Genomic DNA, 60948 nt, shown 5'->3' on the forward strand with positions numbered 1-60948 from the left:
AGGACATGGGTAGATGGAGGAGAAATCAAAAATAATAAATAAAAAGTTCTATGGAGATGTGCAAAAGTTGGAGAAAGTCAGATGTGTGTGTGTGTGTGTGTGTGTGTGTTTTGACATGTGATGAAATAAGAAAATAAATAAAAGGTCTGTAGCATAGGGAGAGGGATGTAAATGTAAATAGAGTACAGTATATAAACATTTGATGAAAAAATAATGACCAAAATGATCACGTTTATTGGTATTACTGCAATATGATTTAAATGTGCTGACTTTATTTCCAAACCTACCATCAATGTTGAACATAACTCATAATTGACCTGCCCTTCATGTCCAGTAGCAACAAATCTAAAGGGCATCAGAAGGGCTATAATGTCATAAAAATGGTAGGCTATGGTTCCAATAAGATCCAATCGATTGGTGCAGTGGTTCCAATGGCGTAACAAATCAATGGTGGGCCCAGGTGCGAGAGCGCTACGCTTATTAACAAGAGACATATTTTGGCCCAGGATGAATTAACTCTGATACATGCAATACACACTAATTCCATTGTTTAATGCAAAGGGCCTGAGGCACCGAAGTAGTTTAGTAGTAGTAACACACGACTACAGTAACACACGACTACATAGCATCCATTACATGTAAAAACATTAAAAATAATTTTATTAACAGCCTGCAGGCCAGGGTAATCTAATATTACTGCATTAACATCAACTCGCATGGAATTATGGGAACACTCAATGCGCTCAATGCGCCTCTTCAACCCTCTGCTGAAACTGCAAGCGTAGATTGCTTGTTTATAAACTCACACTGCGCAGAAACAAAACTTAATGTAGCCTAACTTATTTAACCGTGCAGAAACCAAACAAAATCATTCATATGCATACAATCCCCAATATGCGTGAACTAGGCCATTAGAAGAAGGCCATCTTACGAGCCTTTCGTTGTGCAAAATCGTTAACGATGTTCCCAATATTTAATGCTCTGGCTCTCGTATTTTCAATGGACAGGACAGCTAACCCACTGAGCCTCTCCTGCCCCATGCTGCTCCTTAGATAGGTCTTAATAAGTTTGAGTTTGGAAAAAGATCGCTCAGCTGTTGCCACAGTCACAGCCAATGTCAGAAACAACATGAGAGCAGTAGCCTACACACTTCCCCGAATGTGGATGTTACACTGTCATAATCTACCACCAGCATTTTGGCAAGTTGAAAAATAGGTGACTTCTGTGAAATCTCTGTTTTAAAGCAAGACCTGAATGAGAGGAGATGTGTTGGGAATGTCGGTGCAATGTCCCTGCTATAATGGTCTGACAAACGTCTTGCCTTTTCAAGCAGTTCATCACCTGCAAGTTGAAGGGTCATCGGACGTAAAGACTCAAACACATGACAAGTTTCCCGCATACTTTGCAAATCTTTGGGAGAGCTGACTGATTATGATGTCCAGAGTTGCATTAAATACATCCACTTTGAAGTATCTCTCTGCATCGGTTAAGCGCTCATCTTCCGATAGTTCGTCAAAGTCACGCTTCACTCTCCGTGCTCTAACATTTTGAACCCCCCATTTATTTGCGAGCGTCTGCGCTGTAGCCTTGGCCTGGTCAAAGGCACGTCGGTATCAAAAAGGACCTGTATAGAATTTTCCAGCAAATGCATTGCGGGGGTAGCGACGGGCCCCGGGAGGTCACGGGCCCTGGTGCGACTGCACTTGCTGCACCTACTATAGTTACGCCACTGAGTGGATCCCAAACTTTTTTTTAAATTGTTTTATTAATATTTATTTTTATCAATTTTGTCGAGAATAGTGAACAGGATCATAAACATATGATACAAACCTCATCAATAGTCAACATATGATAGGCCTACAAATGTGCTGAATATAATGATTTTAAATAGATCTGCACCTAATCTCACACACAATCGTCTTGTTGAATGCAGTGATCTTATCTGCTAGGTGCTTGTCTTTGCCTTGTAACTGGAGATTTAATTCATTGAGCTCTTCCTCCAAGAATGGCGACTCGGAGCTCAAACACGCGACAGGACTTTACCTCGGGAAAGCCACCTTGCCTCGCTGTGAAACAGTACAGCCTTTTGGTCAGCTCCCATCTCCTCTCAAAGTGCGGAGAATAGACACGCTTTTAAGGGCCGGGTCTTGATGAAATTCACCACTATCACAACCTCGTTCAAAAGCTCATTCAGGTCGGGACTATAAGCTGCCTTTACACGAGCGCTTCCCTATGAATAACACAGTGCGTCCATTGCGCATCGGGTGCTACCTGGGCCTAGGCTACAGATAAAAAATAAAAATAAAAAACTCCTGTTTTTCACGTCAGTTCGCGCCCCACCTGGCATGTCTCCGCGACCCACAGTTTAAGAAACGCTGTTTTACCCTCTCTGTCTCCACTCTCGAATATTTTGTTAATGCGGAGAAAATACGTTTTTAATGTGCAGTGCAAATGCGGTTAAGTTAAGTTACCAACGTGGGATAGAGAAAACGTTTGAAAAGGCATATGACTTAGATCTTTTTTCGCGTACCCCCTGAAATCAGCCCACGTACCCCTGGGGGTACGCGTACCCCAGTTTGACAACCGTGACACTGGTGTGAGTTCTGGAGCCATCCCACTTTATCTAACTCTATACTATCCTACATCATCTGATTTTAATATTATGTCTAGGCTATATTTAACATTTAACATTTATTTTCTATTTGGCCTGTTATGAAATCATGCATTGACCAATATAAGCACACTTTTTTAAGACACTTAAATACATGCATGCTTAGCATTTTGTGAAAACAAATCATTATGGTTACATCGACAAACTCACAAACTCAAAGCCATGAGCTATCCTCTGATTTTAATATTTACACATATAGGTATTTAAGCACAGCTCAGTTTTAAGACACTTAAGTCCCAAAATTTGAGACCATATAATTTGCTACCATTTCAAAACCGGGTTAGGCCTACTCTCGAGCGGCTTATTGTACAGGGGATTGCATTACACCTTTGTGCTCGGTGAGGTCTGCTGTTTATTCTGGTTTACGCTTTGTCATGTGTGGAACGAGAAGTTTTGTGAGATATTCCACCTATATGAATTAAAATGAGCGCAGAGCTATAGAGTAGCCTAATATGATTATTTCATGAAAGTTAATTTTCTCGCGATCCGTTTATCGCAGCAAATAGCGGCTATAGCACCTTATAAAAGATGAGAAAAAGTTATTTCATGTGATGTCTGTGAGGCTACTTCGCGAGTAGTTCAATAGAGAAGAATGGGCGGGCACACTTTGTGTCGGTCTGCCTGATGTCTAAATAGCAGTGTGTTCCAAGGTATCGTGGACCGGGTTAAAATAGCCTATAGTCAACGAATCAACAATCAGAGAAAACTGCGCTGAGAACATTGTAGGCGGATATTAGACCTACTTGCTGTTGGTCTAGACATATTTATGCCTTAAACTTGTATCCTGTCATTTAGAAACAATGCTGTGGTCTAGTCTAGGCTAGTCATCAACAAAAAATGAACGGATTGCAAAAAAAAAAGAATGGATTTGGCGTGACATTTCTTGCGTGTGCGTGAGGGCGTGAGATTGGTGCTGAAAGCGTGAGTGTCACGCCAGATGCGTGAGAGTTGGCAACCCTGTAGTGGTGTATGCAGCCAGGGAGAAAACAGCGTCCGCCGGGTGAATTATCTCTTACCGCTTTCACAGGTGCATGCCAACACACTGCCCCCTGGCACATGGGATGTGGAAGTGTTTTGTGTCGTGTCTACTCTAAAGAGCTAGACTACATCCTAACACAATACATCAAAATATTTGAAGAGTTTGTGAGATGTTGTCTTATGCTGAAGAGGAAATGCCTTTGAAATGGGTGTTTCAACAAGACAATGACCCAAAACACACCAGTAAGCGAGCAAAGTCTTGGTTCCAGACCAGTGGTTAGAATGTAAAGTACAAATACTTTGTTACTGTACTCAGGGATGGATTACTGCACGGGCCTACCGGGCCCAAGCCCAGGGGCCCAAGGGGTCAGAGGGCCCTGAAGCCCAAGCCTTTGCATGCAATCATTGCCTCAATATCAACAAATCAGGATGTAGGCTATGAATCTGATTGAATTTAGTATTGGCCATCCCCAAAATGCACCAGAATACAGGAAATCACATCAAACAAACACACACACACATATACGACAATTAGTGTGGGCCCAAAGATTCTGGAGCGCTACGTGCCCAGCTTCTAAATCTTTGAAACATAAGCTTCTAGTCTAGCTTGTAGCTTGTAGACATCTGCATTCGGCTATATTCACTAGACCCATGGCTACTGGACATGCAACTGTGTTCTGTGCCTTTCTCTGTCTGTTATCTGCAGCGTTAGGGCCTCCTCTCCATGAGATTGCTATCCGCGGATCAGCGAAGTTACAGGCTGCCCATGCTTCATGTCACACGTCTGATCATTTGCGGCACAAATGAATGGTAAACTAGGTTACTATATTATAGAACCGCTGGCCGAAAAAAACATAGCCTACATGATAAGTCTCGTGACGCCGGCTACTGTGGTGTAGGTCAAAGTCCGCCGCTCGTGGCATCCCCCTATTTTGTAAAATTGATTTTTATTCCTCTGGGTGTTGCAATTGATATAAATGATTAATATGATTGCCCTCAGTAAAAAAGCACAAAAAAACAGGACGCAAACAGTTACAAACAGTCAGGTTCTTGGCTTCATAAGATGTCGCGTGCCATCGGGAACGAGATGACCAGTGGGCGGCGTCGCATAAAACTATGTGAGATCGCGGGGAAAATGGCCGTAACGGCGGCCGGTGCATCAGGCCGGATTCGAAACAGCGATGCAATTCTTAAAGTGCTATATAGCACAGCGCTGCCTTTTCTATGTGTGCCATGGAGACGATTAATGCAGTGCTCATTATATACATGATCAGAGTCTCTTGATGCAGGCTACTGCGTGTGTAGGTCAAAGTCCGCAGCTCGCAGGCATCCCCCTATTTTGTAAAATTGATTTTTATTCCTCTGGGTGTTGCAATTGATATCAATGATTAATATGATTGCCCTCAGTAAAAAAGCACAAAAAACAGGACGCAAACAGTTACAAACAGTCAGGTAGGCTACTTGGCTTCATAAGATGTCGCTGCCGACCGGCAACGCGATGACCAGCGGGCGGTGTCGCGTAAAACAGCGTGAGATCGAGGAAACGGCCTTAACGGCGGCTGGTGCATCAGGCCGGACTCGAACCGGCGATGCAAATCTTAAAGTGCTATAGATAGCACAGCGCTGCCTTTTCTATGTGTGCCACGGAAACGCTGAGTAATGCAGTGCTCATTACAATTTCCAGATTAGGAAATATGTATTAATTGTGTGTGATCAAATAAAGAGGCACAGCCTACACTTGGAGGTAGTAATGTGAGCGCTCATTCAATGTCTATGTGCGTCTGCGCAAGTGAAACTGAACCTAATCATAAAGACACCTTTCTCAGCAACTTTTCTGTTCAATCAGCAGAATTGGCATTACGATCCACCCGACGTTTCCCTTGTCTACCCCGTTAAACTTCAGGCTCTCGTGTTTTGCTGAATGATATTTTACTCAGCAGATCACCCTTGTAGATAACCAGAATTACAGTCTCTAGAATTGTAGGACAGAATGTAAATTGGGCCACAGATGGTAAGCACAATTGCATTAGCTTAAAACTATCTAGTCGAGTAGGCTATAACCTAAAACTAGCTGAATTAAAATGCCACAGCCCATACTGATTTTTCTTTTAGAATATAGATATTAAGAGAATAAATCATTATGCAAATACTTTTACTTTTAATACTTAAAGTACATTTAAAAGCAGGTACTTTTTACTTTTACTTAACCCGTTTAATCCCAACGGTCACAATTGTGACTGTACAAAAAAATCTTGCTCTTGTGCCTTTAAAACTGTTACTGGATGAATTATCAATTCATTTCTCCCAAAAATAGAAACCTGAAAGGGTCTCAGTTAAATATGTGCAGTGTTAAATGTGTAGTGTAATTTGTCACATGGCCAGAGCTGCTTATGTTTTGGTTACACCCTGACCAGAAAATGTCCACCCAAAAGCTCCCAAACTAAAGCTTAGAAAAGTATGTTTATGTAAACATAGGACAAAGAGTTTTGGTACACATCATCTTTAAGGTGTTTAGTATGGAGGGATGCAATTGAAATATGCAAACTTTGTTCAGCGTTCTCATAGCATGTGTGAACATGATGACGGTCTCAATTGTGACCGTTGGGAAACAACATAGTCCGATTTTAGGGATTTTCACACATCTCATTGTACAATCATCTAATTTCCACTAAATTCCATTCAGAGATGATATGGGGACATTGTCCCAGGTCTGTTCTTTACTTTTAAATTTGTATAACATGGCTTTTCTCAACATGGCCTCTGAAATTCTCTATTATATTCTAAGTGTGCCAATTTTTACATAGAAAATCCATTATACCACACTATTATACATAGCTATTGTAATAGCTGATTTTCTATGCTGTTCTTAATTTTAATTTCACTTTCAGTCACTTCCTGCACATATCAGATCTAACTGACTGCCCAGATTTTACAATCACACCTCAAAAACAGTAAATCATTATACTTATTGACTATTATATTACTGTACATAATGTCACATATAAACAAGGTGGTGGGGGGTATAATCAACTTGCCAGTCAGCCTGTTGAAGGCATATTGGCTGAATTTATGCAGAGACTTGCAGTAGATATGAACAACCGAGCAACAGAGGTCCTGTGTTCCCCAGGTCAAGCATTGTATGTTTCCAGGGTCCTCCAGCTTTATAAAGCACATAATAGGTACCCAAATGAGCATAGGTCCCAGGATACATAGGACACTGGGAATATAGGGCCTTATGAAGATGGCAAGTTACTTAGTTGCATGCTGTGATGAAAATATGTTTAACAGCACTCACCAAAACACACCTCTCCACTTGTGTGTGTGTTTGATGCCAGAAGGGCTCATATGGTAATGCTGTTGTATATGCATTTAGAACCTTACTTAATTCAGTGGTACAATTAATCAAATTTAGCAATATAGTGGATATCACACCCTCTGACACTAGATTAGGCCAATAACTGAGGTCAGAGCAGGCTCCTATGCTCCTCAGGTTTATATGTGATGGGATCATGGACAGAGGTCCTGTGTTCCCCAGGTCAAGCATTGTATGTTTCCAGGGTCCTCCAGCTTTATAAAGCACATAATAGGTACCCAAATGAGCATAGGTTCCAGGATACATAGGACACTGGGAATATAGGGCCTTATGAATATCAGGCCTTTGGAGCATAGGGACCAGGTAACATAGGTTCACTTCATCTAGTGACCTTAACAATACCACTGAGCAAAGGAGACCAATTGCTGGTCCAATGGAAAGGCAATTAATAGTAGACTTGCAGGACAATCTGTTGTGTAATTAATTAATTAATTAATTAATTAATTGATTAATTAATTAACTAATTAAATAATTAATTATAAAATTAAATAATAGAATAATAAACAAACAAACAACATCACTACAACATTTGTGGTTGCTGTTGTATTGTAGGGTGGTGTTGTTTACACTATAGTCATAATAGTGTGATATAATGCCTTTTCTATGTAAAAATCTATGTAAAATTAAAAGTAAAGAACAGACCTGGGACAATGTCCCCTTATCATCTCTGACTGGAATTTATTGCAAATTAGATGATTGCACAATGAAATGTGTGAAAATCCCTAAAATCGGACTATGTTGTTTCCCAACGGTCACAATTGTGACCAAGCATAAAAGACTCCTTTTCACCCACTTTTTCAGGAAAATGTAAAAAAATAGTAATTAATTACTTCAAAGGGTTACTCAAGACACATGATTTTGATATATTCAAGTCTGGGAAAAATTTGGGATTAAACGGGTTAAGTAGGGTTGTCATTGTGGTACTTTTACTTTATCATTATGCAAATACTTTTACTTTTAATACTTAAAGTACATTTAAAAGCAGGTACTTTTTACTTTTACTTAGGGTTGTCATTGTGGTACTTTTACTTTTACTAAAGTAAATATTTCTCTGTGTATTTGTACTTTTACTCAGTACTTCCTCCACCACCGTTCCAGACTAACAAGATTGACGTTACGGAGTGGCCAGCCCTAGCCTAGAAATCTAGACGCACCCTAGCGGCAGCAAATGTAATTTGCAGCCAGGGTAGTCTAGCAACTCTCTGTTGGCTTGCAAGCAGGAAAAATGAAACTTCTATCAGGCCAATCACATCATGTATAGTTGTTGACGGTTCCGCGTGAATTTCCTTTTAATTTGTCCAAAAGTTTAATCAACTAGCCAACTAGCTCCACAGGTGTGAAAATGCATGGGACTCATGAGTTGTAGCGCTATCCTATTGCGTGCAGAGGAAATTTGAAAGATAACCATTTATCCCTCCCCTCGGATTGAGTAGTAGCCTACCAATGGTAAGTTCCCAGACCCTACATTTTGATGTGGGTCTGGCTCGTCAGGCTAGGCCAGCCCGATCCCCAGACCTCAATCCTATAGAAAACTTGTGGGGTGACATGAAAAATGCTGTTTCTGAGGCAAAACCCAGAAATGCAGAGGAATTGTGGAATGTAGTTTAATCGTCCTGGGCTGGAATACCTGTTCACAGGTGCCAGTAGTTGGTCGACTCCATGCAACACAGATGGGAAGCAATTCTCAGAAATAATGGTAATAGATATTAGTGCAGTGATTCAAAGTAAAGCAACATCTTGAGACATTTTTCAGTTTATACAGTAAATGTTTGAGTTTGTAAAGAAAAATGCAAACACTGCTAATTTTTTGAACAGCCTAACATTCTTTTTTCTTCACTTTCTGTAAAGGTACTGTATAACACAAACTTGATCAATTTTGGTCATGTTTTGATTTGAAATTGAATGTGCAGTGATGCATTGATATTATGGAATTAGCAGCTATTCTAAGGATTCTGAGCTTTATTCAATTTTTAAAAACACACTGCTATTATTCTGCACATAACTGTATACATATATATGTTTCTTCCAATGCAAAACTTGGATGACTCCAGTATTAAAATCACTCCATTGGCTCCTGGTAAAACAATTCTGATTGTTTATAAATCATTGATGGCTGTAGCTCCCTCCTACATTTCTGACAAGCTCAATGCATATACACCAGTTAGATCCCTAAGATCCTCAGGTAAAGGTCTCCTTGCAATACCCAGAATGAACTCAAATTCAGCACATGTACCTTTGATCAGTATGCCCCCACTCTGTGGAATTCCCTGCCTCCTTATCTGGTCATGTCATGTTTGTTGTGTTATTCCCTTTCTTTTGGAGCACGTTGAGTCTGTGCTTGTCACATGAAATGTGCTATATAAATAAAGTAGATTTGATTTGATTTGATACAAAGACTGAGACATGCACATGGCCAAAGGTGAATTTGTAAGTATGCCGAATCAGATACACAGAGGAACATGTAAGGAGCTGAAATGTAAATTTAACATGTACTGTAATTGGTCTACTAAACTGTAGTTATAATTGGCCAAAAGTGGACCATCAAAGCATTAAAAAACCATTGTGAACAGACCACTTGCATCAAAGTATGTCTTGAACTTTATTTCCTATATTTAATAACCACACAGTAATAGCAGCCTGGTCTAAAACATGTTAATTTAATAGGTTCATTCTGAGCTAGAGAACCTCAGAGAAAAAAATCATTTTCTTTACGTCCCTGAGTGAGCACCCCCATATGCTCCAATGCAGTTGAAAGTGGATTTGGACATGCAGCAGCTGAGAAAGTACCACTTGTGCTCACAGGGTGGCACTGTGCTGTTATCTGACAGCTATGTGTTGAACTTGGTTAAAAGAGTGACATTTGTCATTCTAAATATAGCTATTATCTTTATGGTGCAATTTATGTAGTGTATATGACATGAAAACATTATGAAGGACCAGCCAATTTTTTTGGCTGTTAAGCTTCAATGAGAGTTCAACTTTGTTGATTTATGATTTCTTTAAGTTTCGATTAAGGAGCAGCATAAAACATAGATCTTTCCCATACATTCGCCAGACTGCTTATTTATATGCTTATTTCTCACACATCCTTTCGCAGTACACAAGCACTGTTGTGCAGCTGCCAGATGTGATGACTGATGATACAGTGACCCATTTCCTCTTCCTGTTTGGCAAAACTTCCTTCTCAAAGCTGGCTGTTAAAGATCTGCCCCTCAGGTTTCCCTAAAATTACCCAAATCAACAATTACAGACTTTACAGTTAGTGTTTACCAAAGCACAAAGGCATGTTCAAATTCCTTATAGATTAAATTATAAAGGAACTCTGGGTAAACTACTGTGGCAACTGCCATTGTCATTTCAGATGCTCATGGCCTTTTTGCCTGTACAGCAGTTCATGCATTGATCAATACCCCTTTTGTTCTAGCATTTCAAATGAGTTCATGTTGGCTGAAATATACAATCCTGCAGAGAGCTATGGATATTAGAGGGCCTTAAACTTAATAGTATGCAGAGCCCACTATGTGCTCTGGATAAGAGGACCACTCTGAGGTAGCCTACTTTGTGTCTCAGAGGCCTGTAGACCCATCCCTATGTACTATTCCAACTGAATAGCCTAATGCTCTACACAAACGTTTAAAAAAAATGTTACATTGCTTACTTATTTATCCAAGCAAAAAGAGGAAAAATGTAGCTATTTAAAAACAATGATGTTAAAAATGCTTTTGATCATGGCACAATGTTACAGAGCAATTAAAAACACACAAGTCAGTGCACAAATGACATTATATGGTTCATCAGTTTCAGATGTTACGTTCATTTTAACATCCAATTTTGTAATTCAGCCACATGCTGCTGTACGCATTAATCTGGGAGCCATTTATTAATAGTAGGACTACTTATTAATAGGACTATTTTCTTAATTGTAGAAAGGTCAGTATCTTTCAGATACTGCAGTGAAAATAAGAACTCATTTTGCATACCACTCAATCCACAAAGAAAAGGTTGCTTGCTTGACATCAAACTGTAAACTTAATTATGTCGAGGCCATGCTACACTAATCTTTTAGCAAAATGTATTTATTGGATGCCTTTATTTATTGGATGCCTTCATGACTGTACAATTTGTCACAGGTCTAGGAAATTAATTCAAAACGTGTCACTCGCATTTAAGAGGGGCAAGTACAACAAAGTCAAGGCCAAAGTCAAAATAAATCATAACGATGATTCAGCAGATGCTTCATGAATCATCACTCTGTGATATTGATGTAACCAGTGGATGATCTTCATATACATTTCTTGCTATGGGTGACTCGTTATATGGATTCAAATAATCAAATTGCATTTCTGAGAATGCCTTTCATTCTCAGGATGGGGGAGGGGTGAAAGAGGATCAAATTCATTCACTCAATGTCCTTACCAATAAAGGGAAACTTCATTACAGGAGGAAGGTAAATTGTGCGTCTTTATTTAAGTAACCAACATGTAAGTCAGCGAAGAGACAATGCAATTTAGAACAGTGTGAGGCCCTAATATGGTATTAAAGGAGCTCCCACTTGTAACCAAAACGAAAAACGTTAAGAGTGTCACATGGTTAAAACATCATGAGGTACTCAATATGGGAGAAATAAATGGTCCGGTTAGATTTTTCCAGGGAAGCTTCCGTCTTCAATCTGCCCATCCCATTTCTCAACCTGAAAGAGAGAACATAATAGGTTGCTATGTGGCACCATGTAAGAACCGCAGTAGCCTCGGGCTACACTATGGATGCTTCTTGATGGCTCTTTAAATCGCATACCGCACTGTACTCCCTGAGACTGTGAGCTCTGGAGTGTATCCTTTGAAGAAAGAGTGCAATTCAGCACAAGCGATCAAAGAACCCAAATCTCTATTAAACTACTCCCCGCTCTCCCCCCTTAAACTGTGCCTTCTCCAACATCTTTAGAGAAAGAACATTTAGGAGAGCTCTAATTAGCATGGCACTTGCCAAAAGCACAGCAAGCGTTTGTCTTTTAAAGCCCAGTTTTACCTTGTGTAAATGATGATGAAATGGAGAACTAAGCAAGCACACAGCCCCAAGCCTAGTCAAAAAACTATAACCTTGCCATCAGCTGTGCATGGATCCCATCATAAGTAAATATAGGTTGGTTAATACGCTCAAAAAACTAACCCTAACTTCAATACCAACAATAATGCAGCTTTTGAGGGCCTTTTCAAGACAGCCAGCAAGGAGATGGGAATATAATTAACTACTAATGACGTAAATCATTAAGCACATTGGTGGAAAACAGGGCACACAAAGGAATACTGTGCTGAATGCAGTGCTGTGGGCACATGTTGTGAGCCCGAGCTGACAAAACCTGTCAGTGCAAAACTCTTGGCTGCTTTACAGGCACACTTCATAGCTGACTGGGAGCCAGCTTCACTGTGGTGTTAATGAACCATATCACCAGCAGTGATTTATTTAACCAGTGTGGTGCCTCTTGTTGCAAACTTGCAGACATTCGCAGGCATTAACAAGAGTGAAGAGTCACAGGTATTTCCACCGAAGAGCAAGCCATCACCTATCCATTTAACATATTACTAGGCAACTCAATATACAGGCCTAACTTCTCACCTGAATCGTATAATGGAATTAGTTTAATGACACAAGGGCGGTTCCAGGGGCTGACCTATTGTGAGTGACATCTCAAGTGACATAAATAAGACCATCTTACCCAGCTCAAGGGGCACAGACTCTTGTAGACCCTCTGGTACCAGCCACATGGAGCTGTGTCTTGGCCTTTGTCTGACAGAGCCTTGTTACACCTGTGGAAATCTGAGAGGGAGAAACAGGGAACAGGGCATCAAGTAAGACCATCTGAATCTCCTTCCATCCCATCAGCAGTGCAAATGAATATCACAGCCAGAGACAAATTCAGCAAACTCTAATGTTTAATTGTAATGACGAAGTAATTATGTCCATGTCCTTGTAAGCAGTGAAGGGTTGGGGAGGGATACACTGTCCACAGGGGATTAGACTGGATTTATAGGACTTGCGTTGCTTATGCATTCCATTCAATATTCATTCACAGCATCAAGCAAAGTGAATAAACCAAATGTTTTTTTCTTTCTAGTGATTAATAGTGTACTCTAATTTTTTAGTGTGCTTTTACAAAAAGAGTGAGGATGACACTGAAATCAATCTCAAAAGGATTTTGCATTAGGACGTGACAGCACAGACATCACCATCATGCGTCATGACTTTTCCCTTTTTCAGTTGAATTGAAGTTAGATTTAGAAATGCGTTGAAGTATATAAAGCCAACTCGTATAGCCATTTTAATTTCATTTTTAATGTACCACTTCACAATAATTAGTTTGATCATGGATGTTTAAACTTTAACATAAGAATATTGCGCTTGCAATTTGAACCTGGCTGTTTGGTAGTCACATCCTTCAGACACCCGATCAATTAATTTAAAGGAGAAATCCGGCGTTTTTTCACGTAGATCTCCGTTTCTCGAGGTCACCAAGTACTGTTGGTACGAAAACCCCTGGAAAACAAGCAGTTTTACCTAGAAACGGAGATCTACAGTATGTGAAAAACCACCGGATTTCTCATTTAACTGACAAGCATGGTGCAAATGCACCTCTCTCATTCTTCTCACCTATTATCTTAGTTGTCAGCACAAACAGAAATGTAAAATGTTTGCACAAGTTGGTGAACACAAGACCTGACTGATAATCTATAAGCCTTGATTTATGACCAGCAACGTATGATGGCTTTAATGGAAGGGAAAGAAAGGGAATGACATGTCTTAAGATCATCAGATAATATCTTATGTCTTAAGAGTCACAAAAAGTGGGCCATCCTATTCAACAACTTTCTCCAGACCTCTTCTGGTTGTGAAATACAAGAACTCCGTGGAGACAATAGGATTGTGTATCATGCATGTAACCTACAAACTTATTTACCAAGATAATTCTGGTAGCAGTTTCGTGTCTGGTTGGTGTTGGGGAAGCGGGCATCAAAGGGTGCCGTCCTGTAGTTCTTGATCTTCTCTTCGATGTGCTCGGCCATATTTGATGCCTTGTTGATTCACACTGCAAGCATAAACAAGCCGTTAATTCACTATGCAAACATGGTCTGTGAAGTTAGTCAAATTTAAAAAAATGAAGTCAGATGTTTAAATAGCAATGTCAGCTGGGTGAGTACCACGAACTAACGTTAAGAGCCATCTACAAATGGCTTGTTTCCAACATACCGGATAGCATAACAACCACCCTGAACCAGTGCCCAGCATCACTGACAGTAGGCTAGCTAGTCAGCTAGCAAGCTGCGTTATTTATTTGACGGGTGAAAACGAGTTATTTTAGTTTACCAACCAATGATGTAATGAATAGGACAGAAGTGCTCGGTAACATTCTCTCTTTCTAAACAGAAATTGACATAGTTGTCAGACTGCCTGATTTGAGTGAACAAGGACCTTCGATAACCTTGTTAGCAAGCTAACAAGCACTTAGCGGAGTCCAGTTTATCTACTGGAGAACTAGCTTATTTCTACAGCTAACCGGTTAGCTAGGCTCGGCGAAAACATTGACTTTGTACATTCAGATAGTTTAATTCAATACTAGCCATATCTGTAACACTCCAGGGAGTGTTCCTTACTGATTCAGACATCTCATTTTCAAACGCGACAGATTATTGTAAAAAATGTAAAAGATTGTGGTCAACCTTCAGGATGTGTCCTCTCTTCTCCAAATGTCGTCTCGTGAAGAAGTTAGCGCAATGCAACGCAAAGGTTTATGGGATGCCGACGTAGCCGTACGTAAAGGAGCTGATGTGAAGTTGGGCGGGGACGCTTGCGTATGTGGCAAATCTTCAGGCACATCACGGGCAAGTTCGAGGGGTTCAGTGGGTGGTTGTGGCAAGGTGCTTGGTGTGACATCGTAATTTAGAGAGGTTTCCTTTTTAAGGCTAAACAAACAAACACACACACATATTGTTTGACAGCCACCATTTTTGTTAAAAGTGGACAGTAACCAAAAAGAAGGCCAAGGAAGAAACCTTGCTTGAAAGATTTTATGGATGTCTTTATGTTATTGTTTTCTCTCCCACAGCTCCACCTTTACTGTGAAATCAACAGGATGGACAGAACTGAGTTCGTTCTATATTTGTCCCTCTCTTTCACCAAAGGAACCCATTTTTCTACTTCAGCTGAGAGACCATTTCCTCTCAACACTCTTGGTAGGCCTAAAGGATAGACTAAAAATGTGTAAGGAGCCTATATGAGGTTTTATGAAAATCCATAAATGTAACAGTAACTGGCCCCCAAATATATAAAATTGATTGGCTAGAATGATTAATGGATGAATGAATTACAATTCAAATAGTTCCTGCTTTTGAAGTGTGGCTCCAGGAAATGAGGGATCGACATGGGTGACTATACAGAGCCCCAGCTGGACAGCTTCCGCACAGATTTACTGGAGCAAATGTTTTGCTGGACAATCACTCTGTGAAAATCTTCTGTAACACTTGGAGCCATATGGAGCTTTCGTATGTTTGCAAAAACGAAACAGAAAGAAGACATCTGATGCAAAGGAGCATTCAGCCTTATGGTACCATTTATTTGTGTGAGAATCTACAGGCAAGTTGCAACTTGAAGTTGAAATTGAAATTATTCACTTTGAATATTGTCTGAACGCAAAAATAAGTGAATTTTGAATTTCTTTTGAACAGTAAGTTTAGAAACAAAGCAGTTTGGAAGAAGCAGTTTGGGAAGTCCAACTCCCAGGGTAAGGTACCTCCAAGTGACAAAGGCGAGGCAAAATTACTTCATAAAAAAAGGGGAGAGGGTGGAATGACAGAGAGAAAGATGGACAGATCCACACAGTCATAGCCATTTATTGCTATGTAACAGTAGAGAAGCAATAACCAAGGGGATACATGGTTTGTGATTTGTTTAGGCATAATTGTGAATAAACTGTGCCACATTTTATTTCTTTCACAGGGAAGTGTTTCTCTTCTTTCTTATTTCCTGTTACAATCTTCCTGTTGTAGATGGGGTCAAAGGTCACAGATGTCCCTCTAAGTGCAACTTCCTGTCCAGCCATGTTGTCTTCCTTTTCCTTGTCAGTACTTCTAAACTAGTGAACACTTTATTATTGTACCATGCTATTACAACCTCTCATAGCATCATTAGTGTACTTAGTACATTAGTGTACTACTGTGTCATCTGTCATTTGCACAAAAGGCAGAGGAGTCTCACCTTAAAATTCCCATGTACAGTTATTCCCATAGCCACTCATTTGGTCAATGAATCTAAAGCGCATTACTCTTTGTTAATTAAATGTCTGTCCCAGTTAATAGGCCTCTTCTCATCCTTACCCCCTTTTGTGTATCCAAATTTCCTTTGTTGTTCAGTATTAGGCAATCTGACCATCTGTTCTGAACAATACACATCAGATTAACTTCGACTTTCATTATCTGTGTTCGTATATAGGTATAAATGTACAACAGTGATTAGGGGTTGTAGTGTGTACGGCAACATACGCTGTCTCCCATTTTAGTCAACTCTCCAGTCCTCTCTCTCCCTTTTTCTCTCTCCCTCTCTCTCTCAGGATATAGGTGTTGTCCAGTGAGAAGGAAGGAAATTCTGTCACTAAGAACAATGGGTTTGCTTCTCTATCTATAGACACAGAGTGAGAGAGAGAAAGAAAAAGTGGGAGAAGGCAAAAGAAAGTTAAGTTGTTAGAAGAGGCTGGTGAAGAAAGGACAGCAGAAGATGATCGCAATGTAAAAAATTCAGAAAAGGTTATACACTGAGGTATAGATGAGAAAAAGTCATGCAATTGACGGGCCATGATTTTCACAATGGAATATAATCCTGATTCTGGAGAAAGAAGAAATAATATACAGTAGATTGTGAAACGACTTGAGAAAGCTGGAATACCAGACACATCTGTGCAGAAGAGCAGCAACTGAAAAAACAAGAAGTTACTGTAAGTGAGTCTGACAAGATTTGCCATAGTAATAAGTCAGTGTGTAATTTGATATTTATATTGTAAGCGCGTTACCCTCTGTATTCTGAAACAAAATGTTTTATGTTGTTGATTCTGGCTTCTGCACTATATTTGCCTCGACTGTATCAATTATCATCATGCTGTATGGTCTGTGTGTATTGATATAACTTTTGTATTTTGACCTTTACCACGTGAACCTTGATAATAACAGAGAGGCCGGGTTAAAAGAGTAAGAGGCTGAGATCTCTTGTACAAAGTGCTGAATAAGACTTTAAGTGAGTTAAAAATATGATGCTCACTTCGCTGAAGCAGGGAGAGACAGCATGACCTGTGGCTTGCTCTGTTTTGGGATTTCCCCTCAGACTTGGGGCCAGAGAGGGACAGTGTGAGGGTGTGGATTGAAAAAAATAACATGAAATATTACTACAATATGCAAGTAGAATTGTATGGTTTTTGCTCAGATTTAAACAAACAAAATACATCAGCAAAATTTCAGCCCTGTGGACTGCACCGCTAGTTGATAGATATTCCTCTCATCCACCCTGGGTAAACTCACATGACGTCTATGTGACCTGGGAGACTTTGTTTAGCCCAGCCTTTCCACAGCCAGAGAGACTGTTTTTAATTATTTGCTGCAGAAACAAATTTTTGCAATCCTCTCAGTAATATGCATTTGTCACTAAATGCGAAAGATTTGTCTCTTGTGAGATGTTAGTCATAGCTGACTTGCGTGGAGAGAGACAGAACACAACCTTGCCCTGGTGTCCTGATGACTCAGAATTACATTTTCTTTCGGTCTTCCTGACATCATAACTATGATTCAATTCACGAAAACTGATTGGAGAGAGAAATATAATTGGATTGAACTGAATGAGATTCAGGACAGACACAAGGGCAATACAACTTCATAAACTTCTAAGTTTGGGGAGCCGGCCTTCAACCACAATATCCAAGACTGAATACGACATTTCTGTTGCTATGTATCTACCCCTCCTTTCCTCCCGCCCCTCCACATCAGCCCCTGTTCCCCCCTTCTCTTTCAGATGGAAGAATCTGGCAGCCCGCGTTTCAGGAAGCTCCATTTCCCAGTGGGCCTGTGGATAAATTCTCCCCGTAAACACTTTGCCAAACTGGGAGCCCGCTGGCCTAGCGCTGCGTCAGTCAAGTCAGTTTTCTCAATGTCCCCTCTGTTCCCTAACACACCACACCCACAGACATCTGCATGTTTTCATTGAAAAATATCGGACATTTCCATAAGAATGCCTGGGTATTCTACAAACAGAGTTACACTAAAAAAATACTTAACGTCCACGAAATGCATTAAGTTTGTTCACAGGGCGTCATAGAATTCGAATGAGATTGTAGAATTTCATTAATAACTCATTTACCAAACGTTGTGCGTATGTAGCAATTACATTTGCCAAAGTACCTATGTCAGAGTGTAGTGGCGAAATTTGATTAGAGTGTTTTCCAATCAAATAAAGAAACATGACACAGCCGTTTGAGAGTGATACTGACGGGGATACCAGTAAATAAAGGGTTTGAATGGGTTGAGCACTGTATGTAGATGTTAATGTGAGCGTCTTAGTATGCCTGTAGTACAAAGCTCAGGAAATGTAACACTGAGTGAAACTCCCTGCATGTGTATGTTTGTGTGCATGTGTGTGTGTGTGTGTGTGTGTGTGTGTGTGTGTGTGTGTGTGTGTGTGTGTTTGTGTGTATCTTAATGCCATCCTTTTTGTGTTGCTCTTCCAGATCCAACACTAGCTCGGACGCTGCCTCCCTCCATGAGGCTTCCTCTATTCCCTCCTCTGCCCTGTCCGTCTCCACGCCCTCCCTGGCTGCCCCCTCCCCGTGCCCGTCTCCTTCCCCCGCATTCATGAGGCCCCGTCCTGCTGCCCCTCAGTCCCGCACCAAGCGCCTGTCCCACCTCTTCCTGAGGGGACGCTCCAACAGCGACCGGGACCGGGCTGTAGGGGACCGCGAGAGGGAGCTGTGGGCACATTCTGCCGCCCCCTCCACCCATCACTACTTACCCCCGGCCATGTCCACTGCTCCTGGACTCATTAAGATCTACGGGGACGCTCTGTCCAGTGGTGCCAACTATCGCAGTCTACTGGCCAACATCCACTCCACTGCCAGGCAGCTTATTGCACAGGTCATTACCCGCTACACTGAGAGAGAGAGGGACACTGAAATTGATGACTCAGGTAAGACAAGTAGGCTGCCCACTTCCTACAACCACATGGTTCGGATGAAGGGTAATGTTCACACTAATCAACTCTTGTTCATACTGACTATTGAACTCACTATTGGATATTGGAATAATTGGACGTAAGAATCAAACTAATCACCTTAATTCGCATTTGGACACAACAATTCTAAGAACACAGTTCTAACTGCAGAGGCTACCCCTAGAAATTCCCTAGGGCTTTTATTCTATTTGCATTCGCACACAGTAGGTAGCCCAGTTATTGCATGAACATAAAGTAATGAAACTGACAGCATTGCTATTTAGTTACTAGCTACTGTAGTTTAAAGTTTATTGACATACTAGAAGTTCATCAGGAAGCAAATTTAAACAGAAGCTTTTTAGATTAGAGGCCGCACATCATTCATGGTTCCTGCACAGGGAAAAGACCCTATCCCAAAGTAGTAGCTCAAATAGTTATAGGAACTGTGGCAGAGGAACTCTTTAATTTCCAGTTCCATGCTATCTGAATGCGCAAAAAAAGGGGATCTAGGAACATGTTCTAGTATCTGCAAAAGGTCTCGACAGTGCGAAAGGGCCTTTACACTCAGTTGTAATGTATGACTATGTTTGTCTAGCAATATTATTGAGCGATCAGTGTCATCATTGTTATGCTGCTTCAATGGGGTGTTTATGACATTATGTTGTTGTCCTTGGCTGACTTGCTGTACACAGTATTGAACAATGGCAACAAGAAAGTCCCTCAATGAAAGCCTGAATAGTCTCGCTTCCTCTCACACCTGTTCAGCTCTCCAGAAACATTCCCCTGAGGACTTCCTGTTGTGTGATGTCATTGGAAAGCCCATCCACCAGCCAGATGGAACCTTCCAATGGGAAACCGAGTGTCGAAGGGGTGTGGCCCCCTGGGAATGTCCCTTACTCCTTGTGGACATGTGGCGGCCAAAGGATGGCTTTGAGAGGCGCTTTGAAATCCAGCGACGAGAAGACTATGAAAGGGAGGAGAGGAATAGAGAAGTGGAGAGAGAACGAGATGGAGAGAACTCTCAGGGTAGGATACTACAGAGTCTACACTCACCTACTGTACTGTACTGTAAAATGACACAAAGGCTTTGACTTAAATGACTTAAAGGCTTTGACTCATACCACCACCATAAACAGTATTATCTATCCATGTTTAGTTCGCTGGAGGAGAAGCCGCATGTCCTCTGGGGGTGGACCAGAGGAGAATGAACGAGGCCACCGCGGACGCAACTCGGAACTTAGGAGAAGCATCAGTGACATGAATCTGAGCTTGAGACGTCGCCAAGGCAACAATGCCACGAATGACCCTCGAAGACCAAGCAATGCCCAAAACAGCAGTGCCGGACCCAATGATAGGAAGAACATTATGAGCATGATGATAGCTACAGAGGCCTCAGAGGTGGGTGAAACATAGCGACAAGGAATAAATCACTAGAGTATTTTCTCTATGTTAAAAATAGGATGTTTCTGGGATCTCCCAAAATAGAATTGTTTGAAAAGGAAAGGCTTTGCTGCACCATGCTGACCATACAAACTCTATCTAAAAAGGTCATGGGTTCGAAGGTGGGGAATGAGGTGGACAGGCGCACCAGAACCGTGGAAGAGGATATCTCCGCCTGTGACCTGGAAGTGATGTCGCAGAGTCTGATCCTCCCGCCCACAGACCGCCCGTATTTCCTGTTGCTGCAAGGCTACGACCAGAGCAAGGCTAGACTTGCGTCCGAGACGCTATCAAACTTGGCACATTACATCATACCTGCATCCCTCTAATCTTCACATACCATCACTGTTTCCCTACCTTTGAGAGAATCTTCCATTCAACATAAAGCACAAAACAGCTATAGAGCCACACAATGCCCAAGCACAACAGCACAGAGAGCCTGTGTCTATCCCTGGCCACCATGCACAATGACCTCACTCACGATTCGATTGTAAAAAACTGTAACACACTTCATTCCTTATCTCCATGCATTTTTATTCAACTTAAGATTGGAGATTTGCTGATTTCCGCAACCGCTACAGGCAAGATAACAGACGACTCTCTTCCTCTACCTCCATCTCTAAACTCTCTATCTATGTGTCTGTTTTTCCTCCTTGTTATTTTTTTCAGGACTTTGTTTTGTACATAATGACCGGGCACACACACGTCTTTGGGAGGAAGCCAACCCCGCGAGAGCGGGAGAAGGACAGAGAGAGGGAGAGGAAGGGGAAGAGGCCCCTGAAAGTGGACACATTCCTCTCGGCCCCTGACCTCCTTGTCCGACATTTGCTGGTCAGGAGAGACTCTGCCGCACCTGAGCACCCTCGTGGACAAGGTAACACACAGAAATAGCATTCTTGCTCGAAACTGTGCTAACAGTTACGTGGTTTAGAAACAGGCAGACCTCCTTGATCCAATCCGGCTTTAAAGGTTGCCACTCCACTAAAAACTACTCTTTTGTCTGTGACAGAAGCCTTAAAGGCAGCCAGAGCAGCAGCTCAGTCCAACAGCTGCTTTCAACAGTCAACAACCGCATCCTACTAACCATACTTTCACATGGGCATCACAGGGAAAGCACACTCCTGGTTTGAATCACTGGGCGATTGTTCAATGTGTCTTGGCTAGGACAAACATCCGCATCTCACTACTTCACCACAGGGGTGCCCCAAGGCTTAGTGCTGGGGCCCATTCTCTTTGGCAAGTACACCACCTCACTGGGCCCGATTATCTGCTCCCATGACTTCTCTGTCGTTCCCTACCTCGGCGCGGATCTCGGATTGTCTCTCTGACATGTCCACATGGACTCCTTAACTCTTGCGCCTTCCAAGGTTACAAGAAACTTGGGTGTCTTTATTGATGACCAGCTGACTATCTCTGATTATGTCACCTTAGTCGCTCTGTCATGCCTTTTCACACTATTCAATATAAGAAAAATGATGCCGCACCTAACCCAACATGCCACCTAGTTTTGTTACATCCTATGGTTATCTCTCACTTTGACAACTGTAATGGCTTTCTAATGGGCTTCCCAGCTTGTGATACTACTACAGATTATCCAGAACACAGTGGCGTGTCTGGTTTTCAATCAACCCAAAAGGGCACACGTTACCCTGCTGTTCATTCAGCTTCACTGGCTATCCTTAGCCACCCACATCAAATTTAACTTACTAATGCTTGCCTACAAAATGATTGCTGTGTCTGGTCTTACTTTTTGAAATGCTCTCATTAAGGCGTATGTTCCCCCTTGGTCGCTGCATTCCTCCAAGGAACATTGTCTGGCACTGTTGTCCCTACACACTCAATCCAGACTATTCTCATTTAATGTTCCCTATTGGTGGAAAGACCTACCAAGTGTTACCAGAGCAGGGATGTCTCTCCCTATATTCAAGAAGCTCTTGAGGACCCAACTCTTCCGAGAATACCTCCTTTCCTAACACATCTAACAACTCAACACACATAACATGCACATACCATGGACTTCCCTTCTTTCTTCGTTCTACTTCATTCTACATCCTCCTTCTTCTACTACTTCACTTTGGATAAAAGCATCTAAATAAAGAAATCAAAATGTATGGGTGCAGAAGAGCTGTAAGAAATGCAGGTCAACTAGAAAAATCATTGTTTATTGGCTCACAGACCAGGTGCTGTATATGTGTGATGTAGTGAATGTAGCTTATTAGTGACAGGGAATCAATATAGAACTGTGATATTGTGATACTGTGACTGTGTCATTCAGTATGTAATATTTTACCAAATATTAGTATTAACTCAGGAAATCCACACATAAAGAAATCCAAACATTGAAGTCCATAAGTAAAGTTTTGTGTTATAAAGTGAAATGACACAGGAAAAAAGTATTGAACACGCTAAGAAAAAGCAGTATACCAAGGCGAGGAATGGCAAGGAACCAGGGAACCAGCTGTGTAAGTTGTTAGAAAGTAATAATACCTCCTATCTGTGCAAATTAATATAATCTGGGTTAGAACATATTGATGGGCTATAAAGTGTTTTTGTTACCAAATACACACAAGAAACACCTGATGGGTAAAATCAAAGAGCTCTCCCCAAGACCTTCGCAACCTTATTAGTTGGTTACAGATGTACAGTGTATTTCAAAACTTCAGAATCTTCCAGTGAGCAGCAAGTGGAGGGAACATCACTACATTATCAACCACCCATGCACAGGTGCTCCTTGCAAGATTTCTGTCCAAGGGGTCAGAAGGATAGTCAGAAGAGTAGCCCAAGAAGGACCACTTGTAGAAAGCTCCAAAAAGTCTTGGAGGCAGCAGGTACAGTTGTTACAGAGAAAATCAGGTCATGAAAATCATCACCTCTACCCCGCACGAGTCTGTTACTGAAGAAAAACATGTTGAAGCCCGTTTAAAGTTTGCTACACAACTTTTGGACAAGCTTATGAAATACTGAAAGAATGTAGTCTGGTCAGACGAGCAAAATTGAACTTTTTGGCTGTCATACTACACACCATGTTTGGAGGAGAAATTACACTGTACATCACCCTAAAAATACCATACCAACCACAAAGTTTGGAGGTGGAGGCATGGTGTGGGGCCGTTTATCTCATGGTACTAGCAGACTTCATACATTTGAAGGAATGATGAATGGAGCCATCCACCAGGATGATAAGGGTGAGACGTGAGTAGACCTTCCAGCAGGACAACGATCCAAAGCAAAGGAAACTCTCAATTGGTTTCAGAGGAAGGAAATCAAGGCCCTGACCTAAATCCATTTAAACATTTGTGGAAGGAACTAAAGATCAGGATTCACAAGAGGGCCCCCTGGAATATTCAAGATTTAAAGACTGTTTAGAAGAATGGACACAAAATCACACCTGAATACGGTGACTGATTAGTTTCTTCATACAAGAAAATGTATTTTCCACAAAATATTTAAGAAATTTCAGTTGGCACGTTCAATACTTTTTTCCTGTGTCATTCCACTTTATTACACATAACTTTATTTATGGACTTTAATGTTTGGATCTCTTTATATGTGTGGATTTGGATGTGTCGAGTTAATACAAATGTCTGGTGAAAATTTCATGTGAATAGCCTCATTGGAAATAAAAAACGTTGACATGTTCATTACAGATTTCCCCCACTATACTGTACAGTGGGTGTTATATCACACTTATCTGCAAGTGTGTTGGTATGTAATGTGTGTCATGTAGTCTGCAACAGCACTAACTCCCCACTTCATATTTTCTGGAACCTTCTCAGCACTGGTGCGTCCTTTCCGAGGAGGAGCTGTCACCCACAATGGAGCGCCGCTGTACAGGGAAGCTGTGCTGAAGCCAGGGGATCTGTTGGGACTCGGGGGTCACTTCCTCTTCCTGTACCGTGACCCTCGAGTGACCCCTGCCCCTCCACTTGCTCTACCCCTTCCCTGGCAAGCCGACTCATCTGCTTCCTGTGGCCCTGGAGCCATGGTGGACCGACAGGAAATGCTGAGGCAGTATCTGGGCTCAGCCGAGGCCTTGCTGAGATTCCAGCCCAGACATGCAGATGCACTGCTACAGGTGAGTGGCGAAACAAGTGAACGTTGTTACTGAAAGAGCCCTACTTTCAGCTCACACTGGCACTGATAAGCCCTCCAAACAACTGAGCATTGTTACATGAGAATGAATGCCTTCAGTGATCACTTTAGGTGACTGTTATTTCCAGGGAATTACAGGAACAAGTGTTGAATTAAAAGGGCATTGCCAAATCCATGCCATGCATAGCTAGCAGGCTGCAGCTGATAAAAAGATAAAAGGCTGTTTCAGATCAGACCTGCAGCTAAAACTGTTCTTGCTTGACATTAAACTCTGTAATCATTTGACATGTTTGAAAAAAAGGCAGGGCCTTTCCACTTGTACCTTCCTATTAGGCAAGCTTGATCAGGTTTGGATGAGAATATTTAACCAGAATTAAATACAGTAATTTAACTGTATTTAGCACTGGAAGTGCATCTGAGACAGAAAATGAGAGTTAACCAGATAGATAGATAGATACTTTATTGATCCCCAGGGGAAATTCAGGTGTACACTAATACCAGAAAGATGCACATATTCAATGCAACAGTCAAGGATAATGTGTCACAGCAAACTCTTTTCGGGCCCAACCTTTTCCTTCAGGAGATCATCTCTAAGAACTCTTCCCCTGACTCAGGAGGTGGCGCTCTTGCTCCTGCCTACCTCCTGTCGGTCATGATTGATTATGCCTCTAAACACCTGGACCCTGCCCTCACGCCCCAGCTGTTATTAAAGGCGGCCACCCACATCAAAGGCATTGTGTGGGTGAGTGGAAACTTTTGGATGTCGCCGTAGATCCGGAACATGATATCTCTAATTACTTAATACAACAAATTTAAGAAAACAAGCATATCTTCAAACATTTGGCAGAGGTGGTTATTCTTTGACCATCATTGAGCCAGGTAAAGCTGCAATTATGTGGAAAATGAGATAGGAATAAGGCAAAGGTCACCCATAAAGACACGCCTGTACTGGTTAAACATCTCTTGGACCACATTTCATGTAACTCTGAAGCATTGCATGCTGATGGTCAAGTCAAGTGGGCATTTTGTTTTTGTTTTTAACAGCAGTCTTTTTCAAAATGCCATTCATTAAGAGGAGGCTAAATGTGATGCTTTCCAGCACTACAGTGCATGTGCAAAAATATCTCACCATACTGTAGGGTAAACAGTTGCTTTTCTTACAAAAACAAGGCACTAATTGGTAAGAATGTAGTTGCAGCAGAACAGAAGACAAAGACCTTGTCTAAGGAAAATGTGATCATATTCAGATTTGTGATTTTTGCAGTTTTTTGTGCTCCCTGACAATTTGTTTTGTAGCACAAGCCAAAGCGATGGCAAGTAATACATTTATTGAAATATGTATGCAGACATGTTCTTAATACTCCCTTGTTGAGCAAAGGGAATGCTGTCAATGTGTTGCCAGGAGATGTAATGGAGACAGAACCGTTTGGAGTTTACATAAACATGTTAGATCAGATGATGGATTCGTTTATGAGCTGTTGATGTTTTTCTTGCCCCCCTGAAATGGTCTGCTGTCTGTAAATGCTGTGCTCTGAGATCCAGCTTTAGAATCAGCAGTAGCTCCAGACAAATGGGTTTTCACTGGAATTTTGCTTGAGTTTGTAAACAGAGGTAGAGACTGATGTCATTTCCACTCCTTCGGAAAATGTGCTGTCATTGTCCGGATGAATCAGTCAGACATTCCCTCCGTCATTCAGCTGAATGTGGTCTAATCTCTCGCTCCCCCCTCTCCCTGATTTCTTTACTCTTTTCAGGACAACATAAAAGAATTTGGGGACAAGCATCCCACACAAAAGTAAGAACATTTTTGTGGTTCTTGAATCTTGACAGTTTTTATAGTATTCAGTTGCATTTTGGTTTCAGAGTTTTTAATTTACATAATGTGCTTTCTGGATGGAGACAGCATAAGTTTGCATGATCTATCTGTGTTTTCCTCTCATTTCTGTATGAAGCTGTATACCATAATCGATTTTATAGAACAAGAATAGCATGCTGTCATTGCTTAATTTTAAGAGAAGAATTCTAGTGTGGGTATAATCTATGAAATATAACATAGGCACAAGAAATGTTTAGGTATTCTTAATTACACGTAATATAGCCTATATTGCATGTGTATGGTAGTTTACCAAATATGTGACCTTGAGCGTTGTTAAATCCCAGCCCCACAGATTCAAATGGTGACCTAAGCCCCCCCAGTGTGCAGCAGCTAGCAACAGACCTCCGCCCTCTGATGTTCTGGATGTCAAACGCCACTGAGCTCCTCAACTTCTTTCAGGTCAAGGTCGAGGCAATGGAGAAAGAGTGGGAGTTTGAGGGTGAGCATGGACTTTTTCCTCAGAAAACAAACAAAAAAAAACATGCTTATTCAAAACATCATGTCCCAATGAAAACATTCGCTATCCCAAAACTCTCTGTCTCATTTCCATTGTTTTGTCTATCCTGGTTCCTATCGTCTTGTATACTCCTCTGCTTTGAACTTTACACCTAAACATTAGACAAAACAAGTAACTGGCGAATACAAACAAAAAACGCTACCGACTGTTTATTTGATATCAATAATCGGTCTGCATTAGCACTGTGTGTATTTTACATCGTGAGATTTAAATGAAAATGACACATGAGTCTGCTTGATTAAAAATGTTCATGGAATCTGGCAACTAACCTTCAGATACTTAGCATAATATTCCCAAATATTTTGATTCTCTGACGTGCAGCTCCAGGTGACCCTGTTCTAACAGCCGACATGGACACTTGCTCTGAAGCCTTGACACAACTCGATGATGTCATCATGCACACTTTCCAACAGTGTGTTTATCACCTGACAAAGGTGAGAATGCATAAGTACCTGCTGTAGAGAGCAGGCAAAAACAAGCAAAAGAAATGACCATACGCAAAATTTCACCACTCCACATAGTGTGCTAATTTGTATTCGCAAAACAAATGTGTTTTTTGGACAGGCTCTGGTGTACCCTACTGTAACTACGTATTGTGTTTCAAAGCCATTCTTTCCTTTGTGTTCTCTCATCACTCCACCAGACCTTGTACACCCTGTTGCCAGCTTTGCTGGAGACCAACCCTTTCTCCCGAGGAGAGAAAGAGAAGGAGACGGCCAGAACAAAGGAGAGCAAGAGTGGTGAAGGTGAAGCTGAGGGTGGAGGAGGAGGAGGAGGAGAGAGGGAGGACGAGGATGACGTGTCCGCTCTGCCTCCCACCGTCGCTGGACTGGTGGAGGTGTACCGCTGCTCTCTGCAGCTCACGCGGGACGCCTGCCTCTCTCCTCCGCTCACCTCGCAGACCTTTGGCTACCTCTTCTTCTTCACCAACACCTCCCTGCTCAACACCCTGCTGGAGAGAGGTGCCCGGCCACTTGTCATAGACAAAGTGAAAAGTCAAAAGTATTAGGAACTGCAACAATTTTAAACACTGTATAAATGTGTCTTTTATGAAATCTGAAACTTTTTTTTTATGATCTTGTTTGTTAGATGGGCTCTTTTCTTGGTCAAGAGCAGTTCAGATTCGGACCAATCTGGACTTGGTGCTGGACTGGCTGCAAGGCGCTGGTCTGGGTGACATTGCCTCTGAGTTTCTCAAGAAACTGTCAGTCACAGTGAACTTCCTTTGTGTTCCCAAGACACGCCTGATCCAGGTAAGACTAGCACATTTGTGACTTGGTCCAGACTGGGCTGTGTATATGAACATGGCATGTCATTTGACATATACCTTCATGCTCTGTGTAGACATCACCACATGTCTCAAAAACCAGTGGTGTCCCTGAAAGGCAGCATCACATATTAAAACCATAACATTCACTGTCACCATAATGTTTATGGATGGCCTTGTGAAGGTTTTGGTCTTAAATCTTTCCTCTGTCTGATGGGCTCTCTTCTGATCAGTCTTCATGGCCGAGCCTCCTGGAGGACCATACCTTGCTGAGCCCCACCCAGCTCCATCACCTCCTGACCCACTACAAGTTGGGTCCTGCCCGCGCCCCACCTGCTTCCTGGGCCCCACCCCCCGGTACAGAACTCAGTGGAGGTACGTGGTCCCTCACACATCAAGCAACCTTTGAGACTCTTATCCAGCATTCACATTATTTGACTTATTCCCTTAGATATTTTCGAAAGCTTCCTGGATCATCCCCCACTCATCCTCCCAAATGAGACACCACGCCTGGATCTTTCCCAGCCCATCCCGAATCCTGAACTGCAGAAGGAAATGACACGCCTGCGTACTTTCCTGTGGGGGCTTGATCAGGATGAATTGCCAGCCAATCAGAGGACCAGACTGTAGTGACACGGTTATGACAGATGTATGGACTGAACAGAACACCTTATTTGAATATAGATTGCTCAAGCTGAGGGTGGGATAAGGCCTGTGGCTTCCTTTTGTAATTGGTCCTCTGGGGAGATCTGCTGGTGCAGTGCAAAAATCTGTTTCTATTCAGAGAAGTGTTTAATCAGAGCACATTATAACTGACATCTGATACTCATCTTAGTTGAACTGTTGCCTGGATGCAATGGAGACTTGAAAAGTTGAGACCAGGTGGAAGACAACGAAAAGAACAAAACAATCTACAGTGTACATGAGAGGGGGCTTTCTGTAAGGATGAACACCTTCATCATAACAACACACACACACATACACACACACACACACACATGGTGGGATCACTGTTAATCTGTGAAAAGTCCAGAGGTTGTGGAATAATGGTTCTAAAGATGGAACGTCACATCGGATGCCATGTGCATAATGTTCAGTTGGGTAGCAGGAGATGGCATCATCTGCCAGTGATACTCTTTTTGAGCATTCATTTAGAGCAAATTAATTCTTATTAATAACCACGTGAACCAAATGACCATATCATAACCAGACAATATTCCTTCAAGTTCTTTTGTGTATAACCATGTTTTATACCAATGTATTACACCCCATAGAATATTAATAAAGTTGTGATTTGGAAGACAACTGACTGATCAGATTTTATTTGATGTCAAACCGAATTCCTTGGTAAAAACCATGTTTTTGTCAACTGTGCAAAGTATACATTTCAACACTTAACCCTGTGATTCTCCTTACAAACACTGGGTGGCGTGAATGCTATGGCCATTGGTGAGTGTTCGGTGTATGGACATTGATTTATTTAAATCTTTCGCAAGTATATCTATTCACTTTAAATTTATGAGAGCCACTGTTGTTCTGCCAAGAATAGCAGTCTGGGACCTAATGAGCACACTCTGTTTTGCGCTCTCCTCCTATCTGTCTTTGTTTTGGATCAGACTGCAGGTTGTGATGGTAAGATAGGGGGAGAGCGGTGTCCTCACAGCTGTCATTTAAAGAGCACCCACCTGTTTGAATATCCTTGTACAAAATGAAGACAACCTGTGGATTATCAAATGGAATACTCTGGCCAAGTTGACAATGTTGGGTCACCACGTCGCATTATGTCAATGCCATCACAACATGCGAAATTCGAGGTAACATTATCTCGGATATTGGGTATTGTCATCAGTCTAGTTGTCATGTAAACTGAGATGACCTTGACCTCAACAGACACGACAGCTGTGCACGAAAAAGGCCATGTATGCTGTTTTATGTGTGTGTGTGTGTGTGTGTGTTGCAAGAGACCGTTCGTGATCACCCGGATGCCCGTATTTGAGGCTTTGATTTGTTTGGTCCGAAAATCCCACGTTTTGTACTGACGTCATTCTCCAGCAAGTTCAGCTCTTGTGCGTTTTTTCCTGCTTAAGATTTGGCGGCTTTCCAGATGTCTTCCTCTCTTCCGGACAATTGCTCCTGCTTAACTACGCGATTACGGTAAGAAGGCATCCCATGAGAGCCTCTTGCATCATTCGGGCACCTATCCGTCCAGACGTCCCTCTGTCCCCTCAAACACACGAGTCAACTGGGGTATGAATCACCATTTCACTCTCTTTGTGGTCGAACTTTCATCAATTAAGTGACTGTGATATCCGATTTAAAATGTCTTGTGGTTTGTGAGTGAGAGTAGCCATGGGCTATTTTGAATTTGTCAGCCAAACGTCATAACTTGCATTGATTATTCCCAGCTGTGTACCCCCCTCTGAGAACGGTAAAGATGAACTTCGGTTTAACAGAGGCACAGTAGCAGCATTGTAATGGTTTTTTAATGTGTCTGTTTTAGGAGCAGTACAGCCAACCTTTACAATCTGTCACTGTCAGTCGGCCACTGTTAACGAGTAATGTCTGTCTGCAACATCATAAAGACATACACATGGACAGATTTGCACCCTTCAAGTAGCAGGGTTTTTTTCCCTGTTGCACCATCGTTTCTTACAAACCCACTTACTTTCCCAGGTGCAAATTCTGCCACCTGCTATGGTGTGTCTGTAATTAGGACCTCACAGTTATTATTTTTTTTAGAGAGGGGGGGCACTCTGAAGACAATGAGCTGGTTATTCTCTCTGTCATCTCCCTCTGTCTTTTTTTCTCCATGTCTCAAGTAATGAAAGATTCTTCCCCGCTTCAAAGGCAGCGGGCTTCCTACAAAACAGCTGAGTCAGAAAAGTGTGTGCGCAGAAGAGTGTGTGCATGTGTGTGTGTGTGTGTGTGTGTGTGTGTGTATAAGTGATTGCATGTGTGTTGACTTAGTGAAGGACGCAATTGGGGCCTACTGTGGTAATCTCCTTACAGGTTGCTCTTGCCTGATCTCTACAGGCCTGCTGTTCACGGGGTTTCCCCTGTGCCACTTACCCATTAAAAATAAACTCCTGCTTGCCGGATTTTAGGCTGAACTACTAACCACTCACTCCAGCACTCGCCGGAGAGAAAAAAATCACTTTGAAGAGTGGCCCTTCAGGCTTAACATTGGACCACCTGAAAATGAGTTCATTACAGCCATAAAGGGTCATGACACTGTGCCCCTTTTTTTTGGGGGCACTTTGTTTCATTTCTACCCACCGGAACTCTCCGGTAATAACCTGGACTGGAAGCCCCCCCCCACCACCACTCTTGATTTCTTGGTAATGCCTGGTAAGCCCAAATCCAGGATTTCAACATAAGAAATGTGGACCATGTGGTTTCCCTGTGAAACGGCATCAATAAACACTTTGGGTGAATGACAACTACTCATTTTTCACCCATTGATTCCCGTTTAGTCAACATTGCATCAAAACCTCACAGCACCTACTGTGTTTGCACATTCCACACTTTTTACCAGAACACTTCATGTCCTAAATAGATGGCAGACTTTTATTGGATGAAAAACATGTGACTCTGATTAATTTTATGAGAGTATGGTCATCTAAGACAGTGGTGGTAGCTGAACAAGGGTGAAGTCCTCATCAAGGGTAATTTTTGGCAGCGGTAAAGCTTACTTATGTCCTATAGTAATGTGTTTTCAGCAGTAATGATGTCTTAGTAAGGATAATTTGAGTAATTACTGAAAAGGAAGAGAAATACATTAAATCAGCAACGGTGTCATTGTGACTAGTAGTTTAGTAACACTACAGTTTGACTCAAAACCTGTCTAAAGTATGTAACTACTAAAAAAAACTGGAAATAAGTAAGAAAATGTTAGACTGGAATGTCCTGACTAAGCAATTATAGAGTCATTACTCATTAGTCATTTTATTGCAACACTGACAAACCCAAGCTACTGGGGGTTGACAGTGAGTGTGAATTGCATACCAAGTAGTTAATTTGCCTGTGGGAATGCCAGATACCTCAAACTAAACTTTATTCATTTTTTTTGCTACAGAGTACAAATACCTCCTTGGGCTGGAATGATCAAGCTTGATAAACCTCTTGACACAATTTGATTCCACACCCTGCCTGTCAGGATCAGACATGGGGTTTTTCTCCAGCTTTTAGTTCTTTTTTAAACTGAAAGGGGTGTTGGCCTTTGTAGTTGTCATGCCATTGCCTTCAATAATATCTAGTGTTGCCAGTACATGGTCATCAATCTTCACTTGGCCTGTGAAGAGCGTCTTGCCCTTGTGGATCTGAGGGACAGCTCTGGTTGGGTCAGTCAGTCTGCTGGCCCTTGGCTCTTCTCTAACAGTGAGCAGATGCCAGCAGGCTGCATCACATGTGACTTCAAACAGTGTGGTCAGTCAGACCCAGGTGCCGTGGGTTTCCTGCCCTGGCGTAGTCTATGTCTGTGTGTGTTTCCTGTGTGTGTGTGTGTGTAGCACATATGCGTATAACTGAGTCAATGAAGGTGCATGTGTTTCTATTCTTGTGTATGTGTTTGTCTATTTAAGTTATGTCTCTGTGTGTAGGCATTTGCATGCAAAGTATACCAACGTGTATTTGTACTTCACCATTTATATATTCGGGATTATGTTTACGAAAGTGTTACCCTCTGTGTGTGTCTGTGTGTGCATGTGTGTGTGTGTGTGTGTGTGTGTGTGTGTGTGTTTGTGTCTGTCTGTGCATGTGTGTGGACATGTGTGTGTGTGTGTGTGTGTGTTTGGGGTTAGACGCGGGGCGAGAGAAACACCCAGGCAGTCCCTAGGGACAGATTCACTTTCTCCTCAGTCCAGGCCGATTACGTCACCGAAGCACAGCTTATAAAAGAGCCCTGTGATGTCATATTAGCCAGTCTGAGGCTGCCCTGTGTTAGCAGGGTTACTGGGGTTAGCCTCTAAGCCTTAGAGACGGTCTCTCCCTCTCTCTCTCTCCCTCTCTCTCTGTCGTCCTCTCTCACTCCATCTCTCCTCTCTGACCGTCTTGGTCTTCCCCCATTTTTTGGTGCACTTTTTCTCTTCTGGGTTTTGCCTCGCCCTGAGCTTTAGCGATGGATTTGGGTTTGGTGGTCTTTTCCAAAATGTCTCCCCCTCCTTGCCCTCCTCCCTGCCGGCCACCCTCCCTCCCTCCCTCCCTCCCTCCCTCGCCCGTCCAGCACTTCTTTCTCAGGTTGAGCGCGATGTGGGCTGGGCCCTTATTCCGACAGACCCAGGTTTTCTGTTGGAGTCTTGTTCCGTTTTGCGTCATGATGTTGACTGAGTGGACCCCACACTTAACGCTGCAAGGCCCAGGCCCAGGCTCAGTAACACTGCCCCATGTTTTCAGCTGTAATCTGATGGCAGTGTTTATTTTATGTAGTCTTCTTTGAAGGCACAGAAAAAGTCTTTGGGCTTTTTGTTTCAGCACTTTCACTGCCAGGTCAGAGGTCCTCAGAGTGGTAATACTCAGGAAGAATAATATTTGCTCTCGTATTCACTCCAAACAGGGTTTTTTCCATATTAGTGTCAAAAAGTCTCCCTCTCTCCCTCTCTCTCTCTCTCTCTCTCTCTCTCTCTCTCTCCCTCTCCCCCTCTGCCTCCCCCCCCCCCCATACCCTTGTTGCCTTTTTGCTTTTAGGTCTGGGTACAGTTACTACACCTTGAAACAGATTTTGTTCCAAAGCCAGCCAACTTTGTTGATGGAGTGGCTTCTGGTGGCTACCTCTGCCCTAGTGTGCAAACTACCCATCATGCCTTGCCTCCCCCCGTTGTCGCCTGTATACCCACATCCCACGATTACAGCCCTTACTCAGAGACACACAACCACATGTGCGCATGCACAAACACACGCACGCACGCACACACAGACACACACACACACACGCACACACACACACACACACACACACACATACGCACACACACACACACATATCCCTTCACACTTTTCCCCCTTTATTCTTTGTTTCTGTGTAATTTAGTAAATGGTACAGTGTGCTCAGGTTCTCCTCCTCTTTGCTTTACACTAAGAGGGAGATGTTTATCTTTAATCACACATCATAAATCTTGCCTCTTTGTAGGTGCGTTTCTCATATTGCTTCAAGATATCACTTGCATTTTATATATCCTATTCAAAAGAGGCCTTTGTGTTTTAATTGTTTTATGGCATGGAAATAGTTCTGACATCATTAGGCTAGGCTTGTGTATGATACACGCCTCAGCAGCTAAATTACAGTCTGTCATTGCACGTCACACATAAATCTCACATCCTTTAGGGGGGGAAATTGCAGTGTTCTGTCAACATCAGTGGCTGGTGTACAGAGGCATTAGAAACACTATTCATCTCTAAGTAGAGTATGACACATCAAATTTTTCCCCCCCCCATTCAGTTGGGCAATATTGCATTATCAGAGGGGTGAGCGTGTAGCCTCCAGGCCCTGGGAGACCTGGCCATGGGCCAACAGTAAGTTTACACAGAGTTAACACTCGCATGCCGTGATTACAGATGCCGTAGATCGTCGGTTCTGTCCAGCTCGCGTCTCCTCCCATGCCCCCCAACCTCTGATCTTGTGCAGCCCATATATAGAGAAGATTGATCTCAGTTCCTGCCCCTGCAGCGCCGGCGGGATCTGGCCCCTGTACTGGAGGCATTTGCCTCCGCACAGCCGGTGGCGTTCAAACGGTGATGTAACACCAGGCAACAGGGGAAAACTACCCCGGCGGTCTGGTAATCCAATCTCTCTCGCTCACTCTTGCTCTCTCTCTCCCGCTCGCTCACTCTTGCTCTCTCTCTCTCTCTCTCTCTCTCTCTGTTTCTTGCTCTGTCTTGCTCTCCCTCCCTCTCTCTAAAATGTTTGCACGCCTTGAAAAACCTCTTTACTGTACGCTTCTCAGCGTGAACACACAAGAAGGGTCAGCGCGAAGCTTTGTGCGCTGATCTGAGGTCAGCCTGTGCACTTGGCAAAAGCCAAACAAAAGGTGCATTAGAGGAGAAGCTCCACTGAGGTCAGTGAGTCACCCGGCATTGGGCCTCGGCGTCAGCCCCGCTGATCCGCTCAGATCAGTGAAGTCATGAGGTGCTCTCATCAGCTCCGTCCTGCTTAACGTCACCTCACGGGATCAAAGCACTATCCCTCAGTGCATGTGCACATACACACGCACACACACACATGCACACACACACACACACACACACACACACACACACACACACACATACAAATGTCCACACACAAGCACACACCCATATGCATACCTGCTTTACCTCTTTACCACTTGTCCGCCCACTTTCCTGTCCTCTCCCTCATCTTTCATCTCTCCATAGCTCTCTTTGTTGCTCTGTTTTTTCTTTCATTACTTTGTTCGGGGAAAATCCCTCTATCTATGACTCGGCCATTCCTTACATTCTTACCATTCCTGAGAGGGATAGAGTGATGGAATGGGAGGAAGGAAAGACAGATTGCGGGGGCGCTGTTAATGGAACACAGACATACTGTAGGGGCCAGTGTGAGCGAGTGCACACACACACACACACACTCACACACACACACACACACACACACACACACACATACACACACTCATACACACACAAATGTTGACCTGCGGGGGAAGAGGGGGTTAATGGTGTATGCAAACAGCAAATGCTGATCCTAAAATAGATGAGGATTGACATGATGCGACACATTCCTTTAAGTGATACGAAGTGGAAGACTAATGAGGAGCTAGATCTGGCCAACTGACAGGAAGAAGAAATATCTGTGTAATGCTTTTGTTCGTTTAGATGTCCAAACAATATATGACCCTTCTGGGAAGCAGACGTCCTGCACTGAGTGCATGATGGATTGAGCAAGTCCAGTTTGTTGCTCTCCCTGTAGCGGGGCCTTGTGTGTAAAGTAATGTTATCGCTGGCAGATCTATGTTGGTCCAAAGGGCACGGGCCTCTCACGTCCAGCTGACAGCTTCATGTCCCACCAGCACAGCGGGCGTCCACGGCACCCGTTTCAGCCCAAAGGTCGAGCCCTGGAAGTGGCAGCTTTGGGCCGTGTATCACACACCCCGAGCAACATCTGAGCGCCAGCCTGCCTGCTCCGATAGCGTGGGACTGACTGACTGAATGGCACGTTTCTTCAGAGGCGTGCTTGCGCCACGCTGGCATTTCCAACATCCCTGACGGTGAGCGGCTATCAATCCACAAAAAGGCCACACTGGCCCTCCCACAGACCCCATATCTGCGGGGTCACGGTGTCCGGCTCAGTCACTGGGACAGACTGTGACGTCACTGCATTCCTGGCCCCTTTGTCTGATTCCTCCACAGGCCACCCATCTCTCTTTCATGCTCGGCCCCTTTCTCCCCCCCTGCCCATTCTGTTTGTCAGCAGTGATCCTCTTCCGAAGAATAACATGACAACAGGCTCAGTTGTCCAGTGACGCAGGCAGGAGGAGGCTGGCCAGAGGGGGGCTGGAGAGGAGTAGAAGTCGCGTGTGTGTCTGTCTGTGTGTGTCTGTGTGTGTGTGTGTGGTGTGGTGTGGTGTGGTGTGACGGTGGACAGGCCCTAGTCACTCCACACCTCACTGGCCTCTCAGTGGACCAGACAGACAGGGAAGCTTGACAAAGAGACCGAGAATGCGCAAGTAATGTCTCCTGGGTTACTTTTGCAACATGAAGGAATGTGCTAAAAATAGTCTCCCTCCCCTCACTCTCTCTCTCTCTCTCTCTCTCTCTCTCTCTGTTTCTCCCACTCTGTCTTTCTAACCTTTTTTCTTTTATCTGGCTCGCATGTCTTTCTGGCTTTCATCCACTGAGAGTTCCTGGTGGTAACTCTCATGAGAGACTTCCATGCTGCCTGGCAATGACAGAGATCCCACATGCACAGCCATCAAACTGGGTGAATGAGCAAGCGATCGAGCGCAAGAATGTGTTTGTGTGTGTACGTCTGTGTTTCTTTTCATCAGCTGATTGTGTACAGGCTTCCGTTGAGCGTATGTCAGCACCTTTCTACAGTGTTTTTGTTGTGATTCCTCCTGATGTTTACAGGATGTTGACCCCACTCTCACCCCCATGCCTCACACGACATCCATCTGCCCGAAGGAAGAGGGGGCAAGATGGAGGTAGAGAGAGAGAGAGAGAGAGAAAGAGAGAGAGAGAGATGCAGACAGGAGACATACAATGACAGGCGGGGAAAGAATGTTTAGGCAGACTGAGAATGGAAGAGAAGAGAAGCGAGAAAGGGCTTGTGTGTTTGTGCGTGTATGCACACACGCACAGTTTGTGTGAGTGTGTGTGTGTGTGTGTGTGTGCGTGTGTGTGAGCACATCAACTAGACTGGACACTGTAGCACATTAACACCATCCTGAGACAGAGCAGGAGAGAGGGAGGGAGAGACGCAAAAGGAGATGGAAAGACTGTTTGCTCAGTAAAACGTTCCTTTTGCGTGGGTTGCTTCCCCTTTCATTCCCTTCCTTCTCTCTCTCTCCTTCTCTCTCTCTCTCTCTTGCTCTCTCTCCTTCTCTCCTTCCTTCTACCTCTCTCATGCTCTGCCATTGACCTGCTGCTTCATGTTTTTCATTGAAAGATTTCCTCACTGGCAGATGCCAAGCACTTGAAGAAGTTGGGCATGGTGTGTGGGGGGCATGAGAAAGTGCAAGTGAATGGGCACAAAACATCCACCTCCAAATATGCCCTCAAAATCAGAGTACCCCCCACCTCCCACACACACACACACACACACACACACACACGCACGCACACACACACAGACACATACACAGTGAAAGAAAGGGAAACAGAATCTAACATAAACATGCACATGTGCTATCCCATAGACTTAGTGTAGTGTGCTCGTTCACATACCATAGAGTCGAGTTTCCGAGCTGAATATTGGAACTGGATGGCGCTTGTAAAAGCCCATTTAATAGACGGGAACAGTCTCTACGTGTTGAAATATTTATTTCCACCAGCCTTTTATCCAAAACCTTGAGCAATCATGGCATTTACAGTATGTGGTCTCAGCAGACAGAGCGTTAGTCAGGGCAGTGGACGGAACAGACACGTTGAGCGTCAGGAGTGATCACAGCCCTATCGTTGCTCCACTGCCAAGTTCCGCGAGCGTGAGTGGCAACTGTAACCAATCTCTCCTGGCCAACAAGTAATGTGGTAATCAGCGTCTTGCTTCACCAAACGGGAGTGTGTTCGCGTTGCATCCGGTGGGAGTTGCTTTTATGGTGTATATCTCTTGACCACTTATGGGTTGTGTGTGTGCATGTGTTTATGCCGTATATCTCCTGGCTCGGACCACGGTGCACACATTAACAGCAGCGGCCAGCTGTGAGAAAAGGAGAGTGAGGGACGTCATTTTATGGTCCCATGACTATCCCCCCGCTGTGTCACCATTTCTCTTTCTCCTTTTCTCCTTTTCCCAAAGAATCATTAACACACTCACTTGCTCTCTGACGTAGGTATGGTGGGCAAAGAAGGGGGGGGGGGGGCAATTTGGTTGCCATGATGAATGCCATGATGGGGCACTGCAGCTGCGTAGTCATGGTCCTCTGGGTCAGTCTCTGGGGGAGGAGAGGGTCAACGGGTGAACGGACAGGTCAGGAGTCATCTAAATGTCCCGGCATAAGACGATAAATGTTGACTCCCACGACTCCGACTCGGACCACTGCCACGTGCCGTCTCCGCAACGCGCTCCACAGCGGAATGCCCCAGAGGAAATGATGCTCGGGCAATATTTAAAAAAAGGATTAATTTATTTTACAACACACTCCTCCAAGCTAACAGCCATGGACGCATCCTGTTTTCATGGCGTCATCGGCAGGCGTTTGCAGTGCTGTTTACATTAGGATGGGGAGCGGGATAGGCACACTGTAACCTTCACACACTTTTCATGGGGAGAAGTGGGACAAGTGCTGTTTTCAACAGCAAAGAACACATTAATATTAAACATGGCGTGTGTGTTTATATTTACTGACACATTATTTAATTTTTGGTCGAGTTAAAGTATTGTCTCATATACCAATCTTGTTTGTGCAAACAAACTTGTATGAAGGTCGCACCTACGTTGTGACATTTTCCATTTGCACGGACAAAGGCCTGTGGGAGGAGATGCATGCTCTTTGAATAAATATTTTTGTTCTCCAATCGGCAATTTGTCTCAATCTAACACATACCCAAACATGCACAAAATGTACACAGATATTAATGTGGAAATACAAAAGCAATAAGAAGTGATTGTTTACTTTAGAAATGAAATCAAGTCAGATTAAATGAGAAATCATTAAAGAACCTAAACATCACAATGAACAGTGTCAGCGTAAGACAAACAGGTTCCTAGTCATATGTCTGGGTTTTTTCCAAACAGATGATCTATGTCATGAAATTCATTCAGTGAGTTTTATGTGTTGCATTTACTGCAGTGTGGTGACAAACATTCTGTCTTGTTTCACTCTAGTTTCATTAAAGCCCTTTAGTGGATATTGCGTATGATTTGCCATAGGTCTAGGTCATGCCTTATTTTAGTCAATGAAAGTATAATACATCCTGTAAAAAATCAGATGCCATGCTGTTGATGAGCTACCAAGGCAACAACTGGACTTGTTAATGATCACAGATGGAGAGGCAGATTGGGAATGGCACTTTGTCTCTTGGAAAAGTTCTCATGCAGTTGTGCAAGCCTGTCATGGGGATCGTTTGAGTGTTGTGGTTTCCATCGGAATTGTCACCATAATGACGGCAGACTCGCCACATGCAACCCATGCTGGACACAAGTGGCCTTGATGTTAATACATGCTCTTCCGCTTATTTACACACCCAATAAATTAAAGACGATTGCACTAAACAGGAGGCCTTCACAGTGCGGCGAAACATCAGGATTTGAAGTAGCGGCTTGGAACAGAGACCCAGGGCGACAGATCAGAGGCCTTGACATGAGAGAGCAACCTGGGGAACGGCAGGAGCTGGCCCCCCACCCTCTACCCCCTGGGGATATTTAACCTCCAGGAACAACACATTACTGCCTTAATTAGGCCAATCTCCCCTCTGCGCAGAGTATCAATCAAAGGAAGCAGGCCTCCAAAAGGGGATTTGCCTGCACCCGTGGTGGGGGGTGGCCATGTGTGTGAGTAGTACGTCCTCAAGAACGGCACTTGGTGTGTGTGTGTGAGTGATTGGAAGAATCAGGGTCACTGAAATGCTAGTAGTTATTTGAGAGTCATGATTATGTACATGAGAAACACAGAGTCACTATGTCCAACCCATGTCTCATATCCCCACTGCTGTTTTTCTATGAAGTCGGACATGATGACTCTCCATGTATGACTAGGCTACTGTCTGAATCCGAGTGTTCGTGTGTGTGTGTGTGTGCACATGCACGTGAACTTGTGTGCCCATGTGTGTGAGGCATTTGATGGAACCACTCCATTCGTCACTCCTGTTGTACTCACTGATTGGTGACGTGACAGTTTGAACAAGGAGACCACCAACAAGCACACACACACACCAGCACACACACACTTTGTACATCTAACGCACTCACAAAGACTTGTGCGCACACACACACTCACGCACACACCACTTTCAGCCATGGATGAATTAAAGACTGTCACACACACACAAACTTCGCCACCCAAGAGACCCCCATCATGGTATGCAGGCGGGCCAACAGAAGGAGGGAGAGGGGGAGAGAGAGAGTGACTAACTTCACTCTTTCTTTTATTCTTTCCCCAGCTGTGTCTTCAAACAGGCCTTTGATGTGGGAAATTAAAAAGAGCGAGTGTGTCAATATCTCCCTCCATCCCTCCTGCACACTCATCCATTTCCTCCTTCCCTTGCTTTTCCTCACTGCTCGTTTTCTCCCTGCTCTCCTGACCCAACAGACGGGAATGCCACCTTTCTTACCACAAGCCTACTCTCCACCCGACATTTACGTGTGCCTGTGTCTGATTTTGGTTTGTGTGTGTGTGTGTGTATACATGTATGTATGTATGTGCGTGTCTCCAAGCATACCTGCAAGTTGCCTCCCTCAACTTCTGTGTCTGTGTTTGTTTGTGTGCATGCACATTTCTTTGTGTATGTTTTGTGTACATTAAGTGGTTCAGGAAAACCCTGGGTTCATCTCCACAAGGATGTCTTACAGTGTTCTCACGCTGTATTTCTTTATCTTCTCTGGAAACTCATTTCTGCCTTTTTGCAACAGTTCTCTGCTGCCTGTATATGCTAAATTAACCCCCTGCCACTCTCTCTCACCCATGCCGTCTTTTCCTACCTGGGTGTTGGGGTTAATGTACTGTGGTGTCCAGTCACTGTTTCTGTGCAACACAGTAGGGCCCCACTGTAGAACACCTTTCTGCTTCTCTCCCTCCCTCTCACTCTTTCCTTTGCCCAGGAGAGCAAGAGAAGGGGAGAGAGAGAGACAGAAAAAAACAGGGGGGAAAGAGTGGAAATAACAGCCCGATGTCTCAGGAGGGCAGATTGAAAAAAGAGGTGTGTGTGTGTGTGGTGTGTGTGTGTGTGTGTGCGCGCATGTTTGAATGTGTGTATGTGTGTGTGTGTTTCGGGCAGGATGTTAACACTGTATATGTGCTATTTAACTGGGAGCATGTCATTTGGTCCAGACTTTCCCACTTTATTCATTTCCATTCAAATAGTTCAACACAAGTGATAGAAAGGTGAAGGTAATAGAGACAGAAGCTGAGATTGACTGATAGAAAATGAGCTATATTTAATCTGTTGCAGAGGGAGAGAAGGGAAGAGATTTGGAGATGAAAAGATAGAAAAGAGATGGATGTCCTGATAGGCAGAGATTGCTTGGCGGGATGAGACAGAGGAAGTAGGTGAGATAGCGCAGAAACAAACGAGATAGATAGAGAGAGAAAGTGATAGAGAAGAGGAAAAAAGAAAACAACGGAACATTTTTTTTTCTTTTCAAAAAATTTAGAAAAAACAGCAGACAGCGAGAGGGTGAGAGAGAGAGAGAGAGAGGCAGGGAGAAAGAGGGAGGGAGGAGGAAAGAGCTCGAGTGTGTGTGTGTTTTTATGAATGGATGGTGAGTCAGGCGATGTGTCATACACCCCGACGTCTTTATAAAGGAAGTTTTAAACAAGCCTAAACATTTCACTCCGCGAAAAATTAGACCTACACACTCTCGCATCCACCTCTGTCTTTCTCTCTCTCCCCATCTCTTTTTCCCTCTCAGTCTACTTGTCTCTTTATGTGTCCATATCTGTCTTACCATGCCACTGCGCACGGATTAAAGGATCTAAACCGAAACTTTATCGAGGAAAAACTTTTCATACATTGATTTTATTTCTCGATCCGACTATTCTCATTCATTCACTTCTTCATTCATTCATTCATTCAAACCATCGCTCCCTATCCGCACAGCCTGTGCTACCTATCACCACCGTCAGTCTTTTTGAGCGGACAGTGTCAAGGAAAGAAGACATCTGGAGCACGTGACTCTTTCCGGACTTCCATTTATTTATTAATTTGACGCGTTTATTTATTTATTTATCCAACTATTTATATATAGCATACTCTGTTTATTTATTTTTGGTTGGAACTCCTGGGATCCGAACAAATATGAAATGTAAGTTTCTTCATGGTCTTTTTTTGCTTAGATTGACTTGTTGAACTCACCTAACTGCTTAATTAACTTAAGTGTGTATTCTTGCCACTTTGCTATAGCTTAATTAGAGTTTGGTCAGTAGCCATTTCAAGACGTCCTGTGTCAGTTCTACCACTTCTAGGTGATGAAATCGTTGTTCTCATTGCATGGGATAAATCCCCTAACCTTTGCCTATTCAAACTGATATTCTGCAAATTATGATCAATTGCATTCATTTAGGAATAGCAGAGAGACGTTATGGCCAAACGATGAGTTATTTGGCAAAGAACCTGACCCGCGGCTCCAGCGGTTGTCATGTCATGCCAAGGAATTCATCATGTTGACAGAAGTTGCAGTTCATGTAGCCTAATATGTCTGTTGCAACGCAAAAACTTGAATTAGAAAGTTATAACCTCAGCAATGGCCATTAAAAAAAACTATTGGGGGCTGCTTGAAGCGGTAATCCCCAGGGACATATTGCAAAGCATTTATTGATTAAAGGTGCAGTGTTTATTTAAGTTGCAGGCTACTGTTTGTTCCTCTCACCTTTGGGGAGAGAAAGGTGTTTAGTTTGTACTTGCCAGTAAAACAGGCATTATAGGCTTATCTTATGGCAGTGTTTTCAGCTGGGTTCAAATCAAGAATGTCATCACTCATTCAGTCAATTTACAGCAATGCTAGTTAAACTCCAATGATGTCAATTAATGACTCTCTCTCTCTCTCTCTCTGTCTCTCTCTCTCTCTGTTCCCTCAGTGCTGGTTGACTCCTCATCCTTGCTCCTGTCGCTGCTGTTGGCCCAGCTGCCATTGTTTACATCTGCAAAGCCGCTGCGATACCCCGTCCATAATGACTTTGACAAGCTAACCAATCAAACAAAACATCTGCTGAAACTCACACAAGATCTACTGGTGAGATATAATTGAAATGATGGGATATGATGATATGAACAGTGTGAGCAAAGTGGGGACATATCTGCCACCATGCAAGTTTAGATGAATGTCCCTCCCACGCTCGCTCGCTCTCTCTCTCTCTCTCTCTCTCTCTCTCTCTCTCTCTCTCTCTCTCTCTCTCTCTCTCTCTCTTTCTTCTTTGCGGCACTCTGATACATTTATCACAATTGCTAGCACAGCTGGTGGTAACTCTGGCTACCCGGATACAGATATAAATCTATTACAGTAGTTCCCTATCTGACTGTAATAACAGTGACCTGGATGGCTGCCCAGACGCCTCAACTTAATGGTTAAGCTGCCTCAGGTGCTCTTCTGTCCTGAAGTCTAGGGGGGGAAAAAACGATCTCTGTGAAATCTAAACTCTGGGCTGTGCTCCAACATCCTGCTGGTCACCTGCTAGACCCTCCCCTCCGCTCCACAGACTGGCACTCTTGCTTGTGGCCCAGACTGATTCTCCAGGGTGTTACTATCATTACCCAAAAGGTCTCCTCGCACGTCAAAGGCCTTGGCAGCCGCAGTGTGGAGCTAAACGCCCTGGTTGTGAGGTGCAGCTCCACTGTGGTGTCTGAACCCTCAGTGTGAATTCATAAGCCGTCTGGAAAATGCACGTGAGGCATCTATATTCCTGTAACCCAGCACTGAGGCTGGTGTAGCCATGAGGGGGAGTCAGACCTTTGCGTCTGCAGCGGGATGTTGTGATTCCAATACACTTGTTCCTTAAAGTGGCACCAAGTGATTGAGAGTGGTGGGGGTAGGGGGTGGATGACAACGCGTCTCTTCGCTGCCATTAGAACTCAGTGACCTCTGGTGATGAATGTCCTGCTTGTAGCCAACTATACTGCTGCTCTAAGAAACTATGCTCGACTTGTGGTTAGACTCTTTGCCCCTCCTGTGCCCTAGTTGTGTTGTGCATGCCTGAGGGTGTATGCGTGTGCGGTGGTGAACTGGGAGTTCAGATGTGCACTGTAGCTGTGATCGGCCGGCGCATTAGTGGTGTTGTGTGGAGTATGGGTGCCAGATGTGAGGGATGGTGGAGCATTATCAAAGGCCGCTCTAGTGACAAAGAGGCAGAGCGCAGGGATCGCCTTTTGAAAAAATATTTTGTTAGTTTTTCAATGACATGAAACATTTATTTTGGTTTCTTTTCTTCTTGTATGGAGTTCCACTTAACAGGGGTCAAGGCTAGGAAAGAAAAATAGAATGGGAGTCAACGGAAAGTCCCCACAAGAAGGCAATAAAATAGTGGTGTGCGTGTGTGTGTGGTGTTTGTCTCTCAAGTGGGTTGCAGAGCATGTGCATTGTATGTAGATATGTAGCTATTGTGTGTGTGTGTGTGTGTGTGTGTGTGTGTGTGTGTGTGTGTGCATGGCCACGCATGCGTATCTGTTGATGAGAATGTGTGTGCTTCAGTGCACCAGTGCAGTGAATGCATGGCACACAGTATATGTACTGTGTTGTAAATAGCTGTGGGCTTTGTAGGTGTGGTGTTTGGTGTTTAGTTTTCGGTCGCCACAGCAAAGTGGCCTGATAGAAATCAGAAGGGATTTATCACATTCCAGTATTTGCATTCAGGAACATGGGAGGATGAGGCGGTGGGAGGGAAGGCTCAGTCGAGTGAGCTCATGATCTGCAGTGGAGGCAAAGAAAGAAAGAGGAAGGGGGGGAATGGGAGGACAAGAGAGAATTACAGGGCTGAGAGAGATGGCCTGCGAAGTGAAGCAGAAGAGATAAAGAGATCAGAGGGCCAGGTGGAGAGAGAATGGCCAACACACTGTGTGTGTGTGTGTGTGTGTGTGTGTGTGTGTGTGTGTGTGTGTGTGTGTGTGTGTGTGTGTGTGTGTGTGTGTGTGTGTGTGTGTGTGTGTGTGTGTGTGTGCGTGCACACACCTGTATGTGTGTGGGTGGGTGTGCGAGAGAGAGAGAGAGAGAGAGAGAGAGAGAGAGAGAGTGAGTGTGTGTGTGTGTGTCTGTGTGTGCGTGCCTTTTAACACATCTGTGGGAGGCTGTATCAGAGGATGCTTGGATACTGACTTAGAGAGAAGGAGCATTATGTTGTGTTGATAAGACTAGATAGAGAAAGAGATTAAGAATGTTTACTTTAGAGTCTGAGATTTATAGGAAATCAGAAAGGCCAAGGAAAATAAATTGCACAAGTTCAAGGATCGTGAACCTGCACATGGTACTGCAATCCATACATTGCAATTACAGCATTTTGGACAAGAAGGGAGGTTGGGACATAAGAAAGTCGATCTTAGGGATAGCATTACAGGGCAGTGTAGATACAAAAGAGTTAGGAGACAATGTATGGAACCATCACCAGTTCAAAAGCAAGTAGCATTTTCTTCAACACATTCATTTCCTCTTGTATGCTTTAACTTGCTCATTATACAGACCTACATAAAGTAGATGAGTCATTGACACATCATAAAATGGTCAAATACCACCTAGGCACTATGACTTCTGCATTGAAAGTCAAAGACCCCTTGACTGATTATCTGGAGTGCTTGCTTTTATTGCTATGCCCTCTCTAGTTGTAAAGGGCAGACTGCCACAGAGTGTGACTTGTCAGGACTCTGTCTACCTGTGCTGGCTTCAATGCCCCTGTTTTGGTTGGCCATCTCAAGTTTAGCCTGCCCTCCAGTGGCTCAGGCCTGCTACTATCAGGATTCTCCTGCACTGCACGTCATGATGCCATTTTTAACTGCGACCCTGGAGTTTCCCTCGGTCCTCTGTTGTCTCTTCCACTTTGAGTTCTTAGTCATTGCATATGTTTTTATTCTTCCTCTAAAAAACATCCTGTGGTTTCAGGTCACTAACTTTTATGGCTGATGTTTAAAGGTTAAATTTGGGGTGAACTCTCTTTGACTCCACACATTTGTAATTCCACCAAAGAGGACAAAGAGCAAAGAGGCTTGTCTGGAGTGTCAGGGCATGCACTGTGTTGTTGACATTTCTGGCCATTTAATACATGCATGCTTTGTTGCTTGATTTGCACTGTGAGGCCTATTTTCATACGTTTTGTTTTTTTTCACTTTCAGAAAGAACACTCCCTTGACACGGAGATTGAGAACCACAGATTCAAGTCTCTCCCATCCATGGGCAACCGAGCAACAGATCTCAGCTCACTAGAGGTACGAGTGACCTCATTTCTCTCTTTTGTCATAAAAATTCCCTTGGCCTTTTCATGTGTGTGCTCCGGACTGTTTTTGCTTCAAGGCCCTGGCTAGTTTTGCTCTGTGGTTGTTTTCTTCTGTGCTCTCCGTCACACCCAGCTGACATCTCTCCCTCTCGCTCTGTCTCTCTTCCTGTTTACGCTGCACAGCTGAAGCCCACTCTCTCCCAGCTCCATGCCGACCTCAGGTCCTTCGAGCATCACTTTGATTGGCTGCACCGAATCACACAGAAGCATAAACACTCCTCCATACCCAAACTCATGGAAATCATTCACCAGATCAAGATCCTTATGAACTCCCTCCAGCGACAGGTAAGCATGCACTTCCAGTATGATGATGCACTCTCTTCCTCTGAAGTTTATTATACTAGTACAGGTACACAACTGCCTATAACATGACCATACAGATGAGATACATAAAGTAAGCCATAATATGTTGCTCGTCATGTCTTGTCCTGACCTAAGGGATCTCTGTTGTTTTTCTCTGTAGATGGGCAGAATGGAGGCTCCCCGGCTCCCCTTTCCCAATCCCTCTATGCCTCCACACCCAGCCTTCCACTGGGAGGTGGCCCAGTCCTCTATAGAGCTCCTCCAGCAGTTCCGTCTCTTCTGTGACTGGGCAACAAGGGCATTCCTCACCTTAAAGTCCAAGGTCCCAGCATGATGACGTCTCCACCGTCTCTATCCAGCCACAATATCCACACTTTTTGCACCAGTTTCCAGTGTCCAGGTTATGAATGGCCAACGTCCTAATAGCCATCAGCCGTGTTCGGTCTACACATACATTTCCTGTATCAGCAGTTGCTCATCAAGTACACTGGTATAGGTTAGAGTTCATCTGAAGTACCACAACCACATTGCAGCAATTTACCCAAGTCCTGTGATCTAACCATGCCAGCACGCGGCATGTCCCCATTGAGGCCATCAGTAGGCCACTGCCGTTGCCTTATATTCCTTGTCCTCCTCTTTTTCCTATAAATCTTTGATCCTATTTGTTATTTATATATTTATTTATTTATTATTGTTAGTTATTTATTTGGTGTCATTATTTATTTGATTTTGTGACATGTTTTACATTTGCTGTCTCTCCATTCATGCATTAATTATTTTTTTAGACTTGTTCCTCTGTATCTCGTTCCTGTGATGCCTTTGCTTCATAGGATAACACATTCCACGTAGCACTTGTGTATCTTAAACTGTCATAGTAAACTGATTGTACTTACGTGTAAAGGGCAAGTCGGGGAGTTTGTTGTACCCCAAAATGGAATTCTTAGGATACAATATTCTGCCACTAGATGTAGCAATAGTTGGGAGTTTGATGACAGTGCCATATGCCTTTAAAATGTGTAGATAGAGTTGCAAAGCACTGACCTGTTTCATCTTTTTTTTCTTTGCACAAAATGTGTTGGGTTTGCATCAAGATGCAGTTTAATTTCAAGAAACATCAAACCGAAGCCTTAAAATACTATGTATTGTGATATTGTGAGACTATGGTACTGTACAGTGTACATACCAGAATGTAAAATGTTGAATACAATGCAAATGTCTATTATATTGTAGTTTTCTATGATATAATTTCCAGTACTCCTATCACTATCACTATCATTGTGTCGCAATATCAATATTACTCTGTTTTTAGTATTTTGATACAGTATTTTTAATTTATTATATTTTTTTCAATATTATTTATTTTCATCACAAAGAAGCCAGCCTTCTTAAGTTTGTTTTATACTTTTATACTTAAACTTATTAAAATCTTTATTGCTGCAATCATCTCTTCATATTGTTTTTTTTAAACTGAGGCTACAACATCCATCAGTGAATGTTCTCACTCATGTGTGGTATCCCAGGAAACAAGCAGATAACATTATTTAAACACAAAAATAAAGGAATTATCTTCAGCAACTTCAATTTCTGGTGGTATGATGAGTGTCCAATAGGCTGAGCTGCATCTTTATTGCCTCTTTAGAGCAATCGTTGAGATGAAGAGAAAACGGGAATCTGCTTCAAAATACAGTCTATTTAATTATGCCTCTACTAGCACAAGTACATTTCAAATTGTAGGCCCATGCACTGTGGCCTGGTGCTGGTACTCTCAAAGGATAGGCTATGTCTGTCTGCAATGGTCTTTAAACTACATTACCTACAAGGCTTTGCGAAAAGTGTAGAAGAGGCTTGAGCATACGGCTTCGGGTGTTTACTCAGTACTGGCACAATTTAACTTCATTGTTAGTTAAGAAGAATGATGATGGGTTAAACTAAAACTAAAACTAAACCGGAATATAGCATGATTTAATGTAATTTAGCTAATAACCAGAACAGAATGGTATGCCAAACCTATTGACCAATGACACTGGCTGAATTCAAGTTGGGATGGACCAATAACTAAAGCTTTTACTGGGAGGCTACGGCAGGCGGGTGACTGCTGGTTAGTTTGTGCTCGAGATTATTGTTAAGGTTGTATGGAGTAACACTGCGGGTCTCAGTCCTTTTTCAAAACATAGACAATATCAGCTATATCATGTAAATAACATCGGACAAGTATCCTGTGCAATTGTGCACATGCAAAACCTTTCGTTCCGACGCATCGGAAATTTAGACGAACTGAGGGTAAAATTTACTCGAGAAGGCCGGTTTACATTTGGATCCAATCCGCTGGTTTCATGCAGTAATCCACTGATTACCGACTTGATTTTGTTTCTGAAGGTGAGTGCACATATTTGATTCAGCATTTGGCCTTTGAGAAACGTTATAACCTGACACAACAAGGCAAGAGCAGACGGATACAGAACGTAGAGTAGGGAGGAGGGGAAGATACTAGGGAGGAGGTGGGATTTAAAGGAAAAGTGTGTTGATGTTTGGCCGACCCAATTAGATGCTATGAGCCATGAGAATCAGGAATGCTTTCATGATTTGTGAATAAATTGATTTTTCAATGTCTTTCAACATTACACTGACATTTTAACAATGGCTAAAATACTGTGGATTGTAAGTAACACACAAGAAAGAGAGAGAGAGAGGAAAGTTAGTCATAGGATAGATATTTGCTCCCAAGAAAAATGTTTAAACAACTTTCATTGCTCACAGCTGAAGTTCATTGCCAAACATCTTCTGATGAAGACTGTTCCAGCCACACATGAAGAACATACTTGAGTGGTAGCTGGGGATGGCCCACCTGGAATGAACCCAATGACAACAAAAGATGGGACCTGATTGTAAAAATTAACAAGTACCATTTGCACCCTTCCAACCCTTGGCCTCATGAAGATGGCCAATTCGGTGGCCACACTGGTGGTGCAGACGGAGCTCCTGCCGACTCAACCATCATCGTCTCTGTCTCCCTTCCCCTCTCTGCTTGCTACCGGTGATGATGTGGAGGAGGATGGCGAGAGGCCGGACGAGAAGACGGCTACCGAGGTGGTACTCACCGGTATGGAGATGGTGACGTCCACCTCGTCTCCCGTCACGCCAGTGCCCCAGAATCCTGAGCACCCATTTCATTGCCTGGATTGTGGAAAAAGCTTCAAATGGTCATCCAGACTGGCCCACCATCAGCGTAGCCACAATAATGAGAGGCCCTACCGCTGCAACCTTTGCCCCAAGGCCTTCAAGGGTTCCTCTGCACTACTCTACCACCAGCGGTAAGTTCTAGGGGTATAACGGTACACAAGCATCATGGTTCCGTGTGTACCTCTTAGGGATGCACCGATTCTAAAATTCTGGGCCGATATCAATGTATAAAATAACAATTTGGCTGATAACCGATGCCGATACCGATATTTTTGTCTTTGTTTGTTTACTGGGTTGTTGTTGTTGTTGTTAATTATACAAAACTAAAATATTCATAAAATACCATTTTCAAGTCTTTCAGGCCTTCATAGCACAACATTTACCTTTTTGCAGAATTGAAAATAACCGATAAATATCAGCCACTGCCATCGGTAAATGTTGATGTGCCGATAACCAATATCGGTCAACAAGGCTGATATTGGCCGATACCGATGTTGGGCAATATATCAGTGCATCCCTAGTACCCTGGTTTTGAAGTCACGGTTCAGTTCATTTTCGGTACTGTAAGCCTGTAGGTACTACTAACTTAAAATTCTCTGACAATAGTATTTTAAAAAGGTGTAAAATTAAGTTAGTTAAATAACTAAGCTGACATATAGTCTGCCACTTATTATGCGTGTGTGGGAACTCATGGTCCACAAGCAAAAAAACGTTCCTTTCTGTTGATTACTGTTAGAGACTGCATACATTTGGTACACATCTGTATTGAACCTAACATCCTGTACCTAAACGGTTTGGTAAATATGTGTGCCTTTACAACCCTAGTAAGTTCACAGGCTACCGTACAGTTTGCATTTCATCTAATGCTTAAGGTACGCACCATGTTGTAGGGTATCTTTCTCATTGCTTCATTGGAAACTTTGGGATTTTTCTATCTGGGCCCAATTTTTAGGTCTTTTCAGGTGCAAATTTGTTGACAAAAAAAGATCCCAACCTTTTACTCTAAGAAACACTGATCTGTATCACTCAACCCATGGATGGAAACAAAGTGTCTTTTTTGGCTCAGATGCAAGATTCTGTTGAAATATTTGGTAGAGGAAAGAGGTCAGCAGGTGTCTGGATAAGATGCTTTGGTGAATAGTTTATGCTTCAAATTCCAGTCTTACTGTCTTACCAGGTTGTCCCATCATTAAGACCAACTGTTGTCTTGTCTGTGTTACATATTTACTTTGAAGGATGGTTCTTTCATGACTTGTCCTCTTTTGTCTTCAGGATTCTTTTATGAAGATTTTGTGTTCTTTGGAAGAATAGTTAATCTTTTGCCTCAACAACAGAGCTGAATATTGCTTCCACATTAGTCATGCACAGGGTGTTGTTTCTCAGTTTATAATTTTTGACAGCTGTATAACTTTGTGCTGTGGAAGTGCAAATACTGGTCATTCTAATGGTACAAAGTGTGGCTACCACAGGTCCCACTCTGGTGAGAAGCCCTACAAGTGTGACGACTGTGGCAAAGCCTTCAAACGCTCGTCTCTGTTGCAGGTGAGTCACACGGCCAAGCGCTGTGGAACTGGGGCATATTCTCTCTTTCATATGGGCATCATGTTTATGTAGGTCATGGGTCAGAAGAATTGGCTAAGTAAATGGAAATGTTTACATACCTCAGGATACCTCCTGAATCCAACAACTAATTGCAGGCTGGAGCGGTTACACCCTAGACCATAGCAGAGCTCTGCCATGTCATTAGCACTGGCTCCAGGATAAATCTGCTATCCTTCAAGCAGCAGCAACACATATATTGTTACTAACATGTAGCCTAATATTGCAAAGCTGATTGTGGCGCTTCATATACTGCCATTAGATTTTGTTACAGGGCAAATCTGGTCATACATTTTGCAGGTTCACCGCAGCGTTCACACTGGACTCCGCACTTTCCAGTGTCCCTACTGCCCCTTGACCTTCAAATGGAGCTCCCACTACCAGTACCACCTGCGCCAGCACACCGGCGAGTGCCCTTACCCGTGCGACAGCTGCCCCAAGGCCTTCAAGAACTCCAGCAGCCTGCGCCGACACAAGAATGTCCACCTGGGCCTCAAGCCGTACGTCTGCGCCGTGTGCAGCAAGGCCTTCACGCAGTCGACCAACCTGCGGCAGCACATGCGCATCCACACGGGCGAGCGGCCCTACGTCTGCAACAAGTGCGGCCGCAGCTTCACGCACTCGTCCAACCTGGCGCTGCACCGCACCTCGCACCTGGAGGACAAGCGGAAGGCGGGAGAGGGGAAGGAGGGGGGCGTGGAGGGGGCGGTGATGCAGGGGACCGCGGCCACGGAGGAGCTGAGTGCGGTGGGGGTCGGGATCCAGGACATGGTGGGCTTCGTTGGTCAGGAAGCCGGGCTAGGCGTGGGCGAAGTGTTCCTCACCCATCACACCTCGTCGGGCGCCGGCGGTCAGACCATGCTGACGCTGACGCCCACCACGGTTGCGGCGGCGGCGGGGCACGTGCACGTGACCACTGACACGGGTGCCAGCGTGCTGCTGTTCAGCTGCGGCAGCTGCAACCAGACCTTCACCTCGCAGGGAGACCTGGAGGAGCACCAGACCCTCCACCTGGGGGCCCTGGGGCCCGGAGCCACGGCAGGGCCGGAGGCCGGGGAGCCCACAGGCGCCGAGCCGTCCACCGTCAGCCTGGTTGGGGCTGGACCCCTCCTGGCGGATTTCGAGGAGGTGGTGGAGACGACCACGGTGGCAGAGACTGGGCAGGGTGCCAGGGAGCTGCTGAGCCTGGGTGGGGGAGCCGAGGGAGGGGTTGGTGGACAGAACGGTCAGGCGCAGTACGATCTCCTCCAGGGCTTCACCACAGTTCCACAGTTACCCCCCGAGGCCAGCGTGCCCACCGACACAACAGGAGGAGCAGCGAACGTCTCCATGCTCTGCACCTACTGCGGGAAAAGCTTCAAGACCAGCAGTGGGTTAACCAGGCATGTGGCACAGGTAGGACTGAGCAGGCTGCTAAGGGAGGGGTAATGCAATATATTAGTTGAGCAGCCTATAGAATATGAAGATCAATGTTACAGTGGAACCCCTATCTCAGCAGACTCCGTATCCGCTGTTTTAGTTATTCGCGGTTCGTCATAACAGGAAATATTAAAGGAACCATATGTAAGATTGTGGCCAAAACTGGTACTGCAATCACTTTCAAATTACTGTAGAGCGGTGTATCCCCTCCCCCTCCCCCCTGACTCGAGGTTGCCAACCCAGATGCCGAAACACTACTGACTTCGTGATTAGTAGACAGGTGGAGGGTGGTGCATCAGGCCAAAACACAACATAACATGACAAAACACAACATCAACATCAGTTGAGGGCTGCAACTTCACTTTTTAAATGACAATATCCTGGCCGGACTACTGTTGTCAGTGATATAAGTATTTGAAATGAACATGATTTCTTAATGTCTAGTGACATATCAGTGCCATTTTATGATTAATTGAAATACATTTCTTACATACGGTTCCTTTAAGTCGTAATTATGAAAATAAACAGTTTACGTTTTAAATTTGGCCCAATTATGTCTGTCCTTGACTCCTGCATCCTCATTGCATTATTTCCTTCTTGCGTTATTAAATGGAGGGATAAGGACGTATGGCTTGCAAAGGAGGAAGGAAGGAAAGAATGCATGGAGGACTTGCAAAGAATTGATATTTACCCCTTGTCATTGCTCCATCCAGAATTAAGCAAAAACATCAGCAGCTCTTTCATTTGAGTGACCAAATTTACATAACCTCTATAACAATATACTGATAATGCTATAATACGTTTTTAATATTAGTTGTTGTTGTCTATGTCTTTTAGTGTGCATGTTATGAATTACAGTTTACCGTAGACTAAAAATGTGTACACAAAAAACAAGTTCTATGGTATTCGCGACTATCCACTGTTCCGTGGAAGATATTGTGTCAGCGGAAGGAGTGTATCAATTGGGGACATGGGGGTTTCTCTGTTCTTCACTTGTACTCTATTGCGAAACCTAGAACACACATTTGAATGCATTACTGTTTTAATGATGTTCTTTGCTATATAACTATATGTACATGTAATGTCTTTTCTGTACCACTCTTTTTCCTTGGCCCATATGTTGTCTGTCCTGTCATTCTCTCTCTCTCTCTCTCTCAGGCCCATTCCCTCTCGTCATCCCAGACTCGCTCTCAGTACAACTGCTCGGCGTGTGACCGCTCCTTCCCTCTCCTCTCGTCCCTCCTGACCCACCAGTACTCGCACACGCCCGAGCAGCGGCTCTTGGCCGAGGCCGAGGCCGAGATCGTCTGCCCCCCGTCCCTCGCCCTGCCTCTGCCGTCCTCCCCCATCGCCAAAGCACAGGAGGGCGGCGAAGGGGAAAGGGAGATCCACGTCAGCCTCATCGCTGTCACTGAGGAGGCGGGCAAGAGAGGGAAAGGAGGCCGCAGAGGGGCAGTCAACAAGACCCCTGGCAACGGTGGTGAGAGAGCCTCAGACTTTATTTACATTTTGATCTACTTTAGTCTGAAATGCTGTACACAAGATGCTGTACACAAGGCTAAAACACAACATGGGTCATTTCAGTTGAAAGGTATTTCAGGGGTCTAATTTATCAATGTAGTTTAGCATCTTGCCACATATGTTTGTCATTTCTGATCCTGAATTTCAAGGCTAGTAAGGTTGAGTTACTGCAACATGTTGAGAATTCCGAGGACTTAGAGTGTATTTGAATGTAAGTTCTCTGTAGTCCTTGTTATTTCCCTTCTGATGGGAGTTTTCCTTTGTGCTCCAGAGCGTCCGTATCGCTGCTCAGAGTGTGGCAAGTCGTTTAAGGGCTCCTCCGGTCTGCGCTACCACATGCGGGACCACACGGGAGAGAGGCCCTACCGCTGCACTGAGTGTGGGAAGAGCTTCAAGAGGTCCTCACTGCTCTCCATCCACCAGAGAGTGAGTACTGCACCTGTATCTGTCTACAAGTTGCAGGAACGTGTGTGTGTGTGTGTGTGTGTGTGTGTGGTTGATATTGGTAAAAGAAGCACACATTGGCTTTCTCCGCTCTACCGTAGCCACTCCCCCTCTCACACAGCACAGCGCAGGACCAGAGACCGAGAGGGTAAGCAGAGTTTTGGCAGCACTGAATCAGGGCACAGCAGGGGTCAAGATGCAAGATGTTTGGATGATTATCATGTCTGACCTTAACAATAAAGACTACATGTATGCAGTTTTCTAGCATAGAATGATTCCATGGATTTTGCAACAACACGCCAACAAACACGGGTATGCAGTGGCTATTCAAAATAACGCAAAAATGATGTGCAATAAGCTGACACTTCGAAAAGCCCAGATTTCTTTGGACTTGAGACTTGAATAAACAAATAATTCCGACTGCAAGGTCCCAAATTGAAACGAGCGATAGGCTATTGGTCCTGAATTTAAGGATGTTTCAGAATGCCACACAGCTGCAGACAATGAGTGGCAGACAGCGACATGTCACTTATGCTAGCAAAGACTGTTTTTGAGCCACATTTTTGCAAATCTCATATGAATGGTTTGTCTTCTTTGATATCATTAAATTATTCAATAGGCTAAACATGTAGCCTTACATCAAAGCTTTAGGCTTATGTCATTTTGATCAGCTACAGACAATGAGTGGCAGACAGAGCGTGATGCCACTTATAGGCTACAAGAGATGGTTTTTGAATCACATCGTTGCAAATTTCCTATGATGATTCATCATTCCACCAAATGGTTTGTCTTCTCTATCATGAAGTTATTCAATAGGCTTAACAATTAATATATAGCCTACATATAACTCAAAAAAGCTGTTAGGCTTATGTCATGTTGATCTGTAAAAAATGTCACATGCAGCCATGCCTAAATTCTGCACATTTATTATGGGCTAATGTATTATCATAAAATATTCAGTATTTATTGAATGCTTAGCTGAAATAAATTACTATCTTTTTCCCTTTTTTTTTTAAAGCAGGCATACCTGCAGACATGTAATTGGGCTACGGGTGTTCTACAGGAATAGCATGTTTGAACGGGCACTGCACTAGTGGTCCAAATAAATGAACCTTGGTATTAATTGACAAGAAATGTGGAAGCTGTATGTTGTCATGCAATGCTGGATGTGGTTTATGTTAGATGTCGAGTATGTGTTGGATGTGTGTTGTGATGCTCTGGTGACATGGAGCTGCTCTAACAAATTCATTTAAGGTTAAGGATTAATGAAGTATCAATCAATCAATTAATTAATCAATGTGTGCATTTATATGATGCCAGTAGCAACTCTTTTCCTGCCCTCTGTAGGTCCATACTGGTGTGCGTGCCTTCCAGTGTCCTTACTGCCCCCTGACCTTCAAGTGGAGCTCCCACTACCAGTACCACCTGCGGCAGCACACCGGCGAGCGGCCCTACGTGTGCCAGGAGTGCGGCAAGTCCTTCAAGAACACCAGCTGCCTGCGGCGCCACAGCCAGCTGCACTCGGGCCTGCGGCCACACTCCTGCTCCGTGTGCGGCAAGTCCTTCTCGCAGACGTCCAACCTGAAGCAGCACGAGCGCACGCACTCGGGCGAGCGGCCCTTCCAGTGCGCGCAGTGCCACAAGAGCTTCACGCACTCGTCCAACCTGCAGCTGCACCTGCGCACGCACTCCTCGCGCAAGGACTTCAAGTGCCCGCACTGCGGCAAGGAGTTCGTCATGCACTCCTACCTGCAGAGGCACCTCAGGACGCACGCCACCACCGGCAGCGGGGGCGCCAAGGAGGGGGCGAAGGCCGCCAAGGGAGGAAGTGGCGGAGGCGGCGGAGCCTCGGGAGGCCCGGCGCAGACGCTGAGTCTGAGTGTGAACGCGCCGGGCGGCCTCAGCTCTCTGTTCCCGGGCGACGGCTCGGGCAGCTCCACGCTGCTGCTCTCGCCGTCCAACTTGGACATCCCGCCCAACACGTCGCAGAATTACTTCATGATCCAGACGCCCTCGGGGCTGCAGCTCATCCCTCTGTCCAACCCTACGCCCACGCAACCTCCCCCGCCACCCCCACCCCCACCCCCGCCGCCTCCACCCCAGCCACAGTCCCAGAACTATCTGCTGCTGCAGTGCCAGGGCACCAATGGGAACCAGCCCAGCCTCATCCTCGTCCCCACCACGTCTAATCCCGTGGCTGCCGAGCCGCAGTCTCTTCCTGTGGTGCAGACCATCCCGGGGCTGCAGAACGTTCTGGGCCAGGCCCAAACCCCGATGCCCCAGTTTCAGACGGTCCAGACCCAGCCTCGCTACATCATAACCAACCCCAACAGCACCAACACCCAGGCCGTCACCAACCCTCCGCCCCGAAATTCCACGCTCACTCGGCCCATTTTGGGGAAGCTGACCAGCACCAAGACCGGCAGGAGTCGACGGGGCCGAAAACCCAAAGCCGCGTCCCAGACTCCCGGTCAGGCAGCGCCCACACTCCCAGCAGGCTCCCAGCTGGCCACCACGTCAGCAGCCGTCACCACACTCAGCACTACGGTTAGCGTGCCAAATCTTGGCAGCCAGTTGTCTCAGTCGCCAGCTTGTGACATTCAGGCTGCTTCGACCAGCACCTCTGGGCCCACAGCGGAGCCCAAAATGCAGGGTGGTCATCTCACAAAGCCCTCGGCTGTTTGGACAGACCAGGCTATGCCTGCAGAGGTCAAGCCTTCAGATACATTGCCAGAGGAGAGGTTTGTGCTGTGCTTCGAAAAGGACACGGGAGAAGACTGCAAGAAGGAGGAGAGGGGGATGGGGGTGGAGATGGAGGTGGGGATGGGGGAGGTGGGGAAGGAGGAAGGTCGTACGTGTTACAGTTTGAAGGCGAGGCAGAGCGAGATGGAGGAGATGGCGAGGGTGGAGAGAGGCAGGAGGAGTCGTATGTGCTCCACTTCCAGGCAGACGGAGAGCGGGAGGGAGATGGAGGGAAGGAGCAGGACGGGATGGTGTCCCTAAACCTGCTCCAGGACTGGGGAGCGGAGAGGCAGGCGGAGAGGGCGTCCGGCCTGGGGGAAGGCGTCGAAGGGGAGGGTGAGTCATTCATCCTCCATTTCCAGGCAGCTGAGGCCCACGAGGAGGGGGCACAATCAGGCGCAGGATACCCAGAGGCGCCGGGCGACGACTTGGGCCTTTCCTGTCCACCTGCTCAAGCCCTCGTGCCACTCGGCGGGCAGGAGGTGGTCTTTCAGCTGGAGGACGAGGCCAAAATGGTCGGAGGCTCCGGGCCCGGTGACAACGTCCAGATGATTGCACTAATCGAGGGAGAGGGCGCCGGGTCAAGAGAGGGCAGCGCTTTTGGCCAAGCTGAGGGGGTAGCGAGGGAGAGCAGGGAGCAGATGGAGGGGATCTTTCAGCTGGAGGGAGGGGAGGGCATCGTCATCATAGAGGTGAGCACAAGCAGTCTCCGAGAGGGGGGCATGGAGGAGGGAGGGCCGGTGACGTTAGAGAGCATGGAGGGCAAAGAGATGAGCGATATCCGGGACGTGGCGGTCGGGGTCGTGTCCGAGGCAGAGACCCACGGACAGAAAAATGTTGATCATGAGAACTAGACGCCTGTCCAAGAGCAGCACGGTCCGAACTCTGGGTTTTTGTTAAGTCCCTAAAAATCTTCTTTTCTATCTAACAGTATGCCTTATAGCTTGGGTCACACCTTTCTTTATGACTCACACACAAAAGAAATACAGACTGCACAAGAGTAGTTGCTGTGTGTCAGCAGGGTATTTACTGGTGTGAAAAAGTGACTGGCGCTCAATTGTATTAGGGGCAACTCTTGCACACTCACACAGATGTGGGAAACCACCTCTGTGTTATAATAAACTGTTAATAACACGAATGAAGGACATCTTTGGTGCTTGCTTGCATTGTGTGGTTGCTGTGAATACAGCAGATGAGATAAAGACAGTAAGCTTGTGGAAATGCGGCAAGTTTAAATTATGCTGTCATGTTGACAGTGTGTATAAAATAACCATGAATTTTGTGAATACGTCTCTTACAGTTGCTTGTTTCATCATAAATATTGATACTAGAACATAGTAATGTAATAAATTATACAGTTGATAAAAGTGTCTGTGTTACAGATATATCTGTGGATTTTTTAAATGTGAATAGGTATTTATGTTACAGAGACTCATTGCTATAACATTTAATTTGTGTTGGGAGTCGTAGTTATTAATATTAAGTACATGAGTTATTCACAGTGAGTGTGTTATGTTGGTTACATGAGAATATTTTGGGGTGTGATTAAAGGGAACTGATTATCTATAATGAATATACACAAACCAAGTGAAGGAAGGACAGTAACACTCTGTGCTCGCTACACACACTAGAAACGAGTAATGTGTTTTCCCCCTATAAACAGACCTTGTTACTATTTGCGCTGTGGTGTCACAAACCTCTGGAGCTTAAAACCATGAAGCCTTATCTCAACCCGCCCTGGGCCAGAGTCCCAGACAGGGATTTTACCCAGCTCTGGACTGGATTCCATGCCAAATGCAGACTACTCTGAAGGCAAAAATATATTTAAAAATATTTTAGGAAAACATGTTGACATGTTCACATATCTTTTACTTAAAAAAACAAATCAAAGTAGCAGTGGTGGAAATGTTCATTAGGCAGATAAGTGTGTGGGGAACACAGACCTGGATCTCATTTAGATTTGTATCACGCAACACAAGTGCGTACAGTTTTCTTTTTTCTTTTCTTTCTTCACTTCAATACAAATGGTTTGATGCAAATTCCCCACACTGGTTTGATGATGTGGCTTGGCTACACCACAAAGGATGGGATCAGGGAGTGACCAGTAATAGAAAGCACTAGAGACTCTCATTAGCAACATTAGAAAAAAGAACAATCTGTTCCGAACAATCTGTATCAACTATATTCTTAACCCCTAACTGAACATCAATTATTTACCATTTATATTTATTAAGATGAACTAACACAAGTGTGAAAGAATAGGCCTATTAGTCATCAACATTGTATGCAATTTTTGTTTAGTTGTCCTTTCAATCTTAATTCCTTGTAAATCATTAATAATACAGCAATTTCCCATACGACCACATTTGGCTGACTTGAGAAATATGCATATGTCAATGCAGGGCCTATGTAGGCATTCATCAAAGCATTTCTTCCTTCCGTGGTGGATCCCAGACCTTTCAGTAATGTTATCTTTCAGTGACGTCTTTTCA

The 60948-nt window shown here is 44.2% G+C and overlaps 4 protein-coding genes across 8 annotated transcripts; 3 read left to right on the top strand and 1 right to left on the bottom strand.

Moving 5' to 3' along the window:
* Positions 1 to 11465: 11465 nt before the first annotated feature.
* LOC125305710 (cytochrome c oxidase subunit 6B1) lies at positions 11466 to 14882 on the bottom strand. The gene is made up of 4 exons (XM_048260626.1): positions 14735 to 14882; positions 13975 to 14103; positions 12736 to 12836; positions 11466 to 11712 (listed from the first exon to the last, which is right to left on the bottom strand). Exons 2-4 carry the CDS (start codon positions 14078 to 14080, stop codon positions 11659 to 11661), a joined length of 261 nt encoding a protein of 86 aa, XP_048116583.1. The 5' UTR covers positions 14081 to 14103; positions 14735 to 14882; the 3' UTR covers positions 11466 to 11658.
* On the top strand, positions 14134 to 29753 carry rasip1 (Ras interacting protein 1). 5 transcript variants are annotated; one of them, XM_048260622.1, is made up of 19 exons: positions 14134 to 14207; positions 15121 to 15247; positions 15394 to 16131; positions 16621 to 17001; positions 18041 to 18187; positions 18778 to 19232; positions 20022 to 20282; positions 20413 to 20654; positions 20804 to 20962; positions 21366 to 21570; positions 24473 to 24771; positions 25369 to 25530; positions 26543 to 26583; positions 26949 to 27103; positions 27503 to 27615; positions 27825 to 28143; positions 28271 to 28434; positions 28682 to 28823; positions 28900 to 29753. In XM_048260622.1, the coding sequence occupies exons 5-19, from the start codon at positions 18066 to 18068 to the stop codon at positions 29076 to 29078; spliced, it is 3018 nt and encodes a 1005-aa protein (XP_048116579.1). In that variant the 5' UTR covers positions 14134 to 14207; positions 15121 to 15247; positions 15394 to 16131; positions 16621 to 17001; positions 18041 to 18065; the 3' UTR covers positions 29079 to 29753. The 5 variants fall into 5 exon arrangements, with proteins under 5 accessions (XP_048116579.1, XP_048116578.1, XP_048116581.1 ...); XM_048260621.1 differs by having other exon boundaries at positions 15409 to 16131; XM_048260624.1 differs by having other exon boundaries at positions 15121 to 16131; positions 16621 to 17005.
* A 12872-nt stretch (positions 29754 to 42625) lies between these two features.
* il11a (interleukin 11a) lies at positions 42626 to 49048 on the top strand. Its single transcript, XM_048261192.1, has 5 exons — positions 42626 to 43080; positions 43853 to 44007; positions 47088 to 47180; positions 47372 to 47533; positions 47712 to 49048. The coding sequence occupies exons 1-5, from the start codon at positions 43074 to 43076 to the stop codon at positions 47883 to 47885; spliced, it is 591 nt and encodes a 196-aa protein (XP_048117149.1). The 5' UTR covers positions 42626 to 43073; the 3' UTR covers positions 47886 to 49048.
* A 541-nt stretch (positions 49049 to 49589) lies between these two features.
* znf628 (zinc finger protein 628) lies at positions 49590 to 59310 on the top strand. The gene is made up of 8 exons (XM_048261947.1): positions 49590 to 49927; positions 50309 to 50862; positions 52201 to 52273; positions 52631 to 53725; positions 54908 to 55229; positions 55542 to 55696; positions 57062 to 58261; positions 58579 to 59310. Exons 2-8 carry the CDS (start codon positions 50483 to 50485, stop codon positions 59308 to 59310), a joined length of 3957 nt encoding a protein of 1318 aa, XP_048117904.1. The 5' UTR covers positions 49590 to 49927; positions 50309 to 50482.
* The last annotated feature ends 1638 nt before the right edge of the window (positions 59311 to 60948 follow it).

The sequence above is a fragment of the Alosa alosa genome, chromosome 13 (genome assembly GCF_017589495.1).
Source record: "Alosa alosa isolate M-15738 ecotype Scorff River chromosome 13, AALO_Geno_1.1, whole genome shotgun sequence".
NCBI classification, from domain to species: domain Eukaryota; kingdom Metazoa; phylum Chordata; class Actinopteri; order Clupeiformes; family Clupeidae; genus Alosa; species Alosa alosa.

Coding starts and splice junctions, on each gene's coding strand:
- LOC125305710 (XM_048260626.1), bottom strand. CDS start 14,080: ATGGCCGAGCACATCGAAGAGAAGATCAAGAACTACAGGACGGCACCC. Junction 12,837..13,974: donor CTGCTACCAGAATTATCTTG/GTAAATAAGTTT, acceptor TCTCCCTCTCAG/ATTTCCACAGGTGTAACAAG. Junction 11,713..12,735: donor GTCTGTGCCCCTTGAGCTGG/GTAAGATGGTCT, acceptor TCTCTCTTTCAG/GTTGAGAAATGGGATGGGCA.
- rasip1 (XM_048260624.1), top strand. CDS start 18,066: ATGGAAGAATCTGGCAGCCCGCGTTTCAGGAAGCTCCATTTCCCAGTG. Junction 21,571..24,472: donor TGAGCACCCTCGTGGACAAG/GTAACACACAGA, acceptor GAACCTTCTCAG/CACTGGTGCGTCCTTTCCGA. Junction 25,531..26,542: donor ACATCAAAGGCATTGTGTGG/GTGAGTGGAAAC, acceptor TACTCTTTTCAG/GACAACATAAAAGAATTTGG.
- il11a (XM_048261192.1), top strand. Junction 47,181..47,371: donor CAGATCTCAGCTCACTAGAG/GTACGAGTGACC, acceptor TACGCTGCACAG/CTGAAGCCCACTCTCTCCCA. Junction 47,534..47,711: donor TGAACTCCCTCCAGCGACAG/GTAAGCATGCAC, acceptor TTTTCTCTGTAG/ATGGGCAGAATGGAGGCTCC.
- znf628 (XM_048261947.1), top strand. CDS start 50,483: ATGAAGATGGCCAATTCGGTGGCCACACTGGTGGTGCAGACGGAGCTC. Junction 53,726..54,907: donor TAACCAGGCATGTGGCACAG/GTAGGACTGAGC, acceptor TCTCTCTCTCAG/GCCCATTCCCTCTCGTCATC. Junction 55,697..57,061: donor TGCTCTCCATCCACCAGAGA/GTGAGTACTGCA, acceptor TGCCCTCTGTAG/GTCCATACTGGTGTGCGTGC.